Raw genomic sequence first — 72,089 nt, forward strand, 5'->3', positions numbered from 1 at the left:
ACAACTTATTGTTAGATGTATTGTAGGCTTATAGAACTTCCCCAAGGTCAAGCACATGAGTCACTCATTATGCCTTAGTTTATGGGCATGATGCAGTGTTACCAGTGGAGATCAATGTTAAATCCTTAAGGGTAAGATGCCAAGACCTGTTGGATCCTGAGCAGTACTATCAGAGTATGTGCTTGGAGTTAGAAGATATAGATGAAGCTAGAATTTTGGCATTAAATAGCATTCTCTTTCAGAAGAAGAAAGCAGCCAAAAATTATAACAAGAAAGTCAAACACATTGGCTTCGATGAAGGTGATTTGGTGTGGAAGACAATACTCCCAATAGGGATTAGAAGCCATAGATTTGGCAAATGGTCACCTAACGGGGAAGGACCATATCAAATTCATAGAGTTTTGCCTTTTGGGGCATACCATTTGAAAAATTTGAATGGTTATGTGCATCCCAAAAAGATTAATGGCAGATATTTAAAACCTTATTTTCTAATTATTTGGGAAACACAGGGAATAGAATAAACACTGAGTACAAGAACATAAAATAGTAAACAAGGAAATGTTTTATAAAGAATCAAGTACATTGTGCCACAAGTTGGCCCAAAAATCATTGCAATGTTTTAGATGTTTTTGTACAACAGATCTCCTATTGGTAAACGACGAAAACAGTTGAATAGCTACAGCCATATCTTTCTTTTGATCAGCCAGTCCTTGATTGGTGATTTGCAGTTTGAGGTCAATTCGGAGTAAGGTTTGATTCACTGCAGAAAGCTCCTCTTCGAGTTGAGTTTTCCTCTCCAGCAGTTGAGTTCGGAAGTGAGAGGCAGAGGAGTGTTGTTCCTTAAGCGTCGATACTTCAGTATACACTTGAGAAACAAAACTTTGATCTCGAACCAATTTCTCATCTGCGGCCTTGGCAGCATGACAGATGCTGATGTAAAAATCGATGGTAGCTGCTGCCTGAGATAGGTGGCTAGAGACATCCATACTAGACTGCTCAGCAAGTTTGCAGCATTGAAGAAACCCGTTTTTAATTATAGGCCTTTGTAGAGCCTCGAAGGGAATCCTCGAAAAAGAAATTAGCAGGTCCAGACAGGTGTCCAAGTCTATCAAAGGCACAGAAGGTTGGCTGCTGGAGGAGGGAGAGCTCTCAAAAATTTCCAGCAAAGAATCAGCTAAAACTAATGGTTCGGCTTCCTCATCGAATGTCGGAGAAGTAGAAGTGATGTAAAAAAGACTAGCTAATCTTGCTTCAAAAATATCAATCTCATCAGTAGACATGAGGGGTGCAAAGAGAGTTGCCATGGGAGACACAGAAGATTGCATAACGATAGGAGAAATTGGTGGAGCATCTTTAATGGTCTCCATGGTCCTAGTCACTAATGAATCAAGAGAAGGAGGGCTGGAACTAGGTAAAGGTGGTAAGTCACGAATTGGAGAGCTGTCAGCACCCATCAAAGACAAGGTAGTAGTTGGAATCTCTTTGGAAGGAGAAAGAGAGGCAAGACTCGATAAAGAAGTAAATTGAGGAAAGTCAAGAGTCAAGTAAGAAAGATAGGGAGTCAAACCAAGAGGAAGAGGTGCAGGAATGCTTGGCCTCAAGAAAAGTGTAGAAAATGTAGACCCTAAAAATGGAAGTATGGTCTGAGTAGTCCTTACATCCTGCATCTGGTCTACCTCAAGTGAAACTGAGAGAGGCCTCATCGGAAAGATGAACTCAGAAGTTGCCGCTGCAAGAGGAAGATATGTAAGGCAATGATAAACCTCGATATCAAAGGCTAACAGAGGAAAAATCGCAGAAGCATAAAAATTACCTGCTCCAGAAGTATCAGCGATAATGGGGAAACTACGAAGGGTGTAGTCTCTGGCAGTCTATTGCCTTCTTACAGTTTTCCTTTGTAGTATGTCAGCAGCGGCAGATTCATCTCTCAGAAATTGTTGCTGCCGTCTCTTCTCAGCTCTCTCGAAGACAATTATGGCTTTAGGATGTTCTTGCTCTATTGTCTTGACGGCTGTTTCATGAATGGTATCTTCGACTGAGACAGGAGCGGAAGCAGACATCTTTTTTCTCTTCTCTATGGCTTTGGCGATTGTCTCAGAATCAGAATCTTCGACCATATCGGAAGGAGAGACAGTCACCTTTCTTTTCTTTTTCCTCTGTATTGGTAGGGTTTGCTTTTTCTCAATTTCTTTCTCAACTTTTCCCTCAAGTTCTTCAAGCTGCGATCTGGATTCCAAAGAGATGAATTCATCTTCTGATTCTCTGGCAGTTGCTTCATCCCTAATCGAGTCGGACGAAAAGACAATCGCCTTCTTCTTTCTTTTCAAAAATAACTCTTCCTCTTTATCTGATTCTTCCTTTTCTTCCCCTTGAATATTGGATGTTCCCTTCTCGAGTTCAAAGAGCCTCATTTTCTTGTGTGATTAACCACCTCCACAAAAGAAGAATTAAAGATAAGGCAAAATGCATTATGAAAGACAAAAGGAGAAGAGACAAGGGTATACCTTTCTTCGAGGCAGCCCGAGTGACTCTGGGAGAACTTGAAGCAGCAGGAGCAGCAGGTGCTATATCTGAAACAATGGAAGAAGTGACAACCCCAGTTTCTTTGGGCTTGGTCACATCCAACACCGTTAGTAGGCTTAAAGGTGAAATGGCCAAATAAATCTCCATGTTAGTCACCCACCAGTTTTGGTACCGCTTCAACACGGTACCTTGAGGAATGAAAGGGGTGTACTCAAAGTTGGCTAAGTCATCTACAAATTTCAAAGTTGCCTCTTCTAGCCTGGATTTCCGAACTTTCAGATCCCTTCTGGTAAGGCTGAGATTTGTGTTGCTACAGAGAGGTATCGGGACCCCTTGTGTGAGGCCAAATTGTCTAGCAAATTGAGCTGGACAGTAAGGTTCAGCAATGCATTTGTAGGCCTTCGGGTTCAAAGTCCCGATAAATAACTCTCTGGGAATCAGAATGGAAGCCTATATATCCTTGTGAATAAGTGAAGTACAGGACTGGTCACTTAAAAAGTTCCTCAACCAAGTTGGACCAATGGAAGGTTCGAAGGGACGAAAGCGGTAAGTAGGAAGGGAGGCTGGAAGCTGGTGAAAGAAAGAGAAGTAAAAGGCAAAGGTAGAAGGGTAAAGTGAAGCATTGGCCATCCTTATGCCATGAGTAAGAGGGTTTGGCTCAGAAAATTTAAGGCATTTGGATTGTAATTCAGTAAAATAGGCGAAGAGCCAAAACTGAAGGATCCAGAATGGTCCCCCCTGATTAGCATCTAAGGGTTTCTCACAGAAAATGGAGCAGACTCTATATACGTGCCCTAGAACATGTGGGGCTAAGGCCACCTTTTTCTGTAAAACAAAGGCTTTGGCAAGAGGGGCAAATTCAGGCATAATTCTCTGAGAAGAAGTGCAAAAGAGGAATTTGCAAAGCCAATACAGTAAGAAAGAAAAGAATTCCCTATCTGTCACAGGGCCCTCTCTTTTATTCTCAACCCTAACAAAGTCACTATAAGATGAGTTAAAGGAGGGGAGAGAGAAAGGGACTGCTAAGTCAGGATAATCTGGTCCAAAAGGGGTGCCAATGGAAGATAGTCCCAGTAAATGGCAAATATCAAGAACAGTAGGGGCCATCATCCCACATCTAAATTGGAAAAAATTAAAAACAGGATTCCAAAAACATAGGGCAGCAGGAACAAGGAAAGGGTCCTCTGAAATAGTTACCATAGATAGTCTGAGAGCATCGAGAAGGCAGAGTTCTTGAAGGTCCAGGGTCCTAGCAGGAATAACCCGATCATACCATTCTTGCCACTCTGGTCTCACCGTGGGCCAGCATCGGTGGGGGCGATTTATCCTCCAATTCCTCCAGTCAAGACCACCTTCATAGAGAAGACATTGGTTTTCCAGTCGGGGATACAGGGCTGGGAGCTCAGTAAGGACCTCTTTGAATATGGGCCCAAGCACGTAGTCTAACTGCATATGGCGACGAGGGACAAAGATGCGTCCATCAATAGCGTTTTTTTCCCCAGCTTTGTACTTTTCGCATTCTGCATCAATAATCCTCTTCAAGGCCACAGATGGGCTCATACGCTCTACGACTGATACTGAAGGAGAAGCCATTGACGATATGCTTTTCTCGACAATGAAACCGGGAAAGGAAGTAGAGAGAAGCCGGCGATCGGTAATAAGAGGGGTTTGTGCGATTAGAAGGGCAAGTGATTTCAGAACACGAAACAAAAGGGTTTTTAAAGCCCTCGCATTTGAAAATATATTACATGAGCTGTTAAGTATTAAAAGTACGAATACAAAAGCTTCCTTCAATATTGATGCTTTTGGAGGGAAAAACAAAGCCCAGTTGTTAAAAATAACTTCGAAGTAAGATATTTTGCTTCGAAGCCGAGTTAAACGGCTTCGAAACAGAGGAGCCAGCTTCGAAGTAGGTTGCCATACCCAAAATATAAAATACTCGAGTGTTTATTTCACTTAAATGAGTTTAAAGACCTGTTTTTAGGTTTTTTAACAAAGGTAATGTCCTTCGAAGCAAAACTTGAGATTCTTTAAGGATGAGATTTGGTGTTTGAAACATCAAAAGCAATAATGACAATGACTAGATGTTGACTATGATCAAAACAGGCTTTAAGTGTAAGATTGCTAGATTCGAAGCACTGTTCCCAACTGAAAGTCAGCCAAAATTTTATTCCATAAATTGGAAAGGTTTACAATTGGCTCATTTAGTGTTTCATTTAAAAACAATTAAGTCCAGATTCAAGGGATGAAATTGTTCGAAGCTCGAAGCTCTGAGTTGACTTTTAAACACAAGTGAAAGCACAAGTGAAGACAGGGTCAAACAAAGACAAATGAGAAAGAATTTTGTTTATATTAAGAGCAGAACAATTACATCAGCTGACCCTATCTCGGTATGAACTCGAGCTCATAAAAATAAGGAATGGAATAAATAACAAGATCATGAAATTTGGTCCAACAATGATCAATGAACTTTTGTTCTTTCCTTATTCTATCTTCTAAATCTTCTAGCATTGGCTGCATAAGTTGATGTGCTCTCACTTCATAGTAGAGCTCTTCAGCCTTTATTTCGAAAGCCACCTCTCTTAATCCTTGTTCCAATTCATCAACGCAGAATCTTTATTCTTGAAATCATTGAATTCTTCAATAAAGTTCTCTGCTTCGTACTGAGCATGAATTCGAAGGGACGAAAGTTGGTCTAAAGATTGTATAGTAGCCACAGAGTTTCGATGCCAGCAAAGGAGCAATGGAAGTTGGTCCAGAAACATATGAAGTTCTGCCTGAGCAAGGGGATTAAGGACATGACCCCTAGTCAGAATATCACAAGCCCATCGAAGGTTTTTGAGAGGGACTTCGTCCTCGAGTACATTAAAAGGCAGGTGAGAGAAGGCTACAAGCAGAAGTTGAGCCTGTTTCCGCTCAGCTGGGGTAGGAGGAGGTAGAGGTTTATAAGGTGGAAAGACATTCTCCATAGATAGGGCAATCTTCAGTTTCTCTGTCCAGGAAAGAATTGGTAGGGGAGAAGGTATGCACACTTCAATTTCGGGAGACGAAGAATAAGGTGTGGACGCTTCTGTTTTCAAGGATGATACGGGAGCAGAAGGAACAAAGGCATTAATATAATCAAGCCAGTCAGAAGAGCAGATCTTCGCCTTCTGGGCTAAGAATAATGGGTTATACCCTTGTGCTTCTTCTGGGCGAGGGGCAACGCGCACTATCTTTGTAGGCATGGAAGATGTATACCATGCTACAAGAAGATTCTCCTCCAGACTACGCCGATAGTCAATGGGCACATAGGGATAAACAACTGAACTTCGAGCATAGGAAGGAAACTCTAAAAGGTCAGTGAACTCAACAAAATGGTGGTTGATTCGCTCCTTCAAATCATAAGTCTCAGGTACTGACCAGCTTGTCCAGTCAGAAACCCTAGAAGAGGAAGAAGTTGCAGCTTTATCTCATACAGAAATTTGCGAAGAAGAGTTGCTCAAATCCATATTTGCAATTTTCCGAATCAAAGGTTTGAGAGCAGATTGTTCGAACGATAAAGGCAGGTCAGAAGGGAAAATTCTTATGTCTATAGCCTTTTGAATCGAAGGATTAACAGCAATGTGTTCGTAATCCAAAGGTCGGTAATTTGCAAAGGTGTCCATGACCTGAATATAGAAAGGTGGGTAAAGGTGGCTAATAAATGCATGCGTTCGATGAGAAATAGTATCGACATATGACTCTTCGTATGTTTCATCACTGGAGGAAAGAATTAATTTGGCCATGAAATGTATCCGTCTGTTCGAATAATAAGACAGTGAAAATACTTAAGGGATCAAGACGAGAGTATTAATACAGATGGTGTGTGACAGTTGCATTTCTGGGAAGATGCAAAACCCATGCACGTTCTAAGACATGGGAAAAGGGACTCTGATCCACTAATATCACTAAGTCTTGGGTATATTAGTGCGGGGGGTAATGTTGGCTACACATTTTGTGCTAACCAGTGACAATTCGACGCGTGGCAAAGTAAGGGTAATATGGGGAGACCAGGTAGGTCTTCGATCCTGATCATACACGTGGCAGTCACTATTGATTGTTATAAGATCTGAGTAGTAGCGGATCAACAAAGAGACATACGGTGACGTGGCTTCAACGGTTGCTCACATTCAAATTCGAATATAGGGGGGAAGCCTAACTGCAAGTGAAGGCGTAGTGGAACTACTTATAAGGTAGCATGATCAGCGATTATGGAGGAGCAGTTCGACGGTTTGAAGTACAATTCGACGGTTATCTTCGGAAAGTATAAATAGCAGGAAGGACTTCAGAGAAGAGGACGAAGAAAGATCTGAAGAATTACTTTACATATTCCAGTGTTATTTCCTGTCCTTTATATTTCTGTACTTTAAGTTCCTGCGCTGCACTTCATTTGTAGGAGTAGTTTTCGAGTTTATCACCGCTGTAATTCTCTACGGAACTAAGATCATTGTAAGTTTCTCATACTAATGAAATGCTTCAGTTTATTTAACTGTTCTTATGCTCAAGTTCTCTGAAGTCAAATTACCAGTAAGCCACCAGTAAAAGTCCTCTTTATTGAGGCTAAAAGAACCAAAACACAATCGTCTGAATAATTGGTTGGCAATTACAATTCCGTAAGGACTGATTGATCTTTGCTGGCACGCTCATAATTACAAAAGTAACCTTCGAAAGCCAACAAGCCAACAATTAATAAACAACAATATTACAAAAACAAGATCTCAAAGGGCCATCCTAACTAAACAGCAAAATAAAAAACAAGCAACAAAAAATAAAAAATAAATCCGCCAAAAAAACAACAACGAGCCAGGAAAAATCACCATCTTCTCAAAGAATTAGTCTGGAAAACAAGATCTGCTTGAAAGCATGTCGTCCCCGTCAACGTTGTCCCCATCACTGTTGCCTAACTCTGCTGCTGCTACCACCGCCGGACATCAAACAACGCCAAAAACTAGAGTTGAGAAGGAAGTACACCCACAATGGTATGGAAGAAAGCTTGAGAGAGTAGAGAACCATTGTAAGAGTCGAAAATCCAAAAATCTATGCCAAAATTGGAGGAGAAAACTCTCAAAATCCCTATTTTGGACATAAAAAGTCCAAATCTAAACTTGAAAGCTGTAGATCTATACTCTCGGGCCTCCGTTTGTTTCCTCTTTCACAGTCCGGAGTGGACTGTAAATGATGAACAATGCACATACCTCCTGCTTGTTTTCACAATGTTGTACCGGAGTCATAGTCCGAACGGACTATGAATCCCCTCAAACCAACGGATTAACAATCCCTCATGGGACTTGGTATGTGAAAAAAGAAGCCATTGGGATTATAATATAAATGACCATACTATCCACCATATCATCAAACAAAAAAATAGATCCCTCCTCCAAATTTTTAACCGCACTCAGGAACAATCAATAATTTCCAAATTCGGTTTTCTCACCAACCAAACAGAAGTGTAGACAAATTACAAATTAGATCAGTAAAATTGAAGATGATGCTCCGATCTTCGACTAAATCAGACAAAAGAGATACAAATCAAAGACATACATGATATACATAATTGAAATTTGCAAGAAAACAAACTCGCGATCACGGTGAAGATCGGCGTCATCGTCATCGTTGACGGTGATGATCGGCATCGTTGCAGTGAATGACGGTGATGATCGGTGTCGTTGTGTCGTCATGGTGCTGATGGATGAAGGCAAAACTCTGCTTTTGTTTTTTAACAGAGAAGGCAAAGATGATGATGAATGAACCAATTGAATAAAATATTTCAATACAATGTTTAAAACCATGCACTGCTTTTGGAAAATCATGGGCTGGACTGATTTGTTTTCTTTTGGTTTTCTAATTATTACATAATTTTTCATAATAATATTTTTATAAAACATAATTTAATATAATTTTTTAATATAAAACATAATTATGTAAAACATAATTTAATTTAATTTAATTTAAGTTTTTAATATTTTTATAATTTAATATAAAACATAATTTTTAATATTAAAATATATCACAAACAAACACAATTTTTCATAATTCACTCACTAATAATTTTCACATTTGATAATAATGTAACAAGGGTATTTATGGAATTTTACTAGTTAATCCCACTCCTATCTCTCAAAATAAACAGGAATTATTACTGGTCCACTGGTTATCAAACAAACACAAATTTTCTAGTCCCCTCACTAACAATCCCCTCACTAACAGTCTCCTCACTAATAATCCATTCACTAACAATCTTACTGAATCTACCTCTGAAAACAAACGGACCCTAGGAGTATAGATCTACAATTTAAAAGTGTAAAATAGGTCCCCGAAATATCGTGGGAGTATTAGCAGAAATCACCTAGAGAGAGATGAACCTTTTTTTTCTCTATATAAAATTGAGTTTTAAATGGTTGAGTTTATGACCATCAAAAGTTGACACACAATTTGTCATTTAAATCTTATGAATATGAGGGTTTTTTTTTTTTTTTTTTAACTAGTTATGGATAAGAGTTTAATATCCTTTGACTCTCATAAATTTTTGGTTAACATTATATTATCTTTTAAAGAATTTTAAAAATTCATAATTCTAAATTTTAAATTCACTCATTTACATAGCAATAGGGTTGTGTTTTAAATAGTTGAATTTATGAGCAACGTCTTTTAAATAGTTGGACTACTGGGATATTTGAGCAACGTGTTATTTTTTTAGTGGACAACCGTAAATTCATTATTGGCCAACTTTATTATTTATATCTTTTATACACTCTTCAAGTGTGGTTCATATCTTTAATATACTTTTCAAGTGTGGTTCGTCTCTCTTCTATAAACCAATTAATACAAATATTTTAATTACTGAACAGACGATAAGATTTAGCATAAAATCTAGTATTTACTCTTTTCTTATATTGAATTATTAATCATAAATTCATCTTAACACACAAACTCATTTTCATTCAACTATTTTTTTTAGCCAAAATGAGAAAAAATTAGTTGATGTTTTAGAAACACAAGTCACTAAAATAAACAGTTTTTAGTACTGTAATTTTTTAACTCATCAATCTTTATCGATAATTTTTTCTTTTTCAAAAATTCATAAGAAAATATTATAAAAAAAAAATCGCTAAAAAAAATTACTCAATTAGTTTTACAAAACAAAAGATCTTTAGCCTTAACCTTTTTTGTTTTATTTTATGTTTCTCATATAATAATGTTTTGTTTTTGTAGAACAGAACCTTCCCATCTTTTAATTAACAGTGCAAAACTCACGTGTTTCATGCTCTACAAAAAGTAATTATTACAACTTTTATGGGAAAATTATAAGGGGTTGTTTGGAGTGTCCTAAATAAGTGCACTTTTTGTCTTTTTAGACTAAAAAATTGAGGTTAAAAATATAGATGTTTGGGTTAACTTTTTGACTTTTTATAAAAAAATGTGTAATAAAAAATTGTAAAAATTGATTTGTAGGGAAAAATTCGAATTGAGAATTGTGCAGCCGTAATTGTTGACTTTTGGTGAATAGTATTAACTTTTTAACTTTTTAAGTAACTTTTTGTCTTTTTATCTTTTTTGAAAGATCCCAAACTTGCCCTAAATATTGTTTTTGTATTTGTCAATGTCATGTAGTCTACTTCAGTCATCAATCCGTGAACATGAAATAATTACTCAAAAAGTTCAAATTTTATTTGTCCCCGTTGTCTTCCACTCGAGTAAAATATTATTTTATTACTCACAAAGTACTGAGGGTATGTTTGGTTTGTGTTTGAGAGATGTGTTTTAGAGATAAAAAGTACGAAAAGTTGTTTGGTTTGGTTTTTTTCAAAAAGATGTTTTGGAAAATTATTTTGAGAGAGAGTTTTGGAAAAAGTGATTGATTTGATGTGTGTGAGAGAGAGATTTGTTTGGAAAACTTGTTTGGTTTACAAGTTTTGAGAAATTTTTTTAAGAAAATTTGTTTGGTTTCATTACTTTTAAAAACTTATTTGTAGAGAAAATTTCTCAAAAATTTTTCCGAAATTCAAACCAAACGAACCCTGAATTTCCTAAAATAATAATAGAAAAGAAAAATAATAATTCAGTATATATTTTTAAAAATAATTATAAATTAATAATAAATTTTGTAAATATCAATACGTGAAGTTTAAACTTTTTTCATCATTTTATAATTTTTTTTATTTATGAAAATACAGCTAAATGGTATTTTTTTTAGAAAATATTTTATAACTATGATTTACAACAATGGTGGGAGTTTGAAAAATAATATCAAAAATCATGGAATCTCCATTTTTCTATTTTAACCCCTCATATTCTTTCCATCTCTGATCTTTGCCTCCACTTGCCATCCTCTTCCCCCACCTTTCCCTACCAGGGCCACCACCGCTACTCTCTAATACCACTTCCAAAAAAATTAGGAAAAATGATATAGTATAGTGAAAAATAATTTATAATTACAATATGGTGAAAATAAAACAATAAAACATGTTTATTTTTCCACTTTAGTGAACTTTATTCATATTTTAGTAAATTCTTTTTAAACTCTTTAGAACATCTAAGAAATTTATTTTACTAAAATTTAAATAATTTTTTTTAATCTAAAATCAATTTTTAAAAAATCAAACCAAAAAGCCTAACCTCATAAAAAAGTCGAAAGACCGCATTCCATGTGGGGTCCGACCCGGCCCAACCGGTTTTACTTGGCCGAATTTTGACCCAGCCTTAAAATATATAAGTTGGACTTTTTACCGAATGACCCATACGGGCAGCCCAACAAAAAGCCAGACTCATAGGCCCAACCCAAAGACCCATATTAAAAGTTTCAAATAAAATTAGGAGGAATTACATTAATAGTCCCTATAGTTTAAAACTTGTATCACTTTGAATCTGACTTTTTAATTATATTACATTTAATCCTAAAATTTGAATCTTGTTTTAAATAAAGATAATTGAAGATATTTCGTTTACAAATAGTCCATTTGAAGGCCAAAGTCGTAATACAACTTATTTTATATTGGTTAATTTGTATATTGTTTGAAATATTTTTTTAATGAATAATGTTAGAATTTTATTGATTATAAAATTCTGTTTGGTTTGGTTTCAGAATCTATTTTCAGAAAAAAAATTTAAGAAACTAAAAATTAAATTGGTAAAAAAAAATTAAAAATACATCATTTTTATATAAATTTATCTTTTGGGAGGGTAGGAATAATTTTTTTAACTATTTTTTTATATTTATTTTCATTAAATTAGTTTCTATTTTTTTTAAAAGTCAAATATGGCGACAATTTTAATATAATTATTAAACTAATCCATTAAATCAAAAAATCCAAAACGAAAAATATTTCATATATTAAACATATCGATTGCATATTAAAAACCTAATAGCCATCTATTAAATAATAATCATTCAAAAATATTTGTTAACAACAAATACAAACCTCTATTACATGATAATCATCCAAAAATATTAACAAAAACAACCACTCATTACACGATCATTATGCAAACACATACTAAAAATTAATTTGATAAAAAAAATAAAATATAAAAAATATAAAAAATTTATCATTTTTATATAATTTTATCTTTGGTGTGTTGAAATAATTTTTAAAAATTTAAAAATAATTTGTTGACATTTATTTTTGTCAAACTAATTTATATTTTATCAAATTGACGATTTTGCCCTCAAAATGGAGCAACAATATCTTCGATTGTTTTTATTTAGAACGAGATTCACAATTTATGATCAAATATATTACAATTGAAAAATTAAGAATCAGAGTGATACAAGCCCAAAATTATAGGGACCGTTAAAATAATTTGCCCATAAAATTATAAAATTATTACCAATCAAATAACTCATTATTAAAATAATCAAATCTGGAGAAGCTAGTATAAGAAAAGGTTTTCTGTATACATGTGCATTTTTAATAATAAAACAAATTATAACATGTAAATATGAAATTAATAATTATGTTTTTATGAGACTAAAGATGTATTATTAAAAATTGATAAACTAGGTAGCATGTAACTATATGTTGGGAGGGAAGTCAGTTCCTAAAATATTTTTATTATTTTTGAAGAACTTGTAATATTTGTAACCTGAGGTGTTGAGTGTTTGGTCACTTCAAACTTCAGTTCCGCTTTTCACCACATATATAATTAATGACTGACATACACCACGTTATTTCGTTCACGTGGTATATATAATTAATGAGTCACATACACCACGTTATTTCGTTCACGTGGTATAGCCATTACTAAAATACTCTTATTGTTTTCGAAGTACTTGTAACCCTTGGACTTGTCTGTGTCTTCATGCCCAATGCTATATGTATTGCGAAGCGAATCTGTTTAACAACAATGAAGACAAAGGCTTTCCCAGGAGCCAAACAAAAAAATTAAGGTCTAATTTACAGCAATAATCAGAATCTATACACTTGATTCTTTCAAGAGTTGTGCGATTTATGTCATGCTTTCCTGAGTAAGAAATAATTAACAGGAAAAGAGAGGCAACCGATAACACATAAGGCAATTGCAAGGCCTAATGAATGCGCTAGCACCGCATACATCCCTGTAATGAATGCAAGCACCATTGCTCCCACGGCAATGACAATGAGATAGTAAGCTGAGGTATAGTGCCTGAGAGACTTATCTCTATCTGAATCACCAGCCACAACGAAGTAAATTAACATGGCAGTGGTCGAAAATATTATGGCCATAAAATCCGAAATGACAAATGCTTTGAAAGCTGCTTTTCTCGCTAGAATTGCCGTGCCATGGTCGAGGCCTTGGCGGGTATCGTAGCTACCTGGCACGGTGAAACCAGCAACAAATGTTGCTGTTGTTATCAGCGCGGCCACTATCAAATTGGTGTCTGCTGATCTTCTGATATCTGTTGGTAGGACTTTTTCGAGGACATGATGTCTCTCTTTGGTTACAATTTCATCTTTATCTCTGCTGAATACATCTCTCCTACCCAAATTAGCACCCGCATTTGTAAAATTTCTTTTGGTGAAACCCTGCAATTTTGTGTTCTAAAGTCAGATTGGGAAAATCTAAATGATATTGTACTGAGTAGTCAAAACTGAAACCCTTGAAACGTCATTTTCCAAAAATTGTTAGTGCTAGAAATCCTGTCTACGTCTGAAGTATATCATGGGGTAGTATGGTGCTGAAATTCATTTTGGTAACATCTGTTCTTTGATCAAAATTATTAGAGCGTTACAGCTTTTTTATGTACATTTTGTCCCACCCAAATTCCACTTTCTGTAAATTTTATTTCATCATTTTTTTACTCATTTTTTCTTAAGAAAAATGTCAACAAAATAAGTAGGAAATTTTTTTAGATCACTAAGTACACTTATTTGGAATGAAAGTGTATGATGTTTTGTAAAATCTCATCTCCAAAACATAGATAGCTATTTTCTGGTAACACTCTGTATGAGTGTATCAGCATCTACAAAGAGGATTAACTAAATATATACCACAAAAACCCTTGCTTATGATTGTATGTACCATGTTGTAGAATCATTTCTAAATGGGAAAAGTTGGCATCCTTACCCACGGTTCAACACTTTTGTTGCTGCAGACTACGTCCAGAGGAGTCAAACTATCGTTGTTGAAGGCCATCATGTCCGCCTTAGGGTGCTTTACAAGACCGGCCTCATAGCAATCAGAAGCAGCAAGCAGATGAAGAGGCGTGTTCCCATCAAAGTCTTTCTGATTTATAAGACTACTCAAGGGGAAATTTTGCAAGATAAATTTGATTGCCCCCTTTTTTCCATTTTTCACCGCAATGTGAAGCATATTCTGGCCTCTGCCATCAACTATCTCCCAACAATCCATACAGTGTGATATAAGCTCTTCGATTACGCGTACGTGGCCTTGGCTAGCCGCCAAGTGAAGAGCTGTCTTCTTGTCGTCTTTGTCTGCTATGTATGCAACTGATTTATCTGCGTTTAGTAGGTCTCTCGCTCTTAATACATAACCGAAGCGTGCAGCATAGTGAAGCGGTGTCCACCCATATGCATCTGCTTCCTTGCTTAGGGCTGGCCTCCATTGTAGTAATTTCCGTGTACATCCTAAAACAGAATCAATAAATCAAATTATTAATAAAAACAAAACAAAACAAATACTATGCTAGTAGCAACTTAAAAGAATTCTAAAATGTGTTTTCTCTTCAATCCTCTGTTTAAATCCAATTGAAGAATTCTAAAATGTGTTTTAGTTAGCTACCTACAAGGTTGTGAATGACAGCCGAATGTAGAGCAGTCCTACCACCAGGGCCACCATAGGCCGGTACTGTACAAGTCTCCAAGATCACAAACACCAATCCAACATACCCTCTCTCCGCCGCCAGGTAAAGTGGAGTCTCCTCCGCGTCATTAGCAGGATGACAAAACTCAGGATCTTCCTGTGTCAACAATTGGACTGCAATCGGGTGGTGATTCCTCACAGCCTCGTGCAAGGCAGTGTCTTTCACCTCGTTGCTCATCCTCATCATGTCCTTGGCCGTCCCAACCCCGTTCTCAAGCTCCTCATCGAGCGCATTCGCGTATTCAATCAGGGCTCGGACTATTATGGAGTGTCCTTCCCTTGCTGCAATGTGAAGCGAAGTGTCGCCTCGTGAATTTACTTTTCGGTACATGGAGGGACACATGTTTAGGATCTCCATGACAGACTGGATGTGCCCGAATTGGGCTGCGACGTGGAGGACGGTGTTGTTGTTTGGGGTGAGTTGGTTTTCGAGAAGGTTTTTGTTTTGATTGAGGATTTCAGTGTTGCCTTCCATGGCTGCTCTGTATAAGCTAGTGTCCATGTGAGTGAAAAGTGGTGGTGTGTTTGGCCAAGAGGCCCTTTTGTGTTTAGAAATTGAATTGCCAACTTTGTTTATCCTCCCAAATCATTTGCATACTCATCATCACTATAGTTAACTCAAATCAAGTGAAACCGAATTAATGACACTTATGAAGCATATGATTATTTCGTCTTGAAAATCGTTGGCAGGCCGGCAGGGGAGGTGAGGAATACAAGGTATCCTAATTGTCATTTTCATATGTCAGTTTCGAAGCTCTTAAAAAGTTATTTGGTTTGTTTGGTTAGAGTTGTCTGCAGCAAAAAGTAATTAGAAAGTAGAAATAGAAGGTAACTTTCAGATAATTAATTTTTATCACATAAATTATAAACAAAAGTTGACATATTCTCAAAAAAAATAAAATAAAATAAACCTCTTCCAAACATGGTAAATATTGGTTTCAAATTAGGGACAAAATTTGAAACTATAGTGTGAAATTAAACTTGATGCAGTGCGAATTAAATTTTAAATGAATCGGATTTACACGTTATAAATTTGAAACATTTTACTAAATATCTTTTTATTTAGTATGTAACATTTGTTGCAATCCATAACCTCATGAATGCTTTTTTGTTTTTCTTTATGTTCTTTTCTAAGATGGAAGAATTCTTATTAGTCTTTTTCAGTGTTTGGTAACTTGTAAATTCAAACAGATAAAGGTATCTTGTAACTGATAACAAACGTTTTGATTACATGATTTTTTTTTAAATTAATTTTTTTTTAACCTTGTGTGTTTTTAGATTCAGTGGTGTTACATGCATCAATTAGTATACTAACTAGTGTACCAACACTAGTTATAACATTATTATTGACTCCACTTATTAATCACATTATAAATACAAAAAACCTTTTAAATTATGGTACATGATCAATTGGTACACTAGTTAGTGTACAAATTGATACATATAACATTATTCTTTCAGATTATGATGTTAATTCCTTGTCATTATGATATCATCGGTTTAATCCTAGTATCTAAAAAAAAATTGAGATTCCAATAATTATTTCAAAACTCCAATGTTTGCACTTACTGAATTGATAGTTTTAATTTTAAGGAAACCAGCCTTCTAGTCCAAGGTTTAATTTAGACATTAACACAATGTTTGAGATGACGGAATTGATTTTCTAATTTTATTTTATTTTTTTAACAAATTTGTATTTAAACAGATAATTCAAACATAATTGCCTTTGTTGGCGTTGTCTGGCAAAGGTTATTTTTTACTTTTTGGACTAAAATTTACACACACACAAAAAAAAAAATTAAAATAGTTAATAAAATAAAATGTCATATCAAATTCATAATTATTTTATTTTTTCTCTGACAAATATCACATTTAATTATAAAAAAATCTAATAATTTTTTTTAGTACAAATATTTTAATTTATTAAAATAATTAAAAATTAAAATAATCAACTTTTCAAATGAGGCGAGTATATAAGGCTAGACAGATCAGGTTTTATTTATTTTTTCAAAAAAGTGAAGAAAACAGATACAAATATCAATTATGCCAGCTCTGTTGTGTAGAAAGTTCCAAGAAAATTCAACGGTGACTTTGAATATAAACAGGAGCCGCCCTCAACCGCATTGCTTCTCGTAGTGCTACAGTCCAAGTCAACCACAGGGCTCTTCAATTGTGGAGCCTCATAGGCTCTTCAATTGTGGCAAGTGGAAAATTCTCAAGGTAAAATAGTCAGCCTAATAGTTAGTTTGTTGGAGGCTTAAAATCAGAGTTAAATTTACTAAAATGTTTAACAGATTTATTTTACCCATCTTATTGGAGTTTCTCTAAGTAATTAATATATATTTGTGTCCCTGTGTATTGATTTTCAATTATACATTAGGTTAAGTTTCAGGAGAATTAAGTTATGAAAAATATGAAAAGGTTAAAATTTAAAAAATTTATTTATTTTATTTAGAGTGAAAAATATTTTCTTGTACAACTTGGGAATTTGACATCCAATTTCTTACCCACCCCCCCCAAAAAAAATACAACAAATATCTAATGATACTAACAAATTATTATAATTTTTTACAAAAAATTCATAAAAAAATAATTTTTTGTGTTACTTTTTTTCTTTTGCCCCTCTGTGTTTGAATCAAAAATTCAATAAGAGATCTATAGAATAAAAGATAAAAAGAAAGAAAAAGTAAATGAAAGAAAAATTAATTTTTTTCATTTTTATTTTAACCCACAAATCTTCCTCAAATCTTTAATCCAAACAATTGAATCATTTTTATTGAAGAATTGAATTTTAATCAAACAATACTTGTTTTAGTATATTTTTATCTTTAAGGTGTTCATTCCTAACATTTTTAATAGGGGGTGGCAAGCATATATTTGATTTGTCAAAATTAAATGGTTTGAATCAATTCATCATAGAATGAACGGTTTTAATGGTCTGAGCAAATGGATATGGATGTGTTTTTTCCAATTCAACAAAGTTCCCAGAAGGATATCAGATGGAAGACCACCTGATCCAATTCAATCCGCTAATACTCTTAAAAAAATGAAATTATGTTTTTATGCTTTGTGTGTAAAAAAGAACACTTCTAAAAAAAATTATATCTACTATTTAAGAAATATGAGAGCTAAACCTTTATTTTTGTTATAAAAAATGAATAATAAAAAAATTTAAGTTCAAAATATTATAGAATTACTAAAAAATAATTTTTAAAAAGGGCCTAAAACAGTTAATCCCAAATGGCAAACCAACTCGCATGTCACTCACTCGTCAATTCGCACAGCACAATCTATCCATATCCTTTAACTAAGCAAACAAATATGAATTAACTTTTTTTCCAATTGTCTAAATTTGAATAGATAACGGATGAGAGATTACTCAACCCAACCTAAACTTCCAGCACTCTTAATTTCTAATAAAAAATATAAAATATAAAGAAAAAAGAAGAGGAGGGTTGACAAATCGTATTTTTGTAAATTAATGTCGACTTTGCTTATACATTTATTTATTTATTTACTAGCATGTCACCCTTGCTAAGCACATGGTAAAATAATATATTACTTATTAAAAATACAATAATTATATTCAATTTTTTGTATTTTGTCTCTCGTAAATAAAATTATATATATAAGTTTAAAAGTTTTGTTTCAAATGTTCTTTTACTATAATATATAGAATAGATACATTAAAATTGTTGTATTGACAATTAACAATTAAAATTATGCTTTGTTATAAAAAAAAAAAATGACATAGTTCTAATACTTCACTATTTTAGAATAAAAATATATGAATTTTTTAAAATTGTTATATTGATTTTTCAAAGAGAAACAATTAAAGAAATTTTAAAATGAGTAACAAAGAATCATCGTAACATGTAATTTAAAATATCAAAATAAAAGTTAAAAAATGAATAAAGACTTTAAAAAGATGTGATTACAAGTAAAACTAATGCCATATTTATTAATAAGTATAATTTTATCTAGATATCTATTTATAGTTTAACATGCTTATTTAAAACAAAAATAATAAATAAATAAAAATATTAATAATTTTGAGTTTTAAAATATGATTTTGTAGACTTGTTATATTAACTTTTGGAAGGAATATATTGGAATATTTTTACAAAAATTGAATATTAGTCATTGAACAAATCTTATAAGATTTAAAATAAAATTTATAATGGGAAGAAATTAATGATAATGCAACATATGCATTTTAACAATTTTAAATTTTGAAAAAACAAAAGATTAGGACTTTGAACTTCAATTATTGTACAACATTTTTATTTATAAGTAATACAAATAAGGATAGGTAATAGATAGATTAAAATTAATTATAAATATGGCTATATTTAAAAGGATATGGTTTTTAACTTCCTATACAAAAAAGATTCACATTTTAAATTACATATGATTTTTTTCTAAAAACATATGAACTCATAGTGGAATAGAGAGAGAGAAGTACCATAAAGGAAGAGATGAGCTGCACATATTAAAGATAAATAATTAAATAATTAACTAACACCTTTAATAGTTTTAAAAAAATTGATTAAAATTAATATTTTCTTTTTATAGCTTTGAAAAACTATTACATGTCATTAAAGTAATATTAACTGTTTGGTAACGTTTACGTTTTCAGTTTATATTTACAAAAATTTTATAAACTGATTTTTGTTTATTTTTAGAAAAACATAAACTATAAACGCGTTTGGTTTAGACCAAATGTTTAAAATTTTTTAAAAATATGAAAAAGAGTGAAAAATGGCAAGTAGTGACTGGTGGTGGGTGGAGACGATTGGTGGCACCGTAGAAAATGATGGCGGGTGGTGGTGCGGAAGATGATGGTGGAAAATGGTAGCGAGTGGGTGGTGGTGGTGGTGGTGGGTAGGTAGGTGGGTGACGGTGGCAGGTAGTGGATGGTAGCGAGTGGGTTATGGTAGTGGTGGGCGGTGGTGGTCGTAGGTGAGTGGCGGATGACGGGTGGTGGTGGTGGGTGGGTGGGTGACGGTAGCGGGTGGTGGGTGGTAGTGAGTGGGTAGTGGTGGTGGTGGTGGTGGTGGTGGCGGGTGGTGGTGGTGGTGGCAAGTGGGTGGCGGATGGCAGGTGCGATGGTGGGTGGTGGTGGTGGTGGGTGGGCGGGTGGTAGCGAGTGGGTAGTGGTGGTGGTGGCGGGTGGTGGGTGATGGTGGCAGGTGAGTGGCGGATAGCAGATAAATGGTGGTGGTGGGTGGTGGGTGGGTGGTGGTAGCGGGTAGGTGGTGGGTAGTGGTGGGTGGGTGGGTGACGGTGGCGGGTGGTAGCGAGTGAGTGGTGGTGGTGGTGGCGGGTGGTGGCAGGTGGTGAATAGTGGTGGCAGGTGGGTGGTGAGTGGTGGTGGCGAGTAGGTGGCGGGTGGTGGGTGGTGGCGGATGGGTGGCAGGTGGGTGGTGGCGAGGGGTGGGTAATGGTGGCGAGTGGGTGGCAGGTGGGTGGTGAGTGGTGGCGGCAGGTGGTGGTAGCTGGTGGGCAGTGGTGGCGGAAGACGGTGATGGAAAATGGTGGCGGGTGGTGGCTGGTGTTGGGTGGTAAAAAAAAAAAACTCAAAACTCAAAACGTAAACTCATTTTTTGAATTTACATTTTTTGGCCAAATTTATAAACTGAGACCATTGATTTATAAATTAAAAATTTACCAAACAAGTTTTTATTTGAGTTTTTAAAATTTTTGTAAATATAAACTAAAAACTGAAAACGTAAGTATTACCAAACGGTACCGTACCAACTGCCAATTAACACATCATGATATCAAAAAAAATATTGAAAGTAACTTTTTTTTTTATTTAAAAAAAATAATGATATACAAACATAAAATCAATACAAAAAAACTTATTAATAATGATTGTGTTTAGATTTTTTTATTTTTATTTTAGAAAGGTCAATACAAATAACATCTAAACAGACTCAGCCCGAATAATCCTACATAATTCAGCTGGCACCTCATTCCTCCAAACTCTCTTACCGGTCACATGACCCGCCATACGAGCCAGCCCATGAGTAGCCTTATTTCCATTGCGCAACACATACGAGCAGCAAAAACTGGTGAAGCCGCGGCTTGTACACACAGCACCTTGGAGAATATGGCCAAACGTGGAGAGCAGTTGATCCTCACATTGGAAAGCTTTTATAATGGATAAAGAGTCCCCCTCCAAGTGAATATGATGCAGACCCAGTTCTGCTCCAAACACAATCGCACTTGCCGCGGCTAAAGCTTCAGCACAATCTGCATCAACCCAATGCGGCAGTCGTTTCGACATGGCTGCAAGAACTGTACCATGAGCCTCCCGAACAATCACACCTACCCCAATGGCCTCCAGAGCATCAAAAGTCGGCGCATCGAAATTAATCTTTAACACACCCACTAGCGGTGGCCTCCATCTCGACGGACTAGGACAGACCCTCAATCCTTGAACTTGGGCTCTGACTTGACAGAATTCTTGTAAATAAGCACACACTCTCTGCACAATCACCGTCGCAACCCGCCTAACATTATTGAATATAACTTGGTTTCGAGCAAACCATAAGCCCCAACACAGTGCAAAGAACAGCCCTAAGCCGGCCTCATCAACTTGTTTCGCAACCTCAACTACCCAATGATAAAAATCATACCCCACCCCAATATCTGTAACGAACGGCAAAGGACTAGCAGCCCATACTTGTTGCGCCACGTCACATTCCTTAACACAGTGCATTAAAGTCTCCATAGCTTCGTCACAACAGTCACACCCAAGTTCAATAGGCACTCGGCGTTGCCATAACCGGTCCCGGGTTGGGATAATATTCAAGCATGCCTTCCATGCAAAGCCCTTGATCTTGTTCAGAATTTTTAAGTGCCAAACCCCTTTCCAAAACCGCCGTGTGGCTTCCCCTCTATTGGACGATTCCGGATATGATCCAATTCTGGACAGAGTCATTTGTAAATGATAAGCTGACCGAACCGAAAACCTCCCATCACGAGTATAATGCCAAATCAATGTATCAGAAGGCAAGCAAGGGCTAATAGGAATTTTTCGAATCACATCCACATCAACAGCAAGAAAATGGGTCTGTAGCCTGCCCAAGTCCCAGCACTTACGGGCTGAATCTAACAAAAAACTTACCGTAGTATCATGAGGAAGAAAAGGAGGAGAAATGGGGAGAAAAGAATGACCCCGAGGCAACCACCTATCGCTCCAAATTTTAACAGTGTGCCCGTCTCCAATTCTCCACCGTAAACCGAGCATCAACAGGGGTCTAGAATTAAAAATACTCCGCCATGCGAAAGAGGGATTGCACTCCAACTCTGCCTCCAAAAACGTCGAGGTTGGATAATACTTGGCCCGCATCAACCGTGCAAATAACGAGTCATGGGACTGAAGGAGGTGCCATCCCTGTTTGGCCAACAAAGCACTGTTAAAATCCGCCAACCGGCAGAAACCCATTCCTCTCTCCCATTTCGAGCGACACAAAGCTTCCCATGAGGTCCAATGAATTTTCCACTTATCTCTACTTTGACCCCACCAATATCGACACACAATGGAGTCAATCTCAGCACAGAAAGTTTCTGGGAGTCAGAAACACGACATAACATAAGTAGGAATGGCTTGAGCCACAGTTTTTATCAGAACCTCTTGTCCCGCCACCGAAAGAAATTTTTCCTTCTATCCACTAATCTGTTTCCAAACTCTGTCCTTGATGAAATTAAAAACCTCTTTCTTGGACCTACCAAGAAGGTATGGTAAACCCAAGTATTTGCCAGAGGCAACCATTCTACCTACATTTAAAAGTTGTCGCAAATCCTCCTTACGCCCAGCAGCCACATTAGCACTGAAAAAGATGGCTAATTTATCAAAATTAATTTTTTGCCCAGATGCAAACTCATACTCCAGCAATAAACCCTGAATAACTAGAATCTTTGCTGGTTTGGCCACCCCAAAAAGCAAACTATCATCAGCGAAGAATAAGTGAGATATGCAAGGTCCCCCTCGGCTAATGGCCATACCATTAAGACGATGATGTGTCACTGCCCTAGTAATTAATGCTGACAACCCCTCAGCACACAACACAAAAAGATAAGGCAACAACGGATCCCCTTGACGAATACCCCTTGTCGGACGAAACTCCACTGTCGGCTGCCCATTGATCAAGACGGAGTAGGACACCGTTGAAATACATCTCATGATAAGCTCAACAAATCTAGTCGGCATACCCATACGCTCCATAACCCCTTTAAGAAACCCCCACTCAACCCGGTCATAGGCTTTACTCATGTCAAGCTTGAGTGCAAAACAACCCTCTTTGCCATGTCGTTTATTTTTCATGAAATGAAACATCTCGAAAGCCGTCAAAACATTGTCACTAATCAAACGGCCCCCAATAAAAGCACTCTGATTTGGGGAGATCACAGATGGTAGCACCACCTTCAACCGGTTGGCCAGCACATTGCTCACTACTTTGTAAATCACATTACATAGGCTAATTGGCCGAAACTCCGCCATCCGTCGCACCTCTTTTACCTTCGAAATGAGGACTATGAACGTATCATTGATCAACTCCACATCATCAGATCCATTCAATATGCCTAGAACCGCTCAGGTTACATGAACCCCAACTACCAGCCAAAAACGCTGATAGAAAAGTGCATGTTTCCCATCTGGACCAGGAGCTTTCGTAGGATGCATCTGATGTAAAGCCTGCCATACCTCATCAGCAGTAAATTCTATGTCTAAGCTTGAACCAACAGTAGTCAGTACCCAAGATGTGATTGCCTCAAGAACTCCATCCAATCCCCTCTACCATGGGATGTAAATAATTGCTCAAAATAATCCACCGCAATGCTCCGCAATCCAGAGTCCTCAATGCACCATTGTCCGCACGCATCCTCCAAACCCAAAATACGCTTCTTCGTATGCCGCTGGGAAGCCTTAGTATGAAAAAAAGACGTGTTACAGTGTAATAACCCTCGTCACTGTTTACCGAATAACCACTGATTACCGTTAAACTGAAACTAATTATGACTGATAAGCGAACTAATTGAAATACTGAACTGACTGACTAAAATCTAGAACTGAATTGACTGAGTATATCTGCTTAATTATGTATTTATCTGTTTGACTGTTTCATTATCTGTTCATGTTTTTATGGTTAAACTATTAATTGAAGGCCTTATCGGCGGCCGAACCGGGAACCGATTAGTGTTTTATGATCATCGTAAATTATGTGATTTTATGGCGTTTTTATCTGAAAATTGATTAGGTATGATTAAATTAGATTAAATATTGGGTTAATTGCATAGTTTGACTAAATTACATTAGTGCCACTTAGTGGCCCACTACTTGAACCTTTTTGATCTTCTCATACACTCAAACAAAACATTTCCTCCCCATTTCTTGCACACAACTAACCATAGAGAGAGTGTGAGTGAGAGAATTGAGTTCACTTGTAGATTTGCTTGGAAATTGAAGGGATTGAAGTATAAATTTGCATAATTGAGCTTCCTTGCCTATAATTCAAGACTTAGGTAAGAGAATTTAACCTTCTATTAATGTATTTGAACTTGTTCATGCTTACTTCTTGAGCCTCTAGTGATTTAAGTCTAGAATTGGTTCATTATTGTTGAATTGAAGCTTAATTGTTGCATGCATGGCATACTCTTGCATTTTTGAGGTTGTTTTTCATGAAATTGTACATGCATGCCCATATTTTTACAAGAGACCATGAACTCATCATGTTTTTGAAAGATTTGGCTCACTAGAGCATGAAGTTGAAGCTTTGAATTGGTTTGAATTCATGCATGTTTGCATGTTCTCCATATTCATGAAATTGGTTTGAAATTGGGTTTGAATTAAACACCCTTGGGCTTTGATTTCTCAAATTGAGCTTTGAATCATGTCATTCTATATGTTTACAAGTGTTTTCTGGAAATTCAGCCCAAGAGGATCGGTTTTGATACATTTAAACTTGGTTTTTGGCTTGAAGGTGCAATCTGGGTTTTCCAGATTTTGCACTACCGCTCGAGCGGGGAAAATGGCGCTCGAGTGGGGAATCCGAGCATCCAGTATCTTGCATGTTTTGCAGTCTGCTCGAGCGGAGGATTGGACGCTCGAGTGGAGGCATGTGTCTCACGCTCGAGCGGAGGATTTGACGCTCGAGCGTGTACCTTTGTTGCATGTCCGCTCGAACGGGGAAACCTGAGCTCGAGCGGGACTCTGTTTTTTTGAAAATTCTGAAACTGTTTTCTGATCACATATTTGCATCATCATCCCATCCTAGGCATTCTTAGGCCTAGTTTAAGACATCTTATTGACGACATAGATGTAGAACACACCGAGGCAAATTAGGGATTAAGTTCTTATCTTTCCCAACTGTGTAGCTTAGTGTGTGTTCAATCTGTAAACTGTGTAAGGTTGGCGACTGGGGACGCGCTCTAGCTTACTGTAGCCCAGAACTCTGTGAGTAACAACTGTGTAAAGATATGTTCAAAAATGATTATCTTCTGAACAATTGAACTGTACTGCTTTCTGAACTGATTACTGTTAACTGATTGAATGTATGTCCTATATTCTGAACTGTATTGTGGCATCCTTAGCACCTACTGTTTACTGTTACTGTTGCAGAGATCTCTGTTGGTTCCCTCGTTGGAACCACTACTGTTTACTGACTGATGGCCATCATTTACTGTTCGGTCTTTTAAGACCTACTGTTTACTGTACTGCTATGCTAAGGGATGTACCACATATGACTGAATGACTGATATATTGAAACAATGAACTGTTTTCATTACTGTAAGGACATTCATTCTTAACCCCTTTATGCACTGTGTTATTCACTGAGCTTTAGCTCACTGCTCATATATATATGTAGGTGTACAGGCACCAGAACGCGGCTAGAAGCGTCAAGGTAAACTCCAGTTTTGTCAAGCCAACTATTGTGCCTCACTGCGAGGTTCCGAGCCTGCCATGCTATGGCTTAGGGATCTTTTATTTCCCCCTTCTGTCTCTGTACCTGTTTTGTAAACTGTATAGACTGATAGCACTGTACTGTACTGTTATATAAGGGATTGAGTCCCTATTCTGAATGATTGTATATATTGTGTATACTGTTCTGTATTGGTTATATATATATGTATGAAAAGTCTTTTTGCATACAGACCGTCACAGCTCATTGGACATTGTTTACTTACTATTTTGGCTTCCGCCAGGCCCTGTACTCTGTTTTACTGTACTACTGTTAAGCAGGCCTTCGGTAATCTCGGATTACTGGCCGGTTACGGTGCTAAACCCATAGGGCCGGGTTTGGGTCGTGACAGAGTGGTATCAGAGCGATACTTACCACGAGTTATACCGTACACACGCGTCCAAATGAGCTATAGGATGTCCTAGGAAAGTGCTTAGGGCATTGCATGAACATGTTAAAGTGTGTGCTTATGACATGATTGAATATATGCTAATATGTTAATCTGTTTAAACAAATGACTGCCTATGTTGATAACTGTCATAACTGCTTATTGTGAAATGGATAATGCAAGAACTGCAAATGAAACTGAATCCTCATCCTCTGAGGCCAGAATGGCCAGACTGGAACGGATGATGGAACTGATAACTGAAAGATTAGACCAGCAACAGAATCAACCGCCCCCACCTCCTCCTCCGGCTGTACCGGAACAGAATGTGAATGTAAATTATGGGGATATAATTGATCTGACCTAGAAGTTCAGCAAAATGAAACCGCCATCCTTTCAGGGAGGCCTTGAACCGTTAAAAGCTGAAGCGTGGGTTCTCGAGACCGAAAAATTGTTTGAGGTTTTTCCGTGCTCTGAGGCACACAAGGTACTGTTGGCCACCTTTACTCTGCAGGAAGAGGCCAGAAGGTGGTGGATGTTAATCCGTGACGACAACATTATTATGACTTGGGCTCAGTTCAAAGGAGCCTTCTTTGAAAAGTACTTCCCTCAGTGTGTTAGGGATAGAAAAGTAACTGAATTTGAACAGCTGAAACAGGGCACAATGTCCGTTGCTAAATATGAAACAAAGTTCACCGAGCTTGCGAGATATGCACCGCATATGGTCGACACTGATTACAAGAAGGCCAGAAAGTTCGAAGGCGGCCTTAATGTTGCAATTCTTGACAGAATAAATGTTTTGAAATTACCGAATTATGTGAATGTCCTTGACCGAGCTTTGATGGCTGAGTCGAACATCGAAGCACTGAAAACTGAAACACCAGCGTCTGAATGGCGTGGTAAGAGACAGGGTTTCAAGTTTAAGAAGGGCAAGAACAACCCGTTGAACAAAAAGCAAAACACAGGGTCAACGACTACTTCTAGTCAAGGGAACCGTTCAATACCGCCCTGTTCTGAATGTGGTAGGAACCATAAGAGAGTCTGTTACAAAATATTTGGAGCTTGTTACAGGTGTGGCAAGGTGGGCCACATGGTTAAAGACTGCCCCTCTGCTCCACAGGCTAGTAGTAAAGCTACGCCAAGCGTGGCAGCATCGACTGTTGCACCAAAACCGAACCCCAAAGCTACCGGGAAAGAGCCTATGAGGCAGGGCCGAGTGTTCACCCTAGTACCGAGGGATGTACAAAACACAGAGACCGTTGTGTCAGGTATCCTCTCTATTTGTACTCAAAATGAATATGTACTGATTGATTCGGGGTCTACGCATTCATATGTGTCGCATACTTTTTCGCGAAAATTGAATAGACCCTTAGAACCTATGAACTATCTGTTAGCTGTATCTTTACCCGTTGGGGGATCTATGACCTGTGCATATATGTATCCTACTTGTGAAATTATTGTTGGAGATGCACATCTATTTATTGATTTACTGCCACTGAACATTGATCATTTTGACGTAATATTAGGGATGGACTGGTTAACGAAATATCATGCCACCATAGACTGTGTAACGAAACAAGTAGTTTTCCGTCCACCTGGTTTGCCTGAATTTGTGTTTAATGGGGTTGGAGTAGTACCTCCTCCGTAATTGATTTCATCTGTGAAAGCTGTTAAATTGATTAGAAAGGGAGACTGTATCTACTAATGATAATGCTAATATGAACAGTATTCCTATAGTCAGAGAATTCCCAGATGTCTTTCCAGACAATTTGCCAGGGGATTTGATTGACAGGGAGATTGAATTTACTGTCGATGTGATTCCCGGAACACAGCCAGTTTCTAAAGCTCCTTACCGAATGGCTCCAACTGAACTGAAAGAACTGAAAGTGCAACTACAAGAACTGTTCGACAAAAGGTTCATCAGGCCCAGTACTTCACCGTGGGGCGCACCCGTTTTGTTTGTAAAGAAGAAAGACGGCTCACTGAGACTGTGTATTGATTACCGTGAACTGAATAAGGTAACCGTGAAAAATAAATACCCATTACCCTGTATTGATGACCTGTTTGATCAGTTACAGGGTGCACAAGTGTTTTCTAAGATCAATCTCAGATCCGGTTATCATCAGCTGAAAGTTAAACCAGAAGACATTGACAAAACTGCTTTTAGAACGAGGTATGGATATTACGAATTTTTAGTTATGCCTTTCGGAGTTATCAATGCACCAGCTGCATTTATGGACCTCATGAACAGAATCTTTAAACCGTACCTTGATGACTTTATTGTTGTATTTATTGATGACATACTGATTTACTCCAAAAGTATAGAAGAACATGAACATCATCTGAGACTTGCCCTACAAACCCTAAGAAAACAAAAACTGTATGCTAAACTGTCTAAATGTGAATTTTGGCTTGATCATGTTATGTTTTTGGGGCATGTTGTTAGCAAAGATGGGATTTCCGTTGATCCGCAGAAAATCGAAGCTGTAGTGAACTGGCCTAGACCAACAAACGTGACAGAAGTCCGAAGCTTTTTGGGACTAGCCGGGTATTACAGAAGATTTGTCAAAGATTTCTCCAAAATTGCCTTACCATTGACTCAACTGACACAGAAGGGGATATCATTTGACTGGACTGACCAAAGGGAGTCTGTTTTCCAAGAGTTGAAAACTCGATTAGTGACTGCACCTGTTCTAACCTTACCTTCAGGTATAGATGGTTATACTGTATTTAGTGATGCTTCTCATAAGGGTTTGGGATGTGTTTTAATGCAGAATGGGAGAGTTATTGCTTATGCTTCCCGACAACTGAGACCGCATGAAAAGAACTACCCGACCCATGATCTGGAACTTGCTGCAGTAGTTTTTGCACTGAAAATCTGGCGTCACTATTTATATGGGGCGACATGTGAAGTATATACCGACCACAAGAATTTGAAATATTTCTTCACACAGAAAGAATTGAACATGAGACAGCGGAGATGGCTAGAACTGATTAAAGATTATGACCTACAAATATTGTACCATCCGGGAAAAGCCAATACCGTTGCCGATGCATTGAGTCGGAAATCGATTGGAAACTTAGTATGTTTGCTTACCGGACAGAAAGAGTTGCTTTGTGACCTTGAAAAATCTGGAATTGAAATTGTTTTGCGAGAACAAGGTGGAACCTTAGCTGCTATTTCTGCTCAACCGGCACTGATCGAAGAAAAGAGGAACAGCAACAGGATGACTTCTTGAAGAAGATCATCGAAGAAAGGGAAACCAAACTAAGATCGGGTTTCAAATTTGAAAATAATGTACTGAAATTTCAAGAAAGACTGTGTGTACCGAATGATTCTGAATTGAAAAGAAGAGTTCTGCAAGAAGGCCACAATTCAAAACTGTCTATCCATCCGGGGAATACGAAAATGTACCAAGGCCTAAAACTGAATTTCTGGTGGCCGGGAATGAAGAAAGAAATTACCGATTTTGTATCAAAATGTCTTCATTGCCAACAAGTTAAAGCCGAACATCAACGACCCGCAGGCTTATTGCAGCCCTTACCGATACCGGAGTGAAAATGGGAACATATCACCATGGATTTTATAGTAGGATTGCCTCGCTCCAATAAAGGTATGGACTCAATTTGGGTTATTGTTGATAGACTGACTAAATCTGCTCACTTCTTACCTGTTAAGACAATTTATAATGCGAACAAATTGGCTATACTCTATATTGATGAAATTGTTAGACTGCATGGAGTGCCTGTGTCCATTGTTTCTGACAGGGATTCGAAGTTTACATCTAGAGTTTGGCAGAGCTTACAGACTGCATTGGGTACTGAATTGAGACTGAGTAGTGCTTATCATCCTCAGACAGATGGCCAGTCAGAAAGAACCATCCAGACTCTAGAGGATTTACTGAGAATGTGTGTCCTTGATTTTCAGGGAAACTGGGAAAGTCATTTGTCCTTAGCTGAATTCGCCTACAACAACAGCTATCATTCAAGTATTGGTATGGCGCCTTTCGAGGCATTGTATGGCAAAAAATGTAGATCTCCAATTTGCTGGGCAGAAGTTGGAGACGGGCCTTTGCTTGGGCCCGAGATTGTATATGAAACAACTGAGAAAGTGAAACTGATACAACAGAGACTGAAAACTGTGCAGAGCAGACAGAAGAGTTATGCTGATGTTAGAAGACGAAACAGAGAGTATGAAGTGGGTGATCACGTTTTTGTAAAAGTGACACCGATGAAAGACCAAACTCGTTTCCGAGTCAAAGGCAAGTTAGCGCCGAGATATGTCGGACCGTACGAGATTATCGAGAAAATCAATCCGGTGGCGTATCAAGTTGCGCTTCCTCCTGAAATGGAGCATATGCATAACGTCTTCCACATTTTTATCTTGAGGGACTACCTCCGGGATCCTTTCCATGTGATAGAGCCTACTCGTGTAGTGCTGAGTGATGACTACACTTACGTGGAACGGCCCATTCAGATTGTGAACAGACGGATCAAGAAGTTAAGAAACAAAGAGATCCCGCTAGTGAAAGTCGACTGGCAAAACCATGGTGGCGTGTATGCCACTTGGGAAAGGGAAGATGACATGGCTAAAAGATATCCTGAACTGTTTCCACTGAACCCTGTTTTCTTCCAGAATGAAGGTAACTCGAGTTTAGAGGACTAAACTCTTTATAAGGAGGGGAGACTGTAATAACCCTCGTTACTGTTTACCGAACAACCACTGATTACTGTTAAACTGAAACTAATTATGATTGATAAGTGAACTAATTGAAATACTGAACTGACTGACTGAAATCTAGAACTGAATTGACTGAGTATATCTGCTTAATTATGCATTTATCTGTTTGACTGTTTCATTATCTGTTCATGTTTTTATGGTTAAATTATTAATTGAAGGCTTTATCGGCGGCCGAACCGGGAACCGGTTAGTGTTTTATGATCATCGTAAATTATGTGATTTTATGGCGTTTTTATCTGAAAATTGATTAGGTATGATTAAATTAGATTAAATATTGGGTTAATTGCATAGTTTGACTAAATTACATTAGTGCCACTTAGTGGCCCACTACTTGAACCTTTTTGATCTTCTCATACACTCAAACAAAACATTTCCTCCCCATTTCTTGCACACAACTGACCATAGAGAGAGTGTGAGTGAGAGAATTGAGTTCACTTGTAGATTTGCTTGGAAATTGAAGGGATTGAAGTATAAATTTGCATAATTGAGCTTCCTTGCTTATAATTCAAGACTTAGGTAAGAGAATTTAACCTTCTATTAATGTATTTGAACTTGTTCATGCTTACTTCTTGAGCCTCTAGTGATTTAAGTCTAGAATTGGTTCATTATTGTTGAATTGAAGCTTAATTGTTGCATGCATGGCATACTCTTGCATTTTTGAGGTTGTTTTTCATGAAATTGTACATGCATGCCCATATTTTTACAAGAGACCATGAACTCATCATGTTTTTGAAAGATTTGGCTCACTAGAGCATGAAGTTGAAGCTTTGAATTGGTTTGAATTCATGCATGTTTGCATGTTCTCCATATTCATGAAATTGGTTTGAAATTGGGTTTGAATTAAACACCCTTGGGCTTTGATTTCTCAAATTGAGCTTTGAATCATGTCATTCTATATGTTTACAAGTGTTTTCTGGAAATTCAGCCCAAGAGGATTGGTTTTGATACATTTAAACTTGGTTTTTGGCTTGAAGGTGCAATCTGGGTTTTCCAGATTTTACACTATCGCTCGAGCGGGGAAAGTGGCGCTCGAGTGGGGAATCCGAGCATCCAGTATCTTGCATGTTTTGCAGTCCGCTCGAGTGGAGGATTGGACGCTCGAGCGGAGGCATGTGTCTCACGCTCGAGCGGGCGTCGAGCGTCCGTCGAGCGGAGATTTCACCCATTCAGTACTTTTACAGTACGCTCGAGCGGGGGATTTGACGCTCGAGCGTGTACCTTTGTTGCATGTCCGCTCGAGCGGGGAAACCTGAGCTCGAGCGGGACTCTGTTTTTTTGAAAATTCTGAAACTGTTTTCTGATCACATATTTGCATCCTCATCCCATCCTAGGCATTCTTAGGCCTAGTTTAAGACATCTTATTGAGGACATAGATGTAGAACACACCGAGGCAAATTAGGGATTAAGTTCTTATCTTTCCCAACTGTGTAGCTTAGTGTGTGTTCAATCTGTAAACTGTGTAGGGTTGGCGACTGGGGACGCGCTCTAGCTTACTGTAGCCCAGAACTCTGTGAGTAACAACTGTGTAAAGATATGTTCAAAAATGATTATCTTCTGAACAATTGAACTGTACTGCTTTCTAAACTGATTACTGTTAACTGATTGAATGTATGTCCTATATTCTGAACTGTATTGTAGCATCCTTAGCACCTACTGTTTACTGTTACTGTTACAGAGATCTCTGTCGGTTCCCTCGTTGGAACCACTACTGTTTACTGACTAATGGCCATCATTTAATGTTCGGTCTTTTAAGACCTACTGTTTACTGTACTGCTATGCTAAGGGATGTACCACATATGACTGAATGACTGATATATTGAAACAATGAACTGTTTTCATTACTGTAAGGACATTCATTCTTAACCCCTTTATGCACTGTGTTATTCACTGGGCTTTAGCTCACTACTTATATATATATATATATAGATGTACAGGCACCAGAACGCGGCTAGAAGCGTCAGGGTAAACTCCAGTTTTGTCAAGCCAACTATTGTGCCTCACTGCGAGGTTCCGAGCCTGCCATGCTATGGCTTAGGGGTCTTTTATTTTCCCCTTCTGTCTCTGTACCTGTTTTGTAAACTGTATAGACTGATAGCACTGTACTGTATTGTTATATAAGGGATTGAGTTCCTATTCTGAATGATTGTATATATTGTGTATACTGTTCTGTATTGGTTATGTATATATGTATGAAAAGTCTTTTTACATACAGACCGTCACAGCTCATTGGATATTGTTTACTTACTGTTTTGGCTTCCGCCAGGCCCTGTACTCTGTTTTACTGTACTACTGTTAAGCAGGCCTTCGGTAATCTCGGATTACTGGCCGGTTACGGTGCTAAACCCATAGGGCCGGGTTTGGGTCGTGACATACGGTCTCCATCCCGCAACCAGTTTGTTCGAGCACGCTGAAACCAGAACACTTCCTCTCGCTCAAGGAGTTCATCAACCTCATGCCGTAACATGGTCCGAGCCAACTGGGCACTATCGGACCATATGTCCACATTCTCAATTTTCTGTAACTCCTTTACCTTGTCCCGAACTCTCCGTCGGACATCTCCAAACTTAGATCGACTCCAAGAAAGTAACCCTAAACGTACATTCTCTAAATTACGAGGTAACCCCCGCACTGTGGGATCCCCCTCCATCAACCAACTATTACGAATTATGTCCTCACACTCCTCCTCCCGAAGCCACATGGCCTCAAACCGATATATCGAAGACCTCCAGCCTTGCTTATGAGAATACAGCTTGTTACCCACAACATCAATCAGTATTGGAACATGATCTGAAGTCGTACAAACAAGATGGAACACAGTAGCGTTTGGAAAAGCTCTCTTCCAAGCCGCATTAGCCAGCCCATGATCCAATCTTTCACTTACCAACCCATCCTGCCTATGGTTACACCATGTAAACTTTGCACCAACAAACCCCAAATCAACAAGTCTGCAATCGTCAACAACGCTACGAAACGCATCAATTTGACGTTGGTGACGCTGACCCATTCCACTTTTCTCATGACTAAATAAAAGTTCATTGAAATCCCCAACAATCATCCATGGAAAATCTGACATACCATCCAACCGACGCATCAACTGCCAAGAAGCCTCCCTCTGGGATCCGTCCGGATTGCCGTAAAAACCAGTAAATCGCCACGGAATCAACCCAAGCCCAGAGTCCACCACAACATCAATATGACCACAAGAGTAGCTTTTAATTGACAGTTGCACGTCATTCTTTCAGAGTAATGCCAATCCTCCTGATCGCCCAACGCGATCTACCGAAAAGGCTCCAGATAGACCCAACTTACACCGCAATACTTCAATTCGCTTCGAATCACAAAGAGTTTCTAAAAGGAACACCAAACTAGGATCTTTTAACTTCAACACCCGTTGAAGATCCCGAACTGTCCGCAGGTTCCCAAGCCCATGGTAGTTCCAACTTAGACAGCTCATTGGAATCAACGGGGCTGCGCCGCAGCCACTGCCGTTACATTTTGCTCATCATCGGTTACCCCCACGTCGATAGCGGACTTCAACTTCTTTGAGAACCCACTGCCATCTACCGGTGACCTTGACGAACTTAACACCCCCTTACGCTTACGTTCCGCAGTTGGCTTAACCACCCTATCACCACAACCTGCCCGAGCTAACTGATTCCAGTTTTTCTTGGTCTTTGCCTGCAAACCCAGATCTTCCCCACATACCACAGCAGCAGGAGACAGCTCATCAGCAGCAAGCTTGGGACTATGGGCTCCCTCCAAGCGTAGGCCACATCTGGAAGAAACACTTTTAACATCTAACATACTCAGGTCAGAGCCCACAACCCCCAACTGAGGCCCATCAGAAACCCCAATATTAAAACCTGGCATAGCTGGGTCCACAAGGTTCAAAGATGGCTCTACTTCTTTGTAATAACCCTCATACCGTTAAACTGAACTGATCATGACTGATAATTGAACTGATTAAAAGTACTGAACTGACTGACCGAAATTGAAACTGAATTAAATGAATACATCTGTTTGAATTGCATTTTATCTGTTGACTGTTTGTTTGATCTGTTCATGTCTTATGTTTAAACTGCTCATTGAAGGCCTTATCGGCGGCCGAATTAGAAACCGATTGGTGTTTTATGATCGTCATAACTAATGTGATTTTATGGTATAATTATTTGGAAACTGATTAGGTATGATTAAGTTAGATTATATATTGATAAAATCAGAGTTGGCCTTAGTTACAACCTTGCCCTTGAGTGGGCCACTACCTATACACTTTTGGGTTCATTATACTTGAGCCAAAAACGTTTTCCCCAGCCTTCTTCCTTGCCTTGCTGACTAGAGAGAGACTAGAGCAGAGAATTGAGTTCATTTTGTTGAATTAGCTTGAATTGCTTGGTGAATTGCTTGCTAATTGAAGTGTGGATTGCTAAATTGAACCTCTAGACTTGCATTCAAGGAACTTAGGTATGAATTTCACCTTCTCATTCTTGTGTTTGAACTAATTCTTGCATGGTCCATGTTAAATTGTAGAGCTAAGTCATGTTTTAGTTCATACATGTTGATATAGAGCATAATTCATGCTTGCATATGTTCTTGGTTGAATTTGGAGTTGAGTTCATGGCAAAATGGTGCATGCATGTCCATAATTTTGTAATGGTCCATGTTTTCAACTTGTTTTTGGATCAATTGGCTCCCTAGAGCATCTAATTGGAGCTTCAAAATGATTTGAATTCATGCATGTTTGCATGTTCTTCATATTCTTGGAAAATGGTTTGAAATTGAGTTTGAATTAAACACCTTTGGGCTTGATTTCTCAAATTGAGCTTTGAACCATGTTATTCTATGTGTTCATAAATGTTTTCCAGAAAATAGGCCCAAGAGGATTGGTTTTGATGCATTTGAATGTGAGTTTGAGCTTGGAGGTGCAATCTGGAATTCCCAGATTTTGCACTTACGCTCGAGCGGGGAAAGTGGCGCTCGAGCGTGGAATCCGAGCATCCAGCATCTCTCTGCACTGTTTTACAGTCCGCTCGAGCGGAGGATCGGGCGCTCGAGCGGAGTCATGTCTCAAGCTCGAGCGGGCGTCGAGCGGAGATTTCACCCATCCAGTACTTTTACAGTACGCTCGAGCGGGAAATATTACGCTCGAGCGTGTACTTTTGTTGCATGACCGCTCGAGCGGGTAAACCTGCGCTCGAGCGGGACTCTGTTTTTCTGAAAATGCTTTTAAATGTACATCTTTGCATCCTCATCCCATTCTAGGCATTCTTAGGCCTAGTTTAAGACATCTTAATGAGGATATAGATGTAGAACACACCGAGGCATTAGGGATCAAGTTATTATCTTTCCCCAGCTGTGTAGCTTAGTGTGTGTTCAACCTGTGAACTGTGTAGGGTTGGCGACTGGGGAGACGCGCTCTAGCATACTGTAGCCCAAACTCTGTGAGTAACAATTGTGTAAAGATATGTTCAACTGATTATCTTCTGAATACTGAACTGAACTGTTTACTGAACTGATATTGCTTACTGAATGAATGTATGTCCTATATTCTAAACTGTACTGTGGCATCCTTGGCATCTACTGTTACTGTTACTGTTACTGTTACAGAGATCTCTGTCGGTTCCGTCGTGGAACCACTACTGTTTACTGACTGATGGCCATCATTACTGTTCGGTCTTTAAGACCTACTGTTTACTGTACTGTTATGCTAATGGGTGTACCACATATGACTGTACTGACTGAATGACTGAATACTGTTTAAATGAACTGTTTTCATACTGTAAGGACATTCATTCTTAACCTCTTTACGCATTATGTTATTCACTGGGCTTTAGCTCACTGTTTATATATATATATATGTAGGTGCTCAGCCACCAGATCGGAGCTAGGAGCGTGGGTTAGACTCCAGTTTTGTCAAGCCAGCCTATGTGCCTCACTGCGAGGTTCCGAGCCTATCGTGTTAAGGCTTAGGGGTGTTTTACAGTTCCCCCTTCTGTACTGTCTTACTGTTTTGTATAGATTGAATGCTACTGTACCGTTATACAGGGATTGAATCCCTAGTCTGAATGATTGTAAATATCGTGCATACTGTTCTGTACTGTTTATGTGTATGTGCATGAAAAAAATCTTTTTGGCATACAGACTGTCACAGCTCAATGGACATTATTCATTTACTGTATTGGCTTCCGCCAGGCCCTGTACTCTGTTTTACTGTATTACTGTTAAGCAGGCCTTTGGTAATCTCAGATTACTGGCCGGTTACGGTGCTAAACCCATAGGGCCGGGTTTGGGTCGTGACATTCTTCTCACCCAGCTTGATTTTGAAATTGTGGAGATGACACCACGTCAGGCAAATCCCCATCCAAATCGCAAATTTTGGCCCCCACTCCCACTAGCGATATTCCAGGTCCTTTTTTCAAACTTAACGAGTCTAACCGTTTTTGGCCAAACCCGTTTCCCTCCCTTTTCCCCTGTACTGGAGTGGTTCCTGTTTCGCGAACAAAACTCTGGCTATGACTTCCAGAGGACTCTCCGTCATCCTTAGCAGAAGCCGGTGGCCTATCTGAAACACCACCCCCTGATATGGACATCCCATTCCGTCACTGACCAATGACAGTGTCCGCCCGCAGCCACGAACCATACTGGGCATGAGAGCCGTCGTGTGCACTGTGACCGATCAACTTAAGGTCACACTCTCGTTGATTATGTCCCAGAATACCACAAGCAAAGCAGAAATTTGAAAGCAACTCATACTTGAAGGAGACCCACACTGGGTCCTTTTGCCCCAAAGTAATCTTCATGCCCCGTCGCAGAGGCTTGTTAACATTAATCGCAACCCGAATTCGAAGCGATTTGCCCCAAGCCACACCACCCTCAGCGTAATCCATATCCGCAAAAGTGACATGTTTTTTATTATACAAATGACCCTATCACACAATTTAGTATAAAAATTCTAGTAAAATAATATTAACCAACAAAAAATGGTTATAAACAAAAAAAGATAATGGTGGGGAGAGAGAAGGGAGAAATGACACACAAAATATGAAATATAAAAACAAAAAAATTATCATAGATAAAAAAGAAGAAGAAAAAATGGTATACCTAAAGTATAAAAAAGTCTTTTTAAAGAATATAATAGATTAAACATAAACTAACTTCCAAATTGTCTCATAAAAAGTTAAAAATAGTGAGTTTCATCGTTTTATGAATGTAATATTTATAGGATGAGGAAGACATGAATGACTTGGAAAAAGAATAATGTATGATGATTAAGATTTTTGGATAGAAAAAAAAAATTAGTTAGAAAAAGAGTGTGCAAGAATATTTTTTTTCGTCTTTCTTTTTTTAAATTATAAATCATGGAATCATTATAAAAAATAATAAATTATGAGATTTTAAAAAAAAAATTATATATAATATAGATATGCTAAAATTTATTTAGGAATAAAATTGTGTTTAATTATGGAACAGAGAGAATCTAGATATAAGATTTAATTTTTATTTTATGTTAGGCTTAACTTTAGATTTATATAGATAAAACAAATTGTGAAATATATTAATAATGTTTAATTTTAAATTTTAAATTTTAAATTTTAAATTTTTACACACCTTTTTATAAAAAATCAAAAACTACACTTATTTATAACAATCCAAACAACCCATTAAAACTCTCACCAAACATTCTCATTAAAAACTCTCATTTTTCCTTTATAATATATAGATTAGGAAGAAAGCTAATACTAGCTTCGTCGTTCATACCGAAAAACCAAAAAAACAGCCTCGTTAAGAACTTTCTTTTTGGTTTAGCAATTTCATCGTCCTCAAAGTTGACTGAGTACGACAATGGCAACAACCACCACTGTTCCAGGTCGTTACACCCCAATCCAACCCTCAACCTTCCCACCACCACCGTTCTCCTCCGCCACCGACTTCTCCTCCCAAATCCACCACTCAATCTCCTCCACCCTCCGCCCCTGGTCCCAACTCTTCTCCCTCTCCTCCCTCAGCCTCCCTCTGTCCTTCTCCGAAGCCTCCTTCCGCATCCGAACCAACCTCTTCCACTTCCGCCTCAACTACACCATCATCTCTCTCATCATCCTCCTCATCACCCTCATCTACCACCCCATCTCCATCATCGTCTTCCTCTTCACTATCGCCGCCTGGTTCTACCTCTACATCTTCCGCCACGACACCTTGGTACTCTTCAATCGCACCATCGACGATCGACTTGTGCTGATTCTGCTCAGTCTGGCCACTCTTGTTGCCCTAATTTTTACTAACGTCTGGCTCAACGTCCTCGTTTCGATGCTGATTTCGACCGCGGTGGTTTGCTTACATGCTGCGATTAGGTTTCCCGACGATGTTGATGATCAGGAATCTCCGTACGGGCCGTTGCTTTCGGTGGTGGATAGTCCCAGAGGGTATTATAGCCAGGTTTGAATTCAATTTCGGATTTGGGGGTTCACTGTGTCTGGAATTGGAAAATAATGATTTGGATTTGTATGTTGTTGTAGAGTTGGGTAATTGTTGGATTGATGTAGTTTTTGATTATATACAGATTCAGCGTTGATAAATCTCCCATCTTTTTTACTGCAATTGTTTAGTTCTAGCTCGGTTCAATAACAATCAGTTGATTTGTTTTAGTTGATGTTTCATATTGAAGATATGGGTCTGATTTCTGAGTTTGGAATTGCAAAATAGCATTAGTATGTATAATTCTGTGCTGTGTGTGCATTATGAAAACCCAACGTTAAGTTTTCTTGGAAAAATTTTAAGGGCTAGAAACTTATTGTGGATATGATTAGCATCTGTGCGTCTCGTGGAAATTCAATCTGTGCATGGTATTTTCCTGAAATCTTGAAATTTGTACACAGTTTTTTGGTAGCTTTTCAAAAAACTACAAGCTTTTCAACTGCTTAGGCTTTTTCCCCTTATCTGCCCAAGAAAATGCTGATGCTGTGATCTTTATATGCGGTTAAACCATTAAAGCACCCATAGAAGAGGTGTTGTGATGTATGTCTGTCACTTGTTACAAATTGTTGTTCGAAGGTGAATCCAGATAAACGGATGTTGGGGCACATGTACAATATAAACATGAGCTGATTTATTAGTCAAAAAAATTTATGCAAGAACAAGCTTACATAGTGGAAGAGCAAGATTGTTTTATAGAAATATGCTTCTTTGTAATGTATTATTCGCCCAATTGCATCCTCTCTGATTCTCCTTTCTTGTTCAGTGGCAATTTCTTTAAAATAATATTGTGTGAACTTGGAGCTCTGTTTCATTATTAGTGAACATAAAGTTCTCGGAAATGATGACTTTTTAATCTGATTCTTCTCTCCTTCCCCTATAAAAATGTTTTACTGAGACATTGAATTTGTGGATATGTGCTTATGGAAATGGTAAAAGAATACACGGAGAAGATCAAGGGGTTCACTCTAAGAAGTATGTACCCTAGATTAAAATGTCTTGCATCAGTTTGTTACAGCCTCATATCATCCATTCATGTTGGATTTTTATGGTTTATTTGTGTCCTGCACAGTGTTCACATAGCTTTCCTAACCATCTGAACTCACCATAGTGTTTGCTTTACCACTAGTCAACTGTTGTCCAGCTGCTGTTTTCCTAGGCAAGACACTTTGGATCACTCCAATAGGATAAACTCGGGATACATTGCTAGCGCCACATATCAGGTGAAGTAGGACATCAAGACTTGAACCTAAGACCTTCTAGATAGAACCGGAGCGATTTACCATACCAGTTGACCCTCAAGGATTACCTGATTTGTTGGTTGGTAATAGGCAATTGGTATAGATATATTCACTAATCTATCAGGGGAATCACAACCACTTACTGTTTAGACATTATGCTTTATCAAATAATTCGTGTATCTGAAGAATGCAGCAATCAAGTATTGCGGCATTTTATTTATGCTTCTCTAATCAAATGAGAGCATAAAGACATTTGCTCCCCTCAATCTTAATGAGTATCCTCTTGCATGAGTGCAACATACTCAATGTGAAAGTTGGAACAAAATGGTTTTTTTTTTTTTTTTTTTTTTTTTTTGGGGGGTGGGGTGGGGGGTTTGAAATATAAGCTGAGGAACCAACTAAGGCTGGCAGAGCCTTTGAGTAAGTTCCAAATACTTGAAGTTACTTGAAAATCATAGGTATCAGTTGAGCTTGGAAGACACTAATGAATCAAAGCAAAAACGTTAGTTTATGGCTTTGTTCCAAGACTCGTCCCCTTAATCGCTGAGTTATCCGTGCAGATTCATATTTCGGTCATTCTGTGTGTTGGCCAAGTATGCCTTTGTCAAGAATGACATCAATTATGTTCTTGTTAAGGACTAATCACGACCTAGATGGTTGTCAACTCGGTTCTTGTTTGTCAATTTGCTCAGTGAATAGCATACTGATCTAATCTGTTGAAAGTATCAAGTTAAATGTGGAAGATCTTCAAAAAAAAGTCAGAGAATTTTGCTACTATGATTGGGTATTGATTCCATGTATGTGTTGTGGCAAAGGTGAAAATAAAAGGTAAAACAAAACAAACACAAGAATTTAAGTAATTCGATTATAATTCTACGTCTACAGGGGAAGAACAGATAGAGATTACACAATAGTTGGCTCTCTCTCAACAACCCTTTCATAGAAACTCACAAGATCACCTCAATTTGTTGCCAATGTCAATAGCGACTTGTTGAAACAGTAATAAAGACTAACAGTTTTCAGCTATGGAAGCCACAATGCAGCGAACACAAGTATATTCACATTACACCCTACAAATTATTGTCGCATAAATCTTTGTAAATAGTAGGTGAAGTTTTCATAACTGTGCCACAAAGTGTTTAGATTTAAAAAAAAAATATTCATAACTGTGCCACAAAGTGTTTAAGAAAAAACTTCAAATTAAATAATTAAGAACCTATATGTATAAACCAGTGTTGTGAAAAGTGCGCAAGGCGCAGCGTGGCGCAAGGACTGCGCCTGAAGGGTTGCGCCTGAAGGGGACCAAGGCGAGGCGCCATTTGATGAGTCGCGTGCCTTGGACGCGACTTGGACCAGGCGCAGCGAGGTGCAAGGTGCGAGCCTAAGGGGCTTTCTTTTTTTCTTCTTGATTTTGATCTAACGGCTGTGATTTGTGTGGGAGAGGCTCCAACCACATAGGATTACAACTCATACAACACAACCCAGCCCAAATCAGTATACTACTGAAATCCCTAATCTATGGAAGGAGAAATCTGTGTCGTCTCTTCCTCTAGGCTCCTCTCTCGACTTTGACTCATCAAGTCAGTGCTTCTTCTTCTTCTTCGCTCTTTGCTTTTTTTATTTATTTTTTTGCCTTTCTTTTTTGCTTCGGTGGTTGCTGGTTGCTTCTTCTTCAACTCTCTCTCTCTGTCTCTCCTCTTCTTCTTCGCTATTGACTTGCTCTGTTTGCCTCTTTTTTTTTTTTTTCTTCTTCTTCGACTTCAACTCTCCCTCTCTTTTTTTCTTCTTCTTATTTGCTCTCGCTTTGAGTTGAGTCTCTGTTAGGAGAAAAAAAAATACAAATAAGACTTATATTAGTCTCTGTTAGTATTTTTTTTTTTTTTTCTTTTCCTTTGCTGTGCTGTTGGTCTGTTTTTTTTGCCTTTCTCTGTTACGAAAAAAATTATAAATAATTAATTAATCACACACTACATTATTCTGAAATTATTTTTCATTTATTAAATTTGTTGTGTAGAAAATGATTAGTCTATCTATGTGCTGTAGAAAATGATTGGCTTTGAGAATTATTCTATAATTTGTCTTGATTATTTTTTATTTAAAAAAAAAATTGTGGTAGTACTATAAATTATTAGTTTATGTTAATTTATCTATTTTTTTTTACTAAGATTGTGTGTCTTGCTTCAATAAAACTCACATCTCGTCTTGCGCCTAAGCCCCGAGAGATTCAATAAAGCTCACGTCTCACCTTGTACCTAAGCCCTAAAAGACCTTCAACGTCTTAGTGCGCTTGGAGCCTTTAAACACACTGCTATAAACATTCTTATATGGCTTGTCTGCAGAATCCAGCCACCCCGCTATCACACTGACATGACTCAACATATAAAAAAGGTAATGCTTTCCTCAAATCATTTCAAACTAAACATTCATCATTATAATTAATAATTTTAAAAATGTTACTATTACATCTTTTTAGATAATTTTTCTGTCTGTGAGAAAAAAATTCATCTGTGCTACATTTATACAATTTCTTCTCTCACATTCTTTACAAATGAGGTGACAAGCAAAATTTTTAAAATTGACTCACATTTCAATTAGTATAGAACTTGTATTATGTTTTACCATGTCATCTCTGCAGGGATTGTGCAGGAAAAACTTATTTTTCAAAAAAATTACACAAATCAATGCCATGTATCTGCATCAATAAGTCGTGCGAGATCATGATCCTCTTGCTACAAAAACAAGTGGTGGCCTTTTTTAGCTTTGTTCTAACATTTGGGCATTATCTAATCACGAGAAGAATTTTATCTATTTTTTGGCTATTTAAACATTTGATCTAATTTGTCTACCTTAGCACCATGCTATACAAAAGTTTTTTTTTTCTTTTTCTTTCTAATACTACGTTTAGATCTTGGATTTTCTTAACAAAAATATAAGACAAATGAAAATCACTTATTCATATTTACTCGTAGATATTTAATATTTATGGGTAATTAAACAAAACATTAAATCCATCTATTTGTTTTCTTAGCATTTTCCTAACCCAACTAATAAAGAAAAAAATAACAACTTATTTTACTTTATTTTCTTTTCATGTCATTTTGTCTTCATAAATCCAAGATTTTAACACAGTATATAAGAATCACGCATACGAGACCAAAATAAAATTTAAAAACAAAACAAACCAAAATAGCTAAAGAGCTCTACAGTTTCAAAATTTATGTAATATATAAAACAAGTATCTCTATGTCTGGCCACCCTACTTTATTTTGTTACATGCATGCATGTTTGTATATATAAAAACAAAGCCTAAACTCATTAAAAAGTACAGGTAAAACTACATGCAACGCAAAGCATTTGGATGCATATGGTGATGCAATTAAAAGATTGTACAACTTAAAAACTTTTCTATATGAATGTAAAAAGACAAAGTATGACCAGTGCACGAAACATCCGCTAAAGCAAGTTCTGGGAACTCTAGGAAAATTGATTTTTTCGAGCAGGCGGCCTAGGCTCGAGATCACGGTTGATGCAGAGAAGGTAGAAACATGTTTAACAGGGCTGAGGTTTCCAACCATAACAGAGAACCATCACAAAATCTTTCGCTGAGCTGCCCACTGTTGCCTTTATTTCTTCTGATTTTGCTATTGTCTGCAACCACAGATCTATTAAGTTATGCAGTCGCAAGCTGGGGTGCAATGGCTGACCCTTCAATGAGATCTCCACCTGGGGGGAAAAAAAAAAACTATAGTAATCAGCGAATTTGCCAATAATGCTTCGATTATCAACTATACTATTATTGTTGTTGTTGTTAATCAATATGAATTGATTTCTTTAATTGGTGTTTGACAATACATGAGACTAGTCTTGCACAATACTCTAAATAGTGTACTTTGATACTAAACCAATGTCAAATGTAGAAAATGAAAATTCTACTATGGAAAATAGAAGAAGCTAATGAATCAACTATAGACTGGAAAAGACATACTCACCCAAACAAACTTGCATAGACATCAGCATATACAAACTTATTTTCATAGGGAAGTGATTAAGATTATGTAAGGTACCTCAGCTTGATGGCAGTTAAGATCCAGCCTATCTACAACGAACTTTTGGATGGATGAAACTGGTACATTTGCATCCCTATGGTGGGAACAAAAGGAAAACATGTCAATAATAACAAGAATTTTGCTTGCTGCTAACTAAAACAGTTCTTTTGGTAAACAGAAGTCAAGACACGGTCATGGATTAGTTCTTCGACAATTTGTTTTGTAACAAAAATCTCATTTCAAGTATAGGGAAAAGTTCGACGGAAGGTTAGATCAAAGAAGTCAGAGAGAAAACTTACATGGAATAAAGCACCCAATATGGGATGCATAAGCTTTTCTTAATGCTATCTGTAAAAGGGACTTCTTTCAAATGCCACACAAATACAATCGGATGATCTATTTGCACTTAATGTGAACATTCCATGTGTTTTGGATGCTATTTGTACTTTGTTAAATAATTAAGACACCATCATTACTCCAAGAGGACGAAAATAATGCTTAGTGAACGTGTTCACAGTTGTAGCTCAAAGGAAGAAAAATAAGTTAATAGATTACAACACAGACAGATGTTCTCTAGATCAGGGCAGAGTTTACTCAGTTTCAACTAGACCAAATAGCAATGCAGTATCTCTACACACAGATATCATGACCTAACTGAAGCATATTAAGTCAAACATGTAAGAATTCTATGCATATCTCAAGTACAATATTATAGCAACGACGTTCTCATTAGAAATAGAAACATGGTGCAAAAAATCATAGTAAGAGTATGAGATTTTCTTTATTAAAAATAAATAAATAGAGATATATAAGCAAAGTGGTGGTGCTAAGGGGACTTACTTTATCATCAAGTAGCAGGAGCGTAACTGTGGCAACGGTGCATCTCCTTCCCTAAAATCATTAATCACGAAACATACAATTAACATACATAAGATAAACGATATGACATAGTTAACGTTAATTATACTTGTGATTTGTAAATTCAAAAAAAACTAGTAGAACCTAACTGAGCATCAGAAGGAATCAAGGACAACCAAATTGGATGAACTTTTCTATAGCACATTGTGCTTGCAGCATTAACCACAGCTTGTGGTGCAATATTTGTCCCTTCAGTGGCCATAGCTCGTTTTGGTCGACCCCTACGATTCTTTTTAGGTTTTTCTGAACCTGATGGCACGGGCATTGATCGACCCTCATCATTGTTGACTTTAGATTTATTAGCTCGTTCCTTCAATTTGGTAATTTTGTTCACATTTTCTTCATCTTCATCGACAACGGGCAGTGCTGAATTTGCCACAGATTCTTGCACAATAGCCTTGCCAGGCTTTGTTATACCTGCAGTTTCTACAAGACAATTCAAAGGTTTCCAAAGAGCAGTCGTACCTTCCAATGGCTCAACAGGGGCCTTTGCACATTCACAAGGCACATTTTGCTTAGATGACTCACCAGCAAAGAAATTCTGCAGCCATCACAACAATAAGAATAAATTGTTAACCTAGTAAAAGCATAACCATTCTCAATTTAAAGCTTTTCCTTAACTTTTTGAAACAAATTAATCGTTACAAGTGCAAATGAGCAATCTGTAAACTTGTTACCGGCTTTCTATTTTCTGCAATCTTGGTTTGCGTCACAAGAGGGCTTGAGTTCTGGGGAATGGCTTCCCTGTTCTTCATTAGCTCCTCAACGGATAAAGTGGATCCTCGTGAAGCAACGAACTTTCTTGGCAAGGATTTCTTTCTTCTACTCATTGCAGCCCTATTTGACGCCTTAGGTTGGCTAACCAAGGAAGAGAGAGATCTTTCCTTACTTATGGAAAGCAATGGGATGGTGGGCATAACTTTAGGTTCCATTGACTCTATTGTAGTAAGCAAAGGATTAGGCTCTCTTCTTTTTAAGGAATCAAAGATTGCAGCCTTAATATGTTGCACACTATGGTCGGCCCTGCAGGTTAACGGAAAACAAAGGAAATTTTGATTCACATGGACCTCTATTCCAACCAAACGCATAAAGTTAGTTTGTATTTCTTGTTTTTCCTTTAAGTTTGGTAATTTGGAGTAGAACACAAATTCACATGGCAGAACAGTTATAGAAACAAAGGCACACACAAAAGAAAGAATAAGAGAGGGAGAGTTATAGCTTGACTATTTCAATCATGTTGTTTATTCTATCTGTGATTTCAACAATTGTCTTTTGCTTAAGCGAAAATTATATCCAACTATCATACTAGTTACTGGTAAAAGTAGAAATCTGAAAATAATCAAGATACATTGTGGTTCTCAAACAGAGATAACACAGAAAAACTTCATATATATAGTCGAAGAAAATTATCATTAAGTTCATGTAAGCAGACCACCATTAGGTCATACAGCCCAATTACAGTAGCTGATACAAGCAAATAACTGATATAATGTTAACATTTTGAAACACAATACAATCAAAAATTCAATGGGCCCAAAATAGAAAAGAAAAGAAAAAATTGCTGTCCACAAGCTTTAGAAATACTATCCATACCTCAGAAGAATTGATCCTAATGGTAGAAAGCATAGTATTATATTCCCTTACCAAGGTTTAGAAGTCCTTAAACACACATTTTACTGGAACTAAATTCGTGTAGTTTCTATGCTTTATCTACTTTGGTTGAAGAATCTATACAAACAGTTAAAAACCTTGGCTTGCCTATCATGTCAGATCTTAGGACATTAATAGCTGTTATGTATGACAGTCAATCATGAAAAATGCACAATTACAATGATCCAACACTGTATTTTAACAGAAACACATTTTGCAAAACCATCCACAGTATCTCTCCATTAAACAAGAACTGTACAGTATTAACTATCATATGGTTTATCCAAATCATGGACACCCGGTAATACAAAAAAAAATTCATTTTTATCCAAATCACCACATCATTGTCAAACAAAGAGTTGGATATATGAAAATAGAAATACAGTTGTGCAATAAACAGATGCATCTTGCATAGTGACATCATTTTCAGCACTAACAACATAGTTGATTGACAACCTAATTTTACACAACACATAAGGATAGTCTACTAGACAACTCATCACCCATATTGCCCACATACTTGACAGGCGCTTCCTTGATAATAGTTATGAATTATCTGCATCATATTTCAGGGTTTGCTATGTACATTTTTAAGCAAACTGTATCTACACTTCACAAAGTTCAGTACATGAAAAAACAACTGATCGATGTATCAAGTTCTAAATAGGAGTGTAACAAGAGTACAAGACCATCATACCTGAGTTTTTTCAATGGAGCGCAACCGAGATATACTTTGCATTCAGGACAGTTTCCCAACCTCTCTTCTGTAATCTTGCCATATATGCACTTCCTGCAAACTATTTCAAAATTACAAAAAATATATATTAGATATTTACATCTTTTATGACTATGAAACACATGCTCAAGTATAGCTACACATGTTATTTTAACATGCATTCTCAAAAGATATTTGCATGTGATACATATTTTGTGCAAAGGGAAAAGTTAGGGATCATGAAAATTGGATCATAAAAATAATTATGAAAGATTTATGATCTTTTTATTACCTTGATTAGTGTATGGTGCTTTATTATAAGTGTAACTCAAGGATCATAAAATTTTTATGATTATTTTCATGAAAGGTTTTTCATGATACCAAGCATTATTATTGTGCAAATTGAAAATTGACCTACCTAGAAGCTCTTCACCATGCAACTATGCAGCAACTTCCAGAAAACCCCAAATGATTACAATGAAGTTGTCACAAAACCCACAACATAGAGTAGACATCTCACGTCCAAACAGAATTCTAACATTTTGGTGCACTTTCATGTAGTAAAAATATTTAAAAACTATTCAGGTCAATACTTTAATATATATATATATATATATAAAACACCCAAAAAGGAACTCATGCTTATGGCATTGATATGCAAACCAACTAATTATCAAGAGAAAAGTTATGGATCATCAAATTTTTTTCATGGAAATGATCATGAAAGAGTTATGATCTTTGAATTATCTTGATTAATGTGTGGTACTTCATTCTAAGTGTAATCCAAGGGTTACAAAACTTTCATGATTATTTTCATGAAAGGTTTTTTATGATACCTAATATTGCTGAATTATCAATCATGTCCATTAACCCATATTGATTTGACACAAATACCCATCAAAATTATCAAAATTCTCTCTTGATTAACGTAGCACGTATAGTTACTATCAGATAAGTTCAACTCTAGCGTTGCTTACAACCCAAATAACAAGAGAAAACAGTAATCTAGCATTAATTTATTCTATTCATTCTTGTATGTACCCAAATCAAAAAACTGCAAAGTAGACAAGAAGAATCAGATCACAAAACGAAAATTTGAGCATTATTGTATTTATCTAGCTAGCTAAGAACCATAAGTCAAAAAACAGACGTAAAAGAAGTCTACTCAAATCCGAAAAAAAAGAAAAAAATTTCATAGAAGGAAAAATTAAGTTTTCTTGTATCTAGCTAACTGTGAACCAGAAAGTAAAAAATAACATAAAATGAAGCCGACTCAGATCGAAAAGATGCGAAGCCGACAAGAACCAGATCACAAAAGGAGAAATTAAGCGATACCCATATCGGAGATGATGACGTGAACTGAGATAAATCAGATCAGGAAATGCTAAAGTGAGAATCGAATCGATGCGAAAATCAGAACAAGTAAGAGAAAAACAAGATACACAAAAGGAGATTGAGAGAAAGAGAGGGATAGAGAGGACTCACATGTGTGAAGACATTCAGTGATGGTGGTAGCATTTTTGAATAGCTTATTGCAGATGGGACATGTCATGCATGTTGCGATCCGTTCGCTGCGACCTGCGACAGCCTGACTGCTACTCGTCATCATCAACACCTCGCCGCCGCCTCAATTCTGTTAAAAAATTCTTCTCACTCACACACGAATAATCTGACGACAGTGACAGCTTCTTATATACGTACGCACACTAGATTACATTCTATATATAGACCTAATTACAGCAACCAAGAAAATTCATAAGATTTTCCGTGATTCTTCACTAGAAAGCAAGAAAAAAGACTAAGAAAACCATCAACCCAGATACCACATAACCAAAAAAGATAAAGAAAAAGAACCTCTAATCCCCTTACCCCTTTCTCTCTCTCTCTCTATAAATAAATCTTTGTTTTTCTCTCTATATACATCAATCCAGAGAGAGAAAGCGGGTTTTAAGGTGAGATTCGGAAATGGGTTGGACTATTCGGAGAGAACCGACGTCGGTTTCATTGGATTTGGACAATGGAGGTTTATGGATGATGATAGACAGTGATGATCTGTTCGGGGCTCGTCTCATCACCATGAACTATATGCTGCGACCGAGTTCGAGTAAATATATACATACATACATACATATTTATTAAGGAGGTGGATTCCCTCCGGTCCATCATCTGAATTGGAGGGTACTGTTCGGTTAGAAAGCATAGATATGAATACGAGTTACAATACAAGAAAATCTAAAAAAAGTACGAGATATGATTACGATACAAGAAAATTTAATTTAAAAAAAAAAAGAATACTGGTACAATTAAAATACATTTGTAAAAAAATATTTTTGAAAAAATTATTAGTCATTTACATGAGCTAAAAAATGTACAAAAATCGAACTCTCATTTTATACTACAAAATAGTAATTTTTAAGAATTAAATATTAATTTGATTTGGTAGCTAATTTATTTCTTTTAATTTTTAATAAGTTTTATAAATATTTCATTTTAATATTAAATCTAATTTTTTTATATTACAATAATAGGACAATGATATTCAATTTAATTTTACTTTGTATTTACTTTCTATGTAGTTATAAGAATAAGTCAATTTGACAAATTATATTATTTTAATTCACCATATTTTTCTCATTAAAAAAATAAGTAAAGTATTGAATTTTTTTTTATATTTATTTTCGTAATTATATTATATTATAATACTATGGCCCTGTTTGGTAGAGCTGTGGAAAAATGCTTATAGCTTATGCCTTAACAGCTTATAACTTATAACTATGAATATAAGCTGATTTCTGACTTATAAATTAAGCATCTCCTGCCCCACTCAAAGAATAAGCTGATTTCTGACTTACAAAAAGCTATAAGCTGCATTGTTAAGCTAAACCAAACACATCGAAATAGTTTAAATTAAGCTGAAAGCTGAAATAAGCAGCTTTTAAGCTGCACCAAACAGGCACTATGTAAGAAATGTTACAATTTTAATTTCGTAAAGGTAATACGGGATACGATATTTTAAAATTAAGTATCTAGTACTTTAAAATTAATGAAAAATTAATTAAAAAGTATACGATCAATACTTTTTGTAAGTATCCGAAATGTATCTACAAGTATCTTAAAAATATTGGTATCTGATATGGATACGATACGGATAGATTGTCCTTCTAGAAGTATCCATATTTCATAGTTGTTCGGGTTAGTAAGATTCATTACGAGTCTTGTTTTAATGATTTGAATTGTTCATTTCATCAGTCATTTCATGCATATTATCTTACAAAAAATTAAATCCATTTCATAATCGTAATCTATTTAATTTATCACGTTTATTATCAAAAAAAAAAAAATAGACAATAGTTTTAAAAGTAGATCATTCATTTTCTTTTGTGACAAACGTAATAAATAAAATAGATCACGATTACTGAATCGATATAATTTTTTTAAATAATATATATATAAATAAATAATCTGACAAAATAAACTATTTGAATTATTAAAACAAAAGTTGTGATGGATGCATAGTTTAAGCTAGGCCTGTCAACGAATCGGGTATAACCCGAATCCGATCCGATCCGATCCGATTAACCCGATCAATTTATACATATCCGAATCCGAAAATCTATTTAATCCGAATCTGCGTAGCCCAATTTAAAACGGTTCGGATTCGGATAAATCCGATCCGGTCCATTTGTTTGCCTAATCCGATTGAATTCCTAGAAACCAAATCAGTTCTCTTAGAATCAAATCTCTCTCATCGTCTCTTTCATCATTTCGCATAAAAGAATACCTAGATCTCTCTCATAATCAAATCTCTCTCTAATCGTCTCTTCCTACTCCGATTGACGACGATGAACTTAGCCAAATCGAGCTCTGTGCCGTTTCTGATCTAGGTATTCTTCGGTGAGCTCTCTGGTCAATATCAAATCTATCTTTCATCGTCTTCTTCTCCGACTTCTCTGATCTAGGTATTCTTCGGTGAGCTCTCTGATCCGTTTGTGTTTGTCATTGTATCTACTTTTTACTACCTTGTGCTTGTGTTTCTCCTTTATATAAGAGGTCTGGGTTGTTTGTTTGAATGGAAAATCTATTCTGAAACATTTTCTTGGATGTTTTTGGGACTCTATATATTTGTTATTTGATGGGTACTTTGGGTTGTTTGTTTGATGATAATTGACATTAGCATTTCAATTGTTGTTGTATGGTTTTTTTGCTTGGAGGTTGCACAGATTGATTTTGATGTGTTGGTGGTTGCAAAATGGGACTGCTAGAAGTTTGTGGTTAGATTGATTGAAACCTTCATGAACAAAGTCCAGCATTTTTTTTTCCAGAATTCGAAATACAGTTTATATCTAGTCAACTTAGGATATGAGGAAGGAGAATTGCTACATAGCAGGACAGATGAATGTTAATTCTATTATAGATTTCAGTTGCTATATTTTTCAACTCAATGTGGAGACAAGAAAATGTATTTATCTATATAATTTTTTATCTTAATTTTCGCTTTTTATCTCGATGAAAATTGGTATTATAATCTATACTTTCATTCTAAAATTTCTCTTCTATGTTAGATTCATGGGTCTGGTCTATCTTTGTTATTAATTATTTTGTATCTGTAAAATTATTAAATTAAGATGGCTGGTGTCCATAGGTTTTGGAAATTGTGGGTCTCAATAATAGGATGTTGGTTTAAATTCCCTTGTAGTACATGCATCTTTAGAACTCCACCATCTTATATATCTTCCACTAATTATATATCTATTATGGTTGGTGCATTATACTATGATTGTCATTGCTATATTTTAATTGCATTGTGATATTTTTTTCCACAATTTATGATGTTATTTATGCATGCCAACACTTGCATTATTATACATTGAATTTGCTAATGTTTTAGTTAATTAAAACCCTCGATCCACAAACATGTCTGCTTATCTTTTCACTACAATCCTCTGCAAAGACTTAGTAATGGGATAGCTGCTTATCAGTTTTGTTGCTTTTAAATGAATTCCACATGCCTTTACAGTACGGTTGCATCAGAGGCGACGTTTAGTGTAGGAGGTAGGGTGATTGATGAGACACGTGCTTCATTACTTCCAGATATTGTGGAGGCCTTGATCACTTGCAATGATTGGATTGAATCAACCAAAATAAGTAGTAAGTGAAATATTGAAGTTTTTAAATAATTAGATGTTCTTTAGTTTAGTTCTATAAATATCTTAATGCCACATTATTTTGAAATTGCAGATGTAGAAGAATGCTGACATGAGTAGATGGATTGAACTTTTGTTTCTATAAATATCTTAATGTGTTCTGTATGTGGGTTTTGCTTTTCAACTTTGTTTTATGTTATCTTAAGCTGAACTTTTGTCTTTTGTTTTCTGTTATCTTAAACTGAACTTTTGTTTTCTGTTAGGAGAAGTTATCTTAAGCTGCAGCCTTGTCTCTGTCACATATAGGTCAGTATATTTCTCATCTCTGCCTTTTACAATTTGGGTTTTGTCATTGTGGTACATGCACTTTGGAAATGGTATAAAGGGGATAAGTTCACTTGATTTTGTTTCCTTTTCTCTTACATCTACAGAAAGTGAAGAAATTCATTTTGGCAGAACAGAGCAAAGGGCAAGCAGATTCTAAGAGCAAGAAGGATGGTTAGATCTTGAATGGGTTGGATACTTGGACATAAGATGAAAATCTTGGTTCTTTCATTTTTCTTCTAATTTAGATAGCAACAACCACTGAGATTATACTTCTCAAATTGTTTGTTCTGTAACTCAATCTGAATATCCATGGATAAATCAGAGTTGACAGTGTTCCTGTTATTAATATCTGACACGATTTTCATTCTCTTCAAGCAAATGAGAAATGAGATATGTGGGAGTGTAAACAATTATGATTAATGCTTGATTGTCTTAGTACAATTTTGAATGGTAAACCAAAAAACAATTTTGTTTTGGATTGGTAATATTTATAGCATTGGTGTACTATTGAAACTTTTACTTGCTTGGTATATGTTGGAATGAACTATTGAGACTATACTGTGAACTTTGTGGCCAGGGAGGTTTCAATTGTTTGTATATTGTTTTTCATTTGTGTTTAAACCTTTCAGTTCTTCTGTTGCTTACTTTGTGGATGCATTCAATATACAAAGACATACTTCTGTTTTTGATTTTTTTTCTTCAATTTCTTTACACTGATTCTCTATGCAGGTTGAATCATTGGAATCGACAATTGAAGCTTTAATGATTCTGTGACAGTTAATTCGGTTTCATAGCTTGTGGTTTTGTCTATTATTGAGTCCTCTCAATTACCTTGGAAAATGCTGTAGTGATGGTTCTTCTTGGGAAACCCTTCCTTTTAATTTCAATTTTTCCTTGTGTGCAATATGTTGGCTCAGGAAGATTTCCAAGTTTATCAAATCTGTAGCTACTTTCAAGTTCATTTTTCTATTTGATGACAAAATGCATAATTTGCTTACATTTTGTTGTTGGGATTTATGCATGTGTAGTGGACTTTCATACATTCATTTTCTACACGCGGGTAATCACCAATGGCAAATACAAGAGTGTGCTTCACAGAGTCATAGCACAAATAGATGGAAACAGGATGTCCATAATTTCAATTTTTCCTTGTGTGCAATATGCTGACTTATATCAAATGTGTAGCTACTTTCATGTTTCATGTTCAATCTACTTTTATGGGTCTCTGATTTCACAGTCCAATGCCAAGTTCTTCAAAACCACCACTGGTAGTGGCTAAGGCTCCTAACCATAGAGAGAGAGAGAGAGAGAGAGAGAGAGAGAGCAAAAAAAAAAAACGGATCGGATCGGATTATACAGATCGGATATCCGTTTAACACGGATCGGATCGGGTTGCAAGTAGTCGGATTTTTAATAATCGGATTCGGATTCGGATTAATGGTTAATCGGATCAGATCGGATTTCGATATATCCGATCCGGATCCGACCCGTTGACAGGCCTAGTCTAAGCATTGAGGAAATCTACCTTCCATATTGAAGGGGGCGTAATTAAAATACACGTAGTGCATTCTGTGTTTAACCTATGAATCTGGCTGACACGGAAAAATTGTTTGGCTGATCTTAAGGCATAGATAGGTGGTGGTATCTCAAGAGTGTTGTGGTTAGCGAAGAAATGTGAGGCTTATTCTGTATTAGGACATAAAAAATAAGTTTGTTTTGGCAATCGGTGATTGGTTAAGAACACATAAACGTGATGCCCTGAGGCTTCTAATAATAATAATTTTTCAGGTGAAACGTGTTATTTCTTGACCACAAACGGGTTTCCTACAGGGTTGTGAACGTGAAGTCAAGGCCCAAGGATAGCTATGCGCAGTGTGGCGTATTTTAGTGGCCGCCGCAAGGAGATTAGGTCCTTCACGTGCAATTTGTGCGAAAAAGAAATGAGGAATCTCGGCTAGTCAATCCAATGAGATTATGCCTAGTGGCAATCAGGTGCAGATCCGGTGTGAGTCCATAAGTTGAACTTTTATTTGTACGTAACAAAAAATTTTAATTAAGACAATTTTTTTTGTTTATTATCTAACTATTTAATAAAATTAATTATTCAAATATTAATTACAAAACAAAAAAACACTTCAATAATGGATATTTGAACAATTATAAATATATATTAGGCAAAAGGTGGGATTAAAATATACCAGTGCATTCAGTGTTAACTTGCGCATCTAGATGACAACGAAAAATATTTGGTTGTTCTAAAGCATAATTAGGTGGTGTTCCAAGAATGTTAATATTGATGAAGATAGTGAAACTCACAATTTTATATTTAGAGATGGTTGGGAACAAAGACGCATAATGTCCTTTAGACATAATTTTTCAAGTGACGCATTGCAAACGGGTTTCCTTAGAGTTTTCATCGCAAACAGCCATTACTAAGGATGTCGTCCGTCGTTACTGTTGCTAAAACTCCACCACTGCCACCGCTGCATTGAAAATCGATGTAGGAATCGAAGGAAATATCACAAAACTCATATTCCTACCATAAAAAATTTCAGATTTACACTATAAAAGTACAAATATACACTTTAAGAGTGTGAAGGAGGCCGCCCAACTATCATCAGACTATTGCTGGAGCACGATCGGAAATTGCCTAGAGAGAAAAGCACTTGTCTCTCTCTTTCTCTGGAATAAGACTTTTCATGTACAATTTGCGTGGAACAAAAAATCTCAACTAATTAATCCAATGAAATTAGGCTAAGTAGCAATTGCGTCAAGATCACATGTGGGTCCCATAACTGGAACTTTTATTTTTTCTTCTCAAAAAATTTTAATTCACAAAAAAAAAATTCATTTATTAGCTAACTATTGAATAAAAATCAATTACAAATATCTATTTGCAAATGTCATCTAAGATCTAACCTAATGTCTCAAGCATAAAACCATTACCGCAACCATCACTGAGGACGTCGTCCGCTGCCGCTGTTGCTCAAACTCCACCATCACCTTGGTGACATGGAGAAACTATTTTGTGGCCCTAAGGCATAGTCAGGTGTGTGTCACAAAAATGTTGTAATTGGTGAAGGATGGTTTGGCAATTGGTGATTAAATAAAGACACATGGTGGCCCTAAGGCATCCAATAATTTTTTGGGTAACACGTGTCATTTCTCATGCTTAACGAGTGATTTTCTTTGGGGTTTTCATCGTAAATGGTGAGGCAAAGGCCCAAGGATAACTATGCACACCTTGGCTTATCAACGCTGCTGCATACCTCTAATTAGAGGTGCAGCCGTACAACTCTAGCGAGCTGTCAAGTAATAAAAAAAAAAAAAAAAAAATAACATTGAAGTAAAAGACAAAAGAAGGGGAAGAAAAAGACAAATTAGAGCTCTATTAGTGGTCTTTTTTTAGAGGTCTGAATCATTTTTCCTTGGCTTATTGTAGTAGAGGGAAAGCATGGAATAAGGTTTTTTTTTTTTTTAATCAAAAAAAAAAAACAATATATTAAAAGAAAAAATAGAGTACAAGAACAACAAAAGAAAAAGAAAAAAAAAACTAATACAAACTTAAAAAAGTCCCAAAAAATAATTACAGCTTGGGAATACCACAGATCTACTCACAAATGTCGTCCGGGATCCAATCTAAGGATGGAAAGTCTATCTCAAGCATAAAACCACTACCACAGCCATTACTGAGGATGTCGTCCGTCATCGTTGTTGCTAAAACTCCACCACTGCCACCGCTGCACTGAAAATCTATGTAGAAATGGAAGGAAATATCACAAAACTCATATTCCTACCATAAAAAATTTAGATTTACACTAAAGAAGTACAGATATACACTTTAAGAGTGTGAAGGAGGTCGGCCAACTGTCGTCAGACTATCGCCAGAGCACGATCAAAAATTACCTAGAGAGAAAAGCACTTGTCTCTCTCTTCCTCTAGAATAAGGCTTCTCATGTGCAATTTGCGTGGAACAAAAAATCTCAACTAATTAATCCAATGAAATTAGGCTAAGTAGCAATTGGGTCAAGATCACATATGGGTCCCCATAAATGGAACTTTTATTTTTTTATCTCAAAAAATTTTAATTCACAAAAAAAATTTCATTTATTAGCTAACTATTGAATAAAAATTAATTAGAAAGTTCTATTCACACTGTCATCTTGAGATCTAACCTAAGGATGGAAAGTCTGTCTCAAGCATAAAACCACTACCACAGTCGTCACTGAGGACGTTGTCTACCATCGTCGTATACCAGAAGGCTGAAACTCAAGAAACCCACAACAGCAAAGAAACCATTAGAGATAAGCGAAAACTCTATATAGGAATTGAAGGGAATATTACAAAACTTCTATTTCTACCATAAAAAATTCACATCTACACTCTAAGAGTGTGAAGGCAGTTGTTGAACCGTCGCCAGACTATCGCCTGAGCATGATCGAAAATTACCTAGAGAGAAAAGCACTTATCTCTCTCCCTCTGGAATAAGGCTTTTCTTGTGCAATTTGCGTCGAACAAACAAATACCTAGTTAATCCAATGAAATTAGGCTAAGTAGCAATTGGGTAAAGATCACATGTAGGTCCCATAAGCGAAACTTTTATTTTTCCATCTTAAAAAACTTCAATTCACAAAAAAAATCATTTATTAGCTACCTATTGAATACAAATCAATTAGAAAGATCTATTTGCAAATGTCGTCTGAGATCCAACCTAAAGATGGAAGGTCTGTCTCAATAAAATCACTACCGCAGCCGTCATTGAGGACGCCGTTCGCCGTTGCCATTGCTTGAACTCCATCTCTGCCGCCATTGTACCAAAAGGCTGAAACTCAAAAAACCTACAACAACAGAGAAATCATTGGAGATAAGCGAAAAATCTATGTAGGAATCAAACAGAATATCACAAAACTCCTATTCTTACCATAAAATATTCAGATCTACACTTAGAAGTACAGATCTACACTCTAAAAGTGTGAAAGAGCTCGCCAAACCGTCATTATCGTCGGAGCACGACTAGAAATTACTTAGAGAGAAAATCACTTGTCTATCTCCATCTAGAATAAGATTTTTCATGTATAGTTTGCGTGGGGAAAAAAAATCTCAACTAATAAATCCAATGAAAGTTTGCTAAGTAGCAATTGGGTCAAGATCACATGTGGCTCCCATAAACGGAACTTTTATTTTTTCATCTCAAAAAATTTCAATTGACAAAAAAAATTTCATTTATTAGCTAATTATTGAAAAAAAATCAATTAAAAATGATTTTTTTTTATATATATATATACTTTAGATTTTATTTATTTATTAAGTGAACTTATTGGTAAATAATTTGTTAATTTTGGTCTTAATTATAATATATCACCCTTTTTTTAGTGTAGAACCATCCAATAGGTGTAATAATACTTGATGACGTGCACTACCTGATAAAATGCATGTAACGTGATATAATGCAAAACTGAAATACATACACACGTGCACCCTAAAAAAAAAAAAAAACTGCGTACTTATTAAGCATTAGTTAATTGACTTGGTTGTGTACTGTCTAATAGTCGCACATTATTTATAAGCATGGATTGCACATTTTATGTAACCATATCTAGGGCATTAATATCAGATAAATTATGGTAATCATTCAAATTCTAAGCACGTTTTGATGATGACAATTTTTTTCCGCCTAACATTAACTGCCCTTGTGATGGGCTACTTAATAAAATTGTTATATTTTAATTGAATTGTTGAGAATGTAATTTACAACCATAGTATGTAACCTTCGTTTGACCTAAGTTAAAATGAAAATTTTTAATTAAAATAGTCACAAAAAGATAAAATATATTTTTTAGTCTAATAAGACAAAATGTCACATCCAACCTATAATTATTTTTTTTTTTTCTAAAAACAGTCAAAAAAAATAAAAAAAAACTTATCACAAACGAGGGTTTTTAACCTCAGGATAAAATAGCTAAAAAAATTAAAAAATCAACTCACATCCCAAACGAACCCATAATGACAATAAGATAGTAATAGGAATTCTGACAATAATGTAGACTTACAATATTTCTTTTTCATTAAATATACTTATTAAAAAATAATTTGTTAAGTTTTGCCTTAATTGTAATTAACTTCTTTTTTTTTTTTTTTTTTTTTTTTTTTTTTTTTTGGGGGTAGAACCGTCCAACCACTTTCCAGGACATAGTTGTAATTAGAGATGTTCAAATTACTCAGTACACCAAATAATCGAACCAAATCAATCTATTTGGGTTGATTTGATTTGATTTTTTAGTGCATTAATTTGGTTCTGGATCTTCAAATCATTAAACAGATAAAATTGGCTTGGTTTTTGATTTAGACATTTTATAAATCGAACAAATCCGAGAACCAAACTTATTTATATATATTTATATTTTTAAAATTTTATTTATATTGACATTGTTTCACATTATTATTCTATTACAATGGACTTGATTACATCTAATAATTTTTTATATACAATAATTATTAGATTAATGGAAAAAATTACTAGAAGCTTGAGTCGGATTTCATAATTGATTTAATTTGTACTAGTTATATTGATAGATTTAATTTATATTGATTATATTTAAGTTTGCGTTGGATTTAATTTTTATTGACTTGTATTAAATAATATTTTTCTATTTGTTTGTGTTATGTTTAATATTAAAAACTTAAGTATTTTAATTATTTATTATTGTTTGATTTGCTTATTTTTAAAATAGTGGAACCATGGTTCTAATCTAAACCAACCCGAGCTACATTGGGTTGGGTTGGTTCTACTGTCTGATTAGTTTGGTTCTGAGTTCAAAAATTAGGAGATTCTATTCTTTTTATACCTAAAAAATCATTAATATGCTAAATTTCTCAATACTCTCTATTAAATTATTTAGAATTATAATTTTCTCTCAATGCACCTTATGTTTTTTTACAAAATACCTTTTAAGATATACCCAAATAATAAACAATAAATAAATTAAAATTTTCAAATTACACTATTTTCAAAAATCCTATGGTGTTTTCAAATTTCAAATTATTTAGAGTGTGTTGTAAGAAAAAATAATAATATTTTATTTTAAATTTAATATATATTATTTTTATTAATAAATCGATATTAGAGTGTAATAGGAATTAAAATTTTAATTGAGCATACTGAGTTAATATTTGAATACAAATAGAATCACTCTAAAAACTTGGAATCAATCATGATTGGACTAGTTTCAAATCATATATATATATATATATATTATATTGTGGACACCCCATTTTTGACCGACCTTAAGACTCAAACGTCACCAACTGAGCGCTCGGTGATGTTGCATATTGTGCTCGTTCTGAGGTTGCGGAGTCTCGGCTGCGAGCCTTGCCTCCGAACTTCGGGGCTCTTTCGTGCTTTACCTCGGTTTGCGAATCAGGTTCTGTTTTCTCTGTTTTTTCTTCCTGAAGGGAGGGAGAGGTCTCGTAGACCATCTCTCAGTAGCCATAGGCTACGTTTTGTGGTCGTAGGCCATTTTTCCCGTTTGGAGCCTAGTTTTCGATTTTCGGAGCCGTCGGCCGTGTGCCTCGGTTCGGGACCGCTTAACTACCTCCGTTTGCTCCGGTTTTTGGCACACACCTTGTTTCCTCCCTTTAGAGGGACACTGTGGCCCGGGAGACCACCTTCGTGGTCATACGCCACTTCCGGTGCCTAACAGCCTGTTTTCGGGGCCCCAGACTGCGTGTTTTGGCCCCCGAACCCTCGTTTGGCATCCGTCTTGGTCCATTTTTGGTAGGGACCCTATTTTCATTTTTAGGGATGTGGTAGTATGGTGGGAGGCCACATTTTTCCCTGAAAAACTAGTTTTCTCTTTTTCTCTCTCCTAAAGTCGATTTTTCTGACAGAAAGTTGGTTTTTCCCACTTTTGAGCCACATTTTCTGGCTTTTCATACCATCATTGTGTTGTGCTTATCTGGGAGGCCACCAATATGGGTAGGCTGACCAGTAATTCCTCTTGACCCTTTTGAACCCCTCTAAAAAGCTAGTTTTTCTCTCTTTTGGGTCACATTTTCTGGTTTTTCACCACACGGCTGTGTTGCACTCATCTGGGAGGCCACCTTTTTGGGGTGGCCGACCAGAAATTCTTCTTGAACCTTTTGACCCCTGGTCGGCTGACCATGGGAAGTGGCCGACCATGGGGAGTGGCCGGCCGGCCACTTGAACTGGCGGGCCTGCTTCTTGCTTTTTGCTCTCTCTAAATGCAATCCAGCTGTGCCAACTGGGAGGCATTTGGACCATCCTCTATACACGTGTATGGAGGATCTTTGAAGCTTCCAAGAGAAGTTTTGGCCTCTCTTCTCTATAAGAGAGGCCCTCCTCTTCCATCTGAAGGGTTGAACCATTTTAGAAGGCTTACAACTCCCTCTCTCTCTATATCTCTACACTTGAGCCTCCAAACCCTAGTTTTCTTGGACCATTTACACTACAACCCTTAGCACCACACCTCCTCCATCCATTCCAGCACTTTGGGACTGATTTGCAGGGGTTTAAGGTTCACCAACTTGGTCCAAAAGCTCCAGCTTTGCTGCTCTTCAAGGGTAAGCACCTATTTCCCTTAAACTTGTATTTTTTTGCTCCATTGATTAGCCTTACTTGCAAGTATTTCTAGACTTTGTCATAAACTAAAAAGTGTCATATTTTGAGCTTCTCTTGAATATTGATTAAGGACACTTTGCTGGTCGAAGTCATCTACTTCCTTGTTTGCTCAATCTCTCTTTTAGGGCTATTTTTGCATCCTATTTTAGTGTTACTTGTGAACATTTTCGAGATTTGCTATAAACTGGAAAAAGTCTTATTTTGAGCCCCTCTTGGTGTTTGTTTAAGGAAATTTTTCTTTTTGAGGTCATATGCTTCCTTGTATGCTTGATTGCCTTTTGTTTTGAGCCTTGCATCTAAGCCTTTGTTGCATACTTTGTTTGGCCTTCTAGCCACTGAAATCCAGTGGATTTTCAGTGGCTAGCACACTATTTTGAGAGCCAAAATCAGAGGGGGGTGACCCCCTCTCTCCTTGTCTTGTTTGGTGATCTTTTTGGCCTTCCAAAGGACCTCTTAGTTGCATGCTTCTAAGCCTTGTTCCAGGCCCTTTTCAGTGGGTTTTAGGACCCCTATAGGCCATTTCTAGAGTTGGTTTGGCCTTGTTGAATGTCCATCATATATGTGTTGAATAACCCCTTGTATGGCCCTTTAAAGGAGCTCATCATTTTTACATGCATTGGCTGCATTTCAGTGGTTATTTGGGCATATTTTGACATGTTTTATTCACTGATTTTGGCTGGTTTGATGAGTTCTCATACGCTTCATATACATGCCATGTAAACCATGCTTGCTAGCCAATGTTGCATGTTTTAGACCTTCGTATTAGCACTTTTTGGCCATGCTTTGAACTAACATTGTGCATATTTTGGGACTGCCTTGGCTCTGTTTTTGTACTTCATGATCAAATTATGCTTGCTTTGTATACTTGTGGTTCAATGCATTAGACTAGTTTTGAGTTTCGGGGCTTATTTCATGCATTAGAGTGATATATTTCCATGATTCGGGACCATTGCATATCATATTTCAGTGCTGGAAATCATACGTTCGTATGCCATCTTGTATCTCTTGCCATCTTTTGGTAGAGTGGCATTTTATGCCTTAGGTTCGGTCCTCGGTATGCGCGCACGTGTGCACGCATTTCGGTTGTCTCTTTTCCATCTCATGGCCACTGATGTGAGTGTGGCTGAGGTCCACTCATGTTGGTATAAGTCCATTGTGCATTATACATGCCATTTCAATCCATAGCACTACGTATGCTAGGTTGCATTTTAGAGCATTGTGTATGCCATGTTACATCACGCGCATTGTGTATGCCATTTTAGTACATAGCATTGCGTATGCTAGGTTACATGTTAGTCGCATTGTGCATGCCATTCCATTTGCATGGTGCTTGGAATAGGGCTTAGTCCAAGCATGGGAAACGAAGGGCGTTTCGTACTCCAAATGACGAAACATGCCTCGATTCCCGATCCCCGACGTTCTTGATTATCTATGATAGAATTGTTGGCTTCATATGTTCATACTTGTATTCATGTCATATTAAAACGTGCAATCCGGTCTCTCGGCCATCATGCATCGAGATGCGTGATTGGTGGCTCGAGAACCGGGGGCCACACTCCCTAGAGTTTGTGCAAGGACGGGAAGGAGTGGTCACGAACACATATGTTGGAAATACCTTGCTTTCTCTCCTTCTTGCCTCTGTTGCAGAAAAACCAAAGTCCAGGGGCAGAAAGTGGTCGGCCGACCAGGTTTTCTGGTAGGCCGACCACCTTTTTTGGTTTCCACCATAAGGGGTGGTCGGCAATGGCTCTCTAATCCAATACCTGGTCGGTGGCTTTCCCAAGGTGGAGTTTCAGCCTCCTGGAGCTTTGTGTAAGTTTCTAAAATCAGATGCGAACAATGGCGAGACAAGGCATCGCGATGGAATTTACTGACAAAGCGCATCGAGCATGCATGCATCCATTATCATCCAAAACAGAGCCGGGGCAGTCCATTTGCATGCTAGTTCATAGCTTACTTAGCTAATTTGTTAATTAGTTAGTGGTTGTGTAATAATTAGCTGTATTTCGTTATTCATTTCGGACTGTATTATTTATTCGGACCCTCCGAGCGAGGGCAATGGTGTAATAAGTGTGCGTGTGTGTGATGTATGTCTTCCAACCCCACGTCTTTCTCCCTTTTATTTACCAGCTTATGATGGTTAGATTAGGGCATGCTTCAATTAGCATACTTATGCTCACATGTTTGCATTCATTCATCTGTATTGCATGCACCGGGCTCGGCGCATCATACTAACTGTATTTGCATTTCAATTCCAAATTGAATACGTGTTAGCTGTAGCATCATCATATGCCATATTTAGAATAGCCGAGCCTATTGTAGTTGCATTTTTGCATGTGTTGCATTAGGCATTTCAGCATAGTTAGGATCATGCATGAATCTCTAACATAGCTTCTGTTTTGGCTTGGAGTACTTGGTAAGTGTTTATGCTTTAGCATCCTTGCATGCGTGTGAGTGACTGCTATGATAGCATGCTTGCCATGAGGCTAACTGCTTATGTGATATAACTGCCTGAATGCCTGTGGGTGAAGGTTAGGTTATTTGGATTGGAACAATTCATCAATTGTGAGTTTTAAGCCCACTTGAGAGTAGTAAATCATCATGTTTTTCTAAGCCCACCCGAGGGTGGCAAAATCTGCATTTCAAGCCTACTTGCAAGTAGCAAACCGCTTTCAAAAACCAAAATGAAATGTTTTGTTCCAATTCAGGTGATCCAGTCTATACTTGTATGCTGTGCGCATCACATAGTAAATATAGGCTAAATAACCAGAATAAGAACGCATAATGTTTTCAAAACTAGATATCATGGTTAGTAGAGGCCGATCTTTGATTGGGCGAGCGGGGGTGCTCACGAAGTGACCTTCCCCAATCGTACCCAAGTTCCCGAGCCGAGGCAACTTTGGTGATGACGGACACGTGGCCTTAGGCAATGAGTCAGGGTTTCCTAAATTTCCCCAGAATAAATATTTAGGTGACGACTCTGTATCTGGCAAAACAGTCCATGTTTGGCACTTCTTTCTAAAAAATTTGTTTTCCAAAACGATTTGCCGGATTTGGACTCTTTGATGAGTCATCGGTCTTGCATTGCACTCTGCGATACATGACCGTGACACAAATTGAGTCCGAACTGTAACGAGGCCCAAGGGCGTGTCTACAGTTTCTGGCGACTCCGCTGGGGAATTTGGAGAACTTGACTCGAACTCATGATATCTGGTTTTGACTACACTTATGTGTTTCTTTGTATTGCATTTGCATTGGTGCGCCTAGGACACTGTGTTTGCCGTATGCTATTCCTGAACGGTTTACCGGAGGCTCGCTTCGAAAAGCGTGCCATAAGGCTGACCGGTTGCAGGCTCTGCCACGACGGGAACACAAATCCCGGTTTTACCGGGGCACCCTTTTTGACCATTCGACCTAGTACATATTTCGGAATCCATAGTGACTATTCCAAACTAGGACAGGTTGCTTACCCGATATAGGTTATTTGAAACTGCTGTGTGCGTAGTGAAACCTTAGTTCCTGACAAAATAGGACAAGGAAACCCTACCCCAACATAGGGGTGTTTTGGCTCTCACTTGTTTGTTATGTGCTTTTAGAGTGTGCCTCTATAGGGAATGCATGTATCAGTTTGCAAGTTTGGGCATCAGGCTTGCGGGCACTAGTTCAGTATTTGAGAATCAGTTATCTGCGGGTATCAGATTCAGCTTCGGGAACAGTGATTTGGGGATAATGATCAGTATTTGAGAACAGTATTTGCAGCTTATCAACTGAGTGTTGTGATGCCCAACTGTGTGTTGTGTGTTTATTTTAAGCCGTTATGCTGTCCGTTTGTCTGTTTGTTTATTTCCTTATTGTTGCTTCATTTATCTTTTTACTAGGTAGTTTAGCACAATTGTTTCAGACCAAGCAGATATTCCCCAAGAACTCTGGACAAGAGGTCGCCGACTCAATCGATCTGAGGATCTGGTCGGCGGACAACCAGTGTTCCACTCTCTACCCCCAGTTATCAGACGGAGGCCGAGAAAACGCAGTGTATCTGAGCAGAGGTTGCCAGAGCAGTGGATTACCCCATCAGTGGACAGTCGGACTGAGATCTCAATTGTTGCTATAGAGATAGACCTGCCAGTAGTTCAGACATGTCAGGACAGTATGGCGGTACCGACAGGAGTTGAAGAAATGATGCGCCAGATGCAGGAGACCACGAGAGCCATATAGCAGGACGCTGTTCGCCGGGATGAGTTTGCCAAACAACAAGCCGAGATCATGGCCCAGCAGGTAGAGTTAATTGCCAGGTTGCAACAACAAACCGGGGCATCTGCTTCACACCCAGCTCCTCCCCCACCAGGAGTTCCAGCACCCAGGGAGGCACCAAATGTCTAGGGAGATACAGACATCCCGACGGGGCCGGCTCTGCCCCCAATTCTACCATAGTTATCCAAGGCACCTACGTTTGTCAATCAACCAGACTCTCCCTTTGAGTTCGAGGTAGACCACACAACATTGAAATTGAGCAAGCTCGAGAAGTTGTTCAAGAAATCCCAGGGGGTGAAGTCCATCCCAGACATCGAGGACGGATATACCGATGTGGCTGTGACACTGCCAGATAGATTCAAGATGCCACAAATCGACCGCTTTGACGGATCCGGGGATCCCATGGTCCATCTTCGGTTGTTCTCAGATATACTGCGACTGATGGGCCTCACCAGACCACAAAAGCTTTCACTATTCGGCCGGACCTTGTCAGGTGTGGCCGTTATTTGGTATGCAAAATTAGAAGATGATGTTAAGCGGAACTGGGACGAGATGGCCGAGGCTTTCATTGCACAGTACTCCTATAACACTCAAATCGAGATTACAACCTGTGATCTTGAAACAACAAGGTAGGAGCCTAAGGAGAGCTTTTCAGATTTTGTGGCCCGGTGGAGGGCGAAGGCCTCAATGATGACCCTAAGGCCTACAGATAAAGATCAAATCCGGATGATTGTGCGCAATCTCTAGCCAAAACTGATGCAGAAAATGATTATGCTCCCCTTCCTTACCTTTTCAGATTTGCACGAGATGGGGGTACAAATAGAGGATGCTATGAAACAGGGTCTGATTGACTAAGAGTGAGAGCAACCCAGAAGAACCTTCAACCGCAACAACAACACAGGCACCAGCAATACCGCAAATGCTAGAGCTTCAGAAGTAAGCATGGTCACCACCATTCCCCCTCCCAGACCCATGGAAGCTACACCTTTCTCCGGCGCGTCCGGAAGCAATATACAAACTACCAAGTACCAACCTCGAGGCCAAAGAACCTTCACTCCATTATATATGCCCCTATCCAAGGCTCTAGGGGTCTTAATCAGGAAAGGGCACTTAAAGCCCCTGGAGCCGAGGCCATTGCCGAATCCACTCCCTCCCTCTCATAACCCAGCAAAATACTGCGCATGTCACTAACAACATGGTCACGACACTGACCAATGTTTTAGATTGCGTCATGAGATTCAAGATCTCGTTGACAAGCAGGTGATTGTGCCTCCCGAAAAACCCAATGTCACAACAAACCCTCTCCTACCGCACAACCAAGCTCCACCCCCCAAACGTATCAACTTTATCCAAACTGGGGTCGTGCCTTACGATCCTAGCATATATATCACCCCGTCCCACCTACCCAAGCCGGAGGTGCTCCTTCCTGACTGCACTGACTTGTGCATGTTGGACATCTCCAGAGCCCAACCTGAACCTTTGGTGGTGACTGTCGAAGACAGAACAGGGGAGATTTCAGGGCAGAATGGGTTTGTTGAGTCAGAATCTGATGAATCTGGGAGCTTTGCTGAGGAGGTATACAGTCCGAGTGACTATATTCTATCAGTGGGCCAGGTTGGGCCAACTGTGGAATTGCCGACAGGGGGAAAGCTTTGTGTGATTCAGAGGGATGGATTGGAGCAGAGGACAGATGATTTGGCGGCTGTGGAAGAGGACTTTGCCAACCTCCAGTTTTTCAGCGACCAAGATCCAGGGGCCGCGACAGTCAACTGGTTTGATTTTGAGGAATCAGCGGAGGTTACCGGGTGGCTGGATGATCAATCGGATATTGTGGAAGAGTTCCAACCAGAACAGGGCCTGGCAGGGGCAAGAACATCAGTTGTGGCTGGAAGGGCCGAAGATCGGAATGCATTGCCGAAGAGTGCCGGTGCTAAGAATTTTGCTCAGGATCTGGGCATTTTGAATACAGGAATTATAGAGCAGCCAGCTATACTGACGCAGTTGGAACCAAAAGGAATCGAAGAGTTTGAGAGAATCAGAAAAGCCAAGGCCCCTAAGGGGACTGAAAATGCTGTGTGCACGAGGATAGAGAATGCTACGAGCATGTGGACGAAAAGTACTGTAAGTATGACTGTACCGGAGCCGGACAAGTGTCTGTTGGCTGCCGATGGAATGTGGTGGGAGGACGATGATCTATGTCTTGCCCACACGGATGAGGATTGGGGGAGCAATCAACCAGACGATACCTGGTACATTGGTGAAGTCGACCATATGACTAGGAGTGGACAGTATTTCAAGCCTCCATATCTATATCAGCCAGAGGCGTCTGGGAAAGATAAGGACGCAGAGAAGCAAAAAGAGAAGCAAATCGAAGAAGAGGCTGTACTGAAGCAGTTAAAGAGAATACAAGCGGACATCTCCATCTGGGGACTGCTTATGGCATCACGAGTGCATCGGCAAGCTGTCTTATCGGCCATGGACAAGGCCAAGCTCTCAATAGACACCACGCCCGAACAGCTGGTGGGCTTAGTTTTTCCGGGAGGGGCTACCCCGATGTTGACTTTCTCCGACAAAGAATTGCCACCTGAGGCTGCGAACCATAACAAGCCACTCTACATTTCTGTGGAGTGCAGAAACAAATGGATACCTGTGGTACTTGTCGACACAGGGTCCGCCATCAATGTGTGCCGGGCAAGAATTGCGTATGCAATCGATTTAAAAACCGCGGACTTTGTGCCGACAACCCAAGTGATTCGGGCATATGACAACACAAACAGAGAAGTAATGGGGACATTAAAAATTCAGACCAAGGTTGGGCCGGGACAGCATGAGATAGACTTTCACGTCTTAGAAGTTCTTACGACCTTTAACCTGCTTTTGGGGCGGCCGTAGTTGCACCAAGTGAAGGCAATTTCGTCCACCTTGCATCAGATGGTGAAATACCTCCATGGGAAGGGGGTAGCCATTGTTTTTGGGAATTCATCGATCCATCCACCGCCGGAGGTGTCTGCACCAATCCTGGAAATTAAGCATGGTATGGAGGATGTGTTCTTATCCGATTTTACTTTGGCTGAGGCCTGGGTCGTGCAGAACATTCTGGCTGTTAATAAGGGGGTGTATATTAGTGCTCAATCAGTATATCTCATGAACAAGCTTCAACACATCCCCGAGATGGGATTGGGAAAGAGTGGTCGGAAGGGCGTTGTAGCGTTGGCCGAAGTACCACACAACCCACATACCTTTGGTTTGGGTTATCAGCCCACCAAAGAGGATTGGATAAGGAAGGGTAAAGAGATGGCTGGGAGAGCCAAAGCGAAGAAGGTGGGGAAGCCTTTTGACTTAATGCACTGGCCCATTCAGGGTACCCTAAACGGACGCTTCGTCCGAAAGGGGGAGGACTTTCCGTTTTGTGGCTTCCCAGAGCCGTGGCTGAACGCAGAGAGGAAGCGTGTACCAGGTTTTGAGATCTTCTTTGATCTGCAGTTATCCGATGATGATTTTGCTGAAGAGCAGGCAGACCCATTAGCTAAGGCAGGGCAGAGCAGAGCAAGAAAGTGAAGTCTGAGGACGCCGAAATTGAAATGGGGGTAGTGCTGGCATGTCTACTTTCAGATCCTCCGATCGAACAGAAGTGCTTGGGGGATAACTTCTCGGTATGCGTAATCGGGAATGAAACGGCTGCGGGCCTATCAGCAAACATTTTGGATGCATCTATCGCACCCTCTCTCATTTGGCAGTATGAAGAGGGATTTCTGTCAAGCAGCACCAGGTCAGGTAGTGAGCCGGAATCTGATTCCACCGAGTCTTGTGAGTCAGAATCAGGTTCCAGCTCGACTGAGTCTGAGTCTGGTATTCTAGGGGGTGATAACCCGGATACCACAGTCCTGTCCAAGTCGTCTTTTTCTTTCTCTTTTGAGTCTGTTGTAACCGAAGAATCGGACGATTTGGATGTGCTTAATGAGAATGATGTGGCTGTGGTTTCTGAGTACTTTTCTGTGCCCTTGATTTATTGCATTGACTCAGACTTTCAAAATTTTGATGAAAACGACGAGGAAGAAATTCCTCCGATTTTGCAACACTTAATTGAACAAGAGCATGAAAGATTTGTTAAACCCTTAATGGATGAAATCACTACTGTGAACATTGGTACTGAGGAGGACCCGCGGCTGGTCCAGATCGGGTCCACGTTTTCTTCGGAGGAATGCGAGCACTTAGTCGCTTTATTAAAAGATTTCAAAGATGTTTTCGCGTGGTCCTACGAAGACATGCCTGGAATCGATCCTGAGATTGTACAGCACCAGATCCCTCTTGACCCCGAGGCCAGACCTGTTAAACAGAAACTTAGGAGGATCCGCCCGGACTGGGCTCTCAAGATTAAAGAAGAGGTCACCAAGCAAATTGCCGCAGGATTCCTGCTGGTATCTGAATACCCAACTTGGTTGGCCAACATAGTTCCGGTGCCGAAGAAGGATGGCAGGATCATGGTGTGCGTGGATTTCTGGGATTTGAACAGAGCTAGTCCGAAGGACGACTTTCCCTTGCCGCATATCGATGAGTTGGCGGATTTCACAGCGGGGCATGCCTTACTTTCATTCATGAATGGCTTCTCAGGCTACAATCAGATAGTAATGGCACCTGAAGATCGGGAAAAGACTGCTTTCACCACCCCGTGGGGGACCTACTGCTACAGAGTGATGCCGTTTGGGTTAAAGAATGCAGAAGCTACATATCAACGGGCCGCGACCACAATATTACATGGCATGATCCACAAAGAGGTTGAGGTGTACGTGGACGACATGATTGTCAAGTCCAAAGAAAGAGAGGGCCACTACACTGCCTTGCAAAAGTTCTTTCAAAGGATCAAAGAATTCCGGTTGCGGTTGAATCCTCAGAAGTGTACGTTTGGTGTTACAGCAGGGAAAATGCTGGGGTTTCTGATTACACAGAGAGGTATCGAAGTCGACCCTTCCAAAATCAAGGCCATCCTAGAAATGCCACCACCAAGGACTGAAAAGGAGGTGCGAGGCTTTCTGGCTAAAGTGCAATTCATAAGATGGTTTATCTCAAAATTAACCTTGACTTGTGAACCACTTTTTGGCCTCCTGAAGAAAGGAAAGAAATTCCAATGGGACGACCGATGCCAAGCTGCTTTTGAACAGCTTAAGGAATACTTACAGAACCCACCCGTGTTGTCACCGCCAGAGCCGGGGAGACCGTCGATTTTGTACCTTTCAGTGAATGAAACTACAATGGATTGCATGCTCGCGCAAGAATCAGAGGACAAGGTGGAGAGAGCCATCTACTATCTGAGCAAGAAGATGTTAGGGTATGAGACTCGCTACACACCGTTGGAGAAGGCTTGCTTAGCTTTGGTATGGGCTACCAGGAAGCTGCGGCACTACCTGTTAGCTCACTCCGTAATGTTGGTTTCACGACTCGATCCCATCAAATATCTTTTCGAGAAACCGGCACTTACGGGTAGGCTAGCTCGTTGGTTGCTGTTGCTTTCTGAATTTGATCTGAAATATGTAACGCGCAAGTCAGTCAAGGGAAGAGCGGTAGCAGAGTTCCTAGCCGATCATCCAGTGGAAGGAGGTGAAGCAGTTGAGTACTTATTCCCAGATAAGGCCATTCTTCATATCGGCGATGAATTTTGGACGATGTACTTTGACGGAGCGTCAAACCAGTACTGGTATGGAATAGGGGTGTTGCTGATAGCGCCCGACAATTCCCGTATCCCTCTAGCCTTCAAA

The 72,089-nt window shown here is 38.0% G+C and overlaps 4 protein-coding genes and 1 long non-coding RNA gene across 5 annotated transcripts; 2 read left to right on the plus strand and 3 right to left on the minus strand.

Moving 5' to 3' along the window:
• Positions 1-12,902: 12,902 nt before the first annotated feature.
• LOC114274871 (protein ACCELERATED CELL DEATH 6) lies at positions 12,903-15,473 on the minus strand. Its single transcript, XM_028216857.2, has 3 exons — positions 14,764-15,473; positions 14,089-14,609; positions 12,903-13,547 (listed from the first exon to the last, which is right to left on the minus strand). The coding sequence occupies exons 1-3, from the start codon at positions 15,344-15,346 to the stop codon at positions 12,996-12,998; spliced, it is 1,656 nt and encodes a 551-aa protein (XP_028072658.2). The 5' UTR covers positions 15,347-15,473; the 3' UTR covers positions 12,903-12,995.
• Positions 15,474-22,519: 7,046 nt separating this feature from the next.
• LOC145793891 (uncharacterized) lies at positions 22,520-34,810 on the minus strand. The gene is made up of 4 exons (XM_082876780.1): positions 34,433-34,810; positions 34,221-34,288; positions 33,314-34,149; positions 22,520-23,439 (listed from the first exon to the last, which is right to left on the minus strand). The coding sequence occupies exons 1-4, from the start codon at positions 34,808-34,810 to the stop codon at positions 22,520-22,522; spliced, it is 2,202 nt and encodes a 733-aa protein (XP_082732906.1).
• Positions 34,811-38,779: 3,969 nt separating this feature from the next.
• LOC114274831 (PRA1 family protein D) lies at positions 38,780-39,376 on the plus strand. The gene has a single exon (XM_028216812.2). The coding sequence runs from the start codon at positions 38,780-38,782 to the stop codon at positions 39,374-39,376; it is 597 nt and encodes a 198-aa protein (XP_028072613.1).
• A 4,460-nt stretch (positions 39,377-43,836) lies between these two features.
• LOC114278836 (E3 ubiquitin protein ligase DRIP2-like) lies at positions 43,837-46,543 on the minus strand. The gene is made up of 5 exons (XM_082876781.1): positions 46,289-46,543; positions 45,701-46,152; positions 45,534-45,584; positions 44,712-44,787; positions 43,837-44,370 (listed from the first exon to the last, which is right to left on the minus strand). Exons 1-5 carry the CDS (start codon positions 46,541-46,543, stop codon positions 44,197-44,199), a joined length of 1,008 nt encoding a protein of 335 aa, XP_082732907.1. The 3' UTR covers positions 43,837-44,196.
• A 5,160-nt stretch (positions 46,544-51,703) lies between these two features.
• Positions 51,704-53,966, plus strand: LOC114276916 (uncharacterized). The gene is made up of 5 exons (XR_014331883.1): positions 51,704-51,945; positions 52,994-53,124; positions 53,215-53,282; positions 53,384-53,426; positions 53,552-53,966. It is a non-coding gene; the product is annotated as an uncharacterized LOC114276916 (long non-coding RNA).
• The last annotated feature ends 18,123 nt before the right edge of the window (positions 53,967-72,089 follow it).

The sequence above is a fragment of the Camellia sinensis genome, chromosome 6, assembly GCF_055761805.1.
Source record: "Camellia sinensis isolate YWXY chromosome 6, ASM5576180v1, whole genome shotgun sequence".
NCBI lineage: Eukaryota > Viridiplantae > Streptophyta > Magnoliopsida > Ericales > Theaceae > Camellia > Camellia sinensis.

What these genes read in the sequence shown, in the direction of transcription:
- LOC114274831 (XM_028216812.2), top strand. Translation starts at nt 38,780, where the DNA reads ATGGCAACAACCACCACTGTTCCAGGTCGTTACACCCCAATCCAACCC.
- LOC145793891 (XM_082876780.1), bottom strand. Translation starts at nt 34,810, where the DNA reads ATGCCAGGTTTTAATATTGGGGTTTCTGATGGGCCTCAGTTGGGGGTT. An exon ending in GTCTATCTGGAGCCTTTTCG is followed by an intron (nt 34,150 to 34,220) that starts GTAGATCGCGTT and finishes GTCAATTAAAAG; the next exon opens with CTACTCTTGTGGTCATATTG. An exon ending in CTGGTTGCGGGATGGAGACC is followed by an intron (nt 23,440 to 33,313) that starts GTATGTCACGAC and finishes GAGCGGTTCTAG; the next exon opens with GCATATTGAATGGATCTGAT.
- LOC114274871 (XM_028216857.2), bottom strand. Translation starts at nt 15,346, where the DNA reads ATGGACACTAGCTTATACAGAGCAGCCATGGAAGGCAACACTGAAATC. An exon ending in TGTCATTCACAACCTTGTAG is followed by an intron (nt 14,610 to 14,763) that starts GTAGCTAACTAA and finishes ATTCTGTTTTAG; the next exon opens with GATGTACACGGAAATTACTA. An exon ending in ACAAAAGTGTTGAACCGTGG is followed by an intron (nt 13,548 to 14,088) that starts GTAAGGATGCCA and finishes ACAAAATTGCAG; the next exon opens with GGTTTCACCAAAAGAAATTT.
- LOC114278836 (XM_082876781.1), bottom strand. Translation starts at nt 46,543, where the DNA reads ATGGAACCTAAAGTTATGCCCACCATCCCATTGCTTTCCATAAGTAAG. An exon ending in TTGCAGAAAATAGAAAGCCG is followed by an intron (nt 46,153 to 46,288) that starts GTAACAAGTTTA and finishes TGATGGCTGCAG; the next exon opens with AATTTCTTTGCTGGTGAGTC. An exon ending in TTGATTCCTTCTGATGCTCA is followed by an intron (nt 45,585 to 45,700) that starts GTTAGGTTCTAC and finishes TAATGATTTTAG; the next exon opens with GGAAGGAGATGCACCGTTGC.